The following is a 72,089-nucleotide window of genomic DNA, read 5'->3' on the forward strand; positions in this document are numbered from 1 at the left end:
AAATTCCAAGCATGGTCATTCTCTTTTTTTCCCTCTTTGTGACACGTGAAAGATTAATTTGATTCCCTTACACAAGTCTAGCATTCCAATCAGCTGCCAATGCCCCCTTTATGCTATATACCAAGGGGTCCATATCTCTTGTATAAGAGGATATGGATATATGAGAATATGGCCGATTCCCCATAAGTGGAATAGCAAACAGTTGCCTTATCTGATAGTTTGGTCAAACAGGGCATAACTAGGATAACAGCATGCTATCCCTCAATTTCTCTATTTATAAAGGTCAACCATGCTGTGAAGCAAAACATGCAGATTAGAGAAGTTAAATATACGTGTATATGTCATGAAATTAGTAGCTCCCTAACATTTTGTATGAGTGGAAAATTCAAAAGTTGAGGTGCTTCATGCTGTGTTCTTCTGTCTTAAGAGCTTTGCATGAAGAATAAAAGTGTGGAATTGAGCCAAGGATGACTTGCCGGCAGCTGCAGCAAGGCATTAAGGTTTAACTGGCTATAACTGGCAAGCATCCGAGGCTCTGTTTCACCCTCTTCTTCTCATGCTAAGCTATGTAGACTTCGTCATTCTACCAAAAAGCTACTGCCAGCAAAGTAACTCCGTACTGCTACCAAACAACTTACTTTGTGGTTTGCTTCATTTTCCTTTTACATGCTATAATATATCATGGTTAATTGATATTCTTATCATCGTTCATGTAGGCTGGCAGCAAAGGTACTGAGGAAGACGCACCATAGAATCACTCAATCATGGAATGAATTGACAGGAGCAAGTCACTCTAATCTTAACAATTGAATAGAAACTTGCTAAGAAATTTTCTTTTCCATTTCTCCAGGACCTTTGTTTGGTTCATTCCCGTTGGAATTTATAAAGTACTAGAATATGTATAAAGGACTCCCTGTGTCTAGTTTCCAGGATTTCCATATTTTTCTTTTCTTTTCTTTTCTTTTTTGTTTTTTTTTTTTTTTTGCTTTCTTTCTGTACTTTGTTTAAATTGACATCCTCAAATATCCAAATTGCTAAAAGGAATTGCTTACAGTACTAAATATCAGAATAAAGAAAAAACATTAGCATGTTATTTTCAGTAGAGAATGATTTAGAAAAGCATTGCCAGATTTCATCTGCAGGGAAAAAACGAGGCATTCCTTGGTGAAACCCTGCATGCTTCTTGGTTTGGAAGCTGATAAGAACTAGAGATCACTAGAATAGGAAGGGGAAGAAGTTCCAAATTTTCTCATTAATACTTCTTGAATTGTTCCAAAATCCAGTATCGTTAGCTCCCTGCATCTATACAGATTTCTAATGTCGATGTAATCAAAATGCTAGCCTTAGATTCCAACCTGGCCTAAGATATTGATGGTGATATCTATATAAACCTTGCAAAGGAAAAAAAGGGTATACTCCAATCAATCAATCATGAGTATAATTTTTGTGAAGAAACTGTGGAGGGAATGAGACCTAAAATAGAACTAAGTGTTTGAAAACTTTCAGTTCAGACACAATAAGGTCCAGCCTTGATCTACTAGCTTGTACACAAGGATCAAGTTTGTCTTCACCTTAAAATCAGCATGTGGTGAGGGGTTGACTTATCTAATAATTAAAGCACTACAATTGTACCTCTATGTACCCCTTTCATAGAATTCCAGTGTGAGCAAAGGACATGTACACACCTTAAATTTTTTTATACCTAACATTTCTTAAAATGGTTTTGAAAAATGATTATTATTTTAAAGCAAATCACACAAAGTTTTTGTATTTTATTTAGAAATTATTATTATTAAAATTATTTAAAAAAATGTATCCACACCACACCTAAACTTTCCACAACATATTACTAAAAGTTTAATTTGGATAATAGTTGCCCAGATGGGACAAACTAAAATTCAGTCAAATGTTTAACCCTTAACCACCAAAGTGACTTGGCAATCAACTTATCTACCTAACATTTATTTAAAAATTTAGTTTTTCAAAATTAAGATTTTCCAAACTTAGCAATATATGTCCATAAAAAAGGCAAACGATCCACTTGTCTTCGTTCTTTTAATTTCCCTACAAAATTTGTCAGACAAATAAATATACATGCAAGCGTCTAAGATTTTGAGAGTTTATTAGGTTATATGATTAAAAAACAATTTTATAAAATAGAAAATTGTTTTGAAAAATTCGTAAGATTGTTTAACCATTATTTTAAATTTTTAGGTTTTAAAAACACAGAAAAAACATAGAGATTTTTTTTTAAAAAAAAAAAAAAAGAAGAAAAAAAAGCATAAAACTTAAATAAAATTGAACATAACGTTATTTTCTTCTATCCATGATCCAATCCTGATATAAAAAATCTTCAAACATGAACATACTTCAAGTTACACTTGTTTTTTTTTTTTTTTTAATTTCTTTTAACTTCTTTAAAATTCCTCATTGAACAAATAAATTCCTAAACAAATTATACTTGATACATAAAACTCATTAATTTTAAAAAATATTTAAAACTCACTTTTCACTAATTTCACTGAATTTGATGGAGGAAATATGACATTTGGTGATGGTAATGTTACAAGTATAAAAGGAAAAGTGGTTGTTTGTGGCCCTGACATTCCTAATCTTGAAGAGTTATTATAGCTCGATTGGGATCGGTCAAATATGTGACAAGATGTCCAATGTTTCATTTTCACAAAATATGTGCATGGTGTTTGATTCAGATGAAAATTTTGTGATGATTAAATTGAGACCTTTAGATAATTGTTATACTACTAGCTAGTCAAGAATCTTCTCCATCCTCTTTGCTAGTGTGTGGTAGCTCAAAAATTAAATCAGTTGATTTGTAGCATCATAGATTAGGTCATTTGAACTACCATGATTTGATGAAAGTTGCTAACAATGAATTCATCAAAGGGATTCCTAAGCTTGGAAAACCCTTCAGTCCTTTGTGATGGTTGATGATTATTCTATGTATGCATAGGTTGCATTCTTAAGAGAAAAGAGTGAGGCATTAATGAATTTCAAGGACATTAGCTTGAAAATTCAAAATGAACAATGAAAGAATTAAGAGTGATATGGGGAAAGAATTTGATCATTTTGATTTTCTAGAATTTTATCACTCTCTATGAATCAAACATAAGTTTTTCGCCCCTAGAACTCCTTAATAGAATGGGATCATTAAGAGAAAGAATAGTGTCCTCTAAGAAATGGCCTGAACAATGCCAAGATGGCATGAACTTCCTATGTACTTTTGGGTTGAAGTTATTAACATTGCTTGCTATACTTCCAATAGTATTCCCTTACTCCTCACACTAGGATGACTTGTTATGAGTTGTGGAAAGGAAAGAAGCCTAGTGTGAAATACTTTAGGGTGCTTAGAAGAAGTTGCTATGTCTCGAAGTCTCATAAAAATCTTGGTAAAATTAAGTCCAAGAGTAAGGAAAGGATATTTCTAGAATATTCTTCCAAAAGTCAAGCATGTAAAGTATATTTTGAGTTCAAATGTATGATAGAATCATTCAATGTGATTGTGGATGATCAGGGATTAAGCTCCATAAAGTTTGATGATGATAGAATTGAAGTGTCAAAAGATGTCCAATTGATTAAAGAAAAATATGAAGATGAAAGGTTAAGTGAAGAGAAAGAAAAAGGATAAGAGAAACGAGAGAAAGTTGATAGGGGGAGAACTGAACCATCCAAGAGACATAGGTCAAGGGTGCCAAAGAACCACACATTAAGCAATGTGATTGGGAATTATGAGGGAAGCATGGTAACAAGGAGACAATCCAAGTTAAATGAGATAAGTTATGTTTATTATACCTCTCAAATTGAACCAAAAATATTGACAAAACATTTAATGATAAAACTTAGGTAGAGGCTCTTCATAAGAAATTAAGTCAATTTTCAAGAAAAAAAGTTTGGTTTTGAGTGCCTAGACACAAAGAGGTGAATGTATTAAAATTTTAAATCAACCTATACTCACAAACTTCGAAGCTTTTTGATCTAAAAGTTAATTAAACAAACCCTAATCTAGGTTGAGATCTTTAAAGCATCAAGAATGATTTCCCAAATCTAAAGAACAAAGTTAATCCCAATTTTAGTTTAGAAACTTGATGCATAACTATTAGAGTATAAGAGGATCAACATAGAAACATAAGCATTGATGTTCAAGGAAAAATAAATCATTGTCTAGTTCTATATTTCTGAGATTGAATTCTTAGAAGCAATCAAGCCATGTTTTTGGTCAAATTAAAATCACATCCATGTTTTTTTTTTATATATTTTTCTTTATTTTTTATTCATGGTTTCCTTTGTATCCACTTTGGGGGTGTTTCTGAATGTTGCAAGTGAGCAACATATATTTAAAGAATGAATCTTGGAAAGTATATAAGAGTTGATCTTAGCAAAGAACTCAATTTTGCATTAGTTCACTTCGGGAAACAATAATATTGATCTTAGTTTAGGCATGACTTTTGATCCTTCCAAACAAACCAAAAACTACTTTATTAGTTAAACTTAAGAAGTTTCCCTTTTGATCAATCACAAGATGTAACTTTATTTGGTTTTCCACTATATAAAGATGTTTATTTATCTTGAATCTTATACCTCAAAAGTGATTAACAAACATCTTAGGAAAATTGGCATCAAATCTTATAGATTTAATATATTTCTTTAGGCAAAAAATGTAAGATATTACAAATCATGCTAATAAGACAAGTAAACAAAAAATAACCAAATGCCTAAAGAAGATATGAAAAAGGCCAAAGGGATAGAAGAAAAGGGCAATAAAGAATAAAACCTTTGAGGCCTAACACATGGCAATATAATGGATTAGGCATATGCACAAAGATTTCCTAAGGAATTCAAACCTAAGAGAATCTAAGGGTTCGATGAATATGTCTGCTAATTGTTATTTAGTTGGGACAAACTCTAGAGAGATAACCTTACCTTCAACCAAATCCGTAATAAAGTGATGATGAATATCAATGTGTTCAGTACAGGAACGAAGAATAGGATTTTTAGAGAGATTTATAGCACTAGAGTTGTCACAATGAATGTTCATTGTCCTTTGCTCAATTCCATGATCACTTAGCAATCATTTCATCCAAAGGAGTTGAGTACAACAACTTCCTACAACAATATACTATGCTTCACTAGTGGATAAAGATATTGAATTTTGTTTCTTACTTTGCCAAGCTACCCAACAATCACTAATAAAGAAATAAGGACCTTAAGTGATTTTCCTATCCTTTACATTTTCAGCCCAATTACCATCGGAATATCCAACAATAAAAGAGAGAAATCATAGGGATACCATAACCCATAATCTCAAGTCCAACTAGTATAACATATAATCCTTTTAACAAAAGTTAAGTGTGACTCTTTGGGGTTTGCTTGGTATATAGCACAAGTTCCAACACTAAATGATATGTCTGGATGACTTGTAGTGAGGTATAACAAACTTCCTATCATGCTCCTATATAGTTTTTGCTCAACATCCTTTCCAGATACATCCTTACTAAGCTTGGTGGTAGTGCTCATAAGTGTCCTAGAATGCTTGGTGGATTCAAGACCAAATTTCTTAACTAACTCCCTAGCATATTTAGACTTACATAGAAAGATGTCGTCTTTAAGTTGCATAATCTAAAATCCTTGGAAAAAGTTGAGTTCACCTACCATACTCATCTCAAATACCGATTTCATTTCCTCGACAAAGCTAAGGGCAAGATCACTTGAGGTGGCTCCAAAACCAATATCATCAACATAAATTTGAGTCACTAAGAACTCAAACTTAGACCTATGAATACACAAGGTTTTATCAACTCCTTCTCTCTTAATATCTTTCTCTAAAAGGTACGAAGTGAGTCTCTCATACCAAGCTCTAGGAGCTAGCTCTAAACCATAGAGGGCTTTCTTTAACCTATATGCATAATTAGGGAATTTCGGATCCTCGAAACCCTTAAGTTGCTCAACATAGACTTCTTCATTTGGAATCCCATTTAGAAAAGCACTCTTGATATCCATTTGGAAGTTCATCCTCAAGGAACAAGCAATAGCTAGGAGGATTCTTATAGATTCTAACCTAGCAATGGGAGCAAAAGTTTGCTCAAAATCAATCCCCTCAATTTAGCTACTAACCTAGCTTTGTTTGTCACAATGACTCTATTTTCATCTTGCTTATTTATAAATATCCATTCAGTACCTATCACATGCTTATCTTTAGGCTAGGGACTAAGTACTACACATTATTTCTAATAAACTGATTTAATTTCTCCTATGGTGTTGTAGTCCATGATTCATATCCTAGGGTTTCCTCCACATTTTTTGGCTACAATTGGGAGGCATAACATACAAAGTCTATCTCGTTTAGCCTTGATTGACTCCTTGTAACCATGGAATCATCTATGTTACCTATTATATTTGAGATAGGGTGATTTTTGGGTACTCTGGACTTAGGTTTATTTTCCACTTCTCTTAATTTATCAATTTTAAGTGCATCTTTATCCTTGTTTAGGTCAATAACATTTTCAAGGATACTTTTAGTGTCATCTTCTAATCTATCCACTTTTTTGGGGTTATCCCCAATTGATTTTAGGGTAAAATTTTCATTTTCAATTATATCTTAATCATACCCAATGTCATTTATATCCTAGATGACTTTAGAACTTTGATTGTATACACTATAGGCTTTACTCTTATTAGAATACCTTAGGACAAACACCAAAATCAAACTTAGAATTGAATTTGCCTAGGTTTTCCCTATCCCCAAGTATGTAACATTCACTACCAAAAGTCCTAAAATACTTTAAATTAGGTTTTCTTCTAGTCCATAATTCATATGCTTTTTTTTTTCCAGGCCAAAGAAAAACCCAATTAGCAATGTAACAAGCAATATTAATGGCTTCAACCCAAAACTAAAAAAGGGTGTCATGCATGTGAAACATGACTCTAGCCATTTTTTAGGACTCTATTTTTCCTTTCAACCCTCCATTTTGTTGTGGAGTTCTAGGGGTTGAATATTCACGTTTAATTATTTTTGAATCACAAAAGAGGTCAATGTCAACATTGATTACTACTCAAAAAGTGCTATTTCATAGCTTGTAATTAACTCTTTTAAACACTTTTGAGTAGTAGTTATTGTCTTTTAACCCAATTAACATGTTAAGGACCCTTGCAATCATTTCTAATCAAATTGTGTAAGTTTTGGTGTTTTTGTTAGTAATTTGATCACCAAAACTATCCAAGATTGAGGAGAGTTATTTGGAATCCATGGCAAAGCAATGAAGAGCTCAAATTCATGAAGAACCAAGCTTTGGAGCTCCATAGCCCTTTGCCAAATTCGTTCAAAGTATGCAAGGAGAGAAGCAAGGAGAGAGGAAAAACAGAGTGAAGAAAACAGAGGACAGCAGCTGCAGTCTTCTTGCACACTTTTGGAGCACTTTCCGAATTCCATTTTCTACATTCTATATACCATTTCAAAGCTCAGGAAGTCAAGAATCCAATGCTTTAAACGGTGCACAATTCGGAGTTGAAACGAAGGAGTTAAAGCCATTGCAAGCAAATCACTCCAAAGTGTTGCGAAATCAGCCTTTTGTTGCGAGAATTTCGCAGCCTTTTTGTACAGTGCTATGGAATTCCTCCTAAAGCTACCCGATACATGCCGCAAGCTGGAACGCTGAGAACCTCAAGGTGGAAGCCAACTTCGCAGCCCTGCGAAGATAGCATGTTGTTGCGAAATGATTTTGCAGCCCTCTTGAGTGTCTGCGAAATCTCGCAGACACCATTTTCACCTGCGAAATGTTCCTGGAGCTTCCCGATATTTTTGCACCGACTCTTTTAGATATTTTTCTTCAGATTATTGTGTCTAAATTTCCATTTTCTCCTTGTATTCAGCCACTCATGTAAATTCCTTAGCTAGGAAGTATCCAAGGAAGGGTAAATTACCTTCCTATATAAACTCTCTTGCATCCACTGTAAGATGATCATATATGTAATCCATCGATCAATATATAGAATATACAGAGCCTTGCTCTATTTTTCCTTCTCTTTCATTTTTACTTTCTAGCCAACCAAACTCTGAGGATTTTTCCACAGAGGATGAGAGGCTAAGCTTTTTGTCTATTGGAGTAAGGAAAGCCGGGTAAGTTTCCACATACATAATTTGGAAGTTTTGTTGTTTTAGTTTTTAATGAAGAGAAAGTGTGACCCGTTAGTGATTTCTATGTTTTTAGTTAACTTAAAACACCTTAGAGTCACCTGGGCCAACACTTGGTAAGGCAAGTGATTTCCAACCATGGAAATGCACTAGTTTACCCCTTGCGAGCCTTTGGGAGGTGACTTGAAGGTAGGATTTTCTGGAATTGCCAACACTTGGTAAGCTTTTGGACTCCAAGGAGACATCCATTAGTTATCTCTTGCGAGCTTGAGAAGGGAAGTCTAAGGTTAAAGATCTCCTTGAATGGTAAGTGCTCGTGAGAGGTATGAGCCATTGCAAAGTGCATCAGTGAGAGGGATTTAGTGTTTGAATCCATTAATGGGAAGCATCTGTACAACACCGGTTGGAGAAGGAACTATATGTTAATTCTCTAATGCGAGGAAAATAAACAAGTGACCGAAACTCCCTATTTGTATGAGGAATCTGAGCCTAGTGATCTGAACTCCAAGAAACATTTTTCTTTGTAAGTAAAATCAGTTACTATTTTTGGTTAGTTTAAATCTAAACCTTTTTCATTCAAACATCTTTATGTTTTCTTTTAAAGCTAACCTTGAAATGAAAAGGCACCAATTCAGCTTTGAATTAATATCATTTGCAAAGTGAAAACCCATCCCAGTGAACGATCCTAGAGCCACTATGCTATAGTAGCTTTGTCTTTGCTACCCTAGTTCATGGTGTAATAGGTTATAAATTTTGTTGATTACTCCCTCAATCAAGGAGCACCAGCTGGACACGAATCAGCTGGCACACCAACTGGGCACGAATCAAACATTGTCAAACTCTCTTCCCCCTATCACTCCTAATCCTCACAATTAGATGACTTATTTCCACCTAAATTCTAGTGCATAAAGATTCAATGATTTAAGATTTTTCCCTAAGAAAACACACAAAGGAATACCTAGAAAAATCATTAACTACGACCAGGATATAACTTTTCCCACCTTTACTTTCCATGTAAATAGGCCTATAAGATCCATATGGAGAAGGTCTAAAGGCCTAGTGGTATTAATATTATTAACATTTTTGTTTGTACTTTTCTTTTGTTTACCTTTCATGCACTCACCACAAATAGGTTCGGGTTGACCACTCAACTTAGGGATTCCTCTAACTCTATCATTATTCACTATGTGAACAAGATCCCTATAATTTATGTGACCTAACCTTTGTGTCAAAGTTCAATGATATCTAGTTTTGCCCTACTGCATACACTAGAGACGTTTTAGGGTATATTGCATAATAATTATCCATTCTCTTATGTCTTGTGAAAATGACTTCTCCTTCTTTATTAATTACTTCACATAAGTTTTGAGAGAAGTTGACCGTATGATCATTGTCCCAAATTTGACTAATACTAAGAAGATTAGTCTGAAGACCATCTACATATAACACTCCATCTAATTTATGGCAATTGGGAATAGAGATACTACCCCTATCTCTCCTATGGGTTATACTCCCATCTCCAAAGGTGACATTACCTTAATTGAAATCCTCAAGAGAAGTGAATAAGGACTTATCACCTATCATAGCATCCACTATCAACATACCATTTACTAGGGGGTCTAGCTCTAATGGCAGTGAACACAACCTAACACTTAGGCCTATCTTTTCTCAACCAAACTTGTTTTACTTTAGGTGGAGACTTAGAGGAGCTTTACTAAGTTTTAGGCTTAGGATTAGATTTATTTCCTTTCCTAGTGTTCAGAATATTATTCTTTAGAGAATTAAAATCATTCAGTAGCCTATTCAGTTGAAACTCATACCTCTCAAGAAATCTAGTGTGGCACCTACGTTGAGTATGTCCAGACTTCTTATAGTGTGTGCAAAGTGAAGAAGTGTTAGGAGGTGTTGCTTGTTTAGGGGTTTCTTCCTTACTTTTTGCAAAAACAGTCTCTAGTAGTAGGATTTTCAGTCTAATTAATGTACCACAATTCTCTCTTATCATCATGGGACTTACATTTATCAAGAATTTTAACACTTTAGTCCCAAGGTGAAAATCTCATTAACAAGAGAAGATTTAATTTTCTCAATCTCTTGAGTGAGAACATTGTTTTTGTCAAGAAGAGAAAGATGTTTAGATTCAAGAAATTGAATTTCCTCAAGATAATTGGTCATTTCTTCGCTAAGCAATTCAAATTTAAAAATGAGCATCAAGAATATCACAATTTCTCAAATATTTTTTAATCAAATCTTGATACTCAATAGTAAGATTATCAAGGAAAGTAGCATTTTATTCATAAGTATATTCACACTCACCATCACTATCGTTATCACCATCACTATCGCTATCACTACCACTATCATGCACAAAATCAATAGATGCAACAATAGCTAAAAAATCATTTTGTTCATACCTAGCTTCTTCAAAGTCATAGAGTCAGTATCTTCAAAATCTGTGTCACTCTGAGTGGCATGCATGGATTTTTTAATGTCCTTGGGACTAGGACAATTAGTAGAAAAATGTCCTAAACCTCCACAATTAAAATATTCTATATTTTTACCTTTGGAGATTCCCTTATCCTTTTCTTTAGAGGATCTGTTGGTTCATTTTCCCTTTTTAGAATCTTGATTTTTATTGGATTTTTAAGACAATCTCATAGCATGTTTAATTCATTTAGCCATATGAGCAAGTCCATATCTACTTATGTTATTAGGAGTTTCAGTTTCCTTTTCTTTGTTCTCAAAAGCCTTGAAAGCAGACTCTTTAAGCCTTGAGAATTAGGAAGAGTCATCTCATAGGTCTTAATGGAACCAACAAGTTCATCAATTTCCATCGAATCAGTGACCTTACTTTCCTTTATAATAGTGACCTTAGGCCTAAATCTTTCTGAAAGGGATCCTAGGATTTTTCTTACCACTTTTAAATTAGGAATTGGTTTTCCAAGGTTAAAAAATGAATTTACAATATTGCTCAATTCATAATAAAAAGAAAAAAAAGTTTTGATTCTCTTGCATTCAAATATTTTCAAATCTAGAAGTGAGCATTTCTAACTTAGACATTTTCACTGCAAAAGTGCCTTTATGAGTGACTTGGAGAATAGCCTAGGCTTCCTTAGCACAAGCACAATTAGCTATTCTATGAAACTCATCAAGACTTACCCCATTAAATATGCTAAAGAGATCCTTAGCATTAGCTTTATTTCCATCATTATCTAATTTGTCCCATTATTGTTTGGGTTTTAACTCACTAGTGGGTTTCACATTCACTTCTATCTTCAATGGAGGTCCCCATCCAAATGCCACTTAATTCCAAACCCTCTCTCCTTGTATTTTTAGAAAATATTTCATTCGGGCTTTCCAATGGGGATAGTTACTTCCATCAAAGTATGGTGGACTACTTATGGGAGATCCAGATCTCTATTGTTCCATACTAGACTTGCAAGATCATTAAAATTTTGATTTTTATCCTACTCTAATAGCAATTGAAAAAATTGTTGTCCAGTAGGATAACACCTAGAGGAGGGTAAATGGGTGTTTTTAAAAAAATTAAATAGGGAGTTGAATTTTTAACCTAATTTTAACATGTGAGATATCAAGGATAATCCTTCTAATAAAAATAAACAAATAAGTATGCAATGGACACAAGAATTTTTACGTGAAAAACCCTCATAATAACTTAAAGATAAAAAAACCACGGGGTTTAAGACCTTAAATCTAAATCCACTATATAAGATGAAAGCATATAGATTTACCTAGTTATTTTACGCTAGAGACTTACTCTCAAAAGCCTACAACTTGATCCACATTTGTGACACAACAATCTCCAATTGTTTTAGTGAATACACCTCACTCTCTTTGAAGGGATGTAGGTCTTCCAACCCAAGATTCAATCTTTGAATCTTTCTTAGAGATTGGGAATGGTAGGACAAGTTAAGTTGAGTTTCTCTCAATGTATTCCACCAAAAAACACATTTAGGTAGGGTATATATAGGAAAAAAAAACTAGTGGAATTAGAATCAATTTAGAAATCATATTTTACCAAAAATAATTTCCAAACTAAAGAGTTTTACAAGGATTCAAAAATATTTCATATTTTAAATTGAAAAAGATTTGAAAAAAACTTTGGTTTTAAAATTCATTTTCAAATTAATTAAGACATTTTAACTTAATTAAAACTTCCAATTCAAACCTACCTTATTAGAAAAACTAACTTGCTATTACTCAACTCTTTTTAGACTTACTTGTGACTTTTCGGTTAAGCAAACAACAACCTTGAATCTAGAAAGTAGAGTAAGTTACTATTAAAAAGTTTCTTAAGCCAGAAAATAATTAGAACAAAATTACCAACATACAATATAGAATCATTGTCCTAATAGCCTTGGTGATGTCTGTGAAGCGGGTACTTGTTTGTGATGAATATGATGGGCAGAGGAGAAGGTGGGTTGGGATGTGTTACAGGATGTGGGTTGCAGAGGTATCATGGGTTTAGTTTCATGGGTGGTGAGATGGTGGAAGGTTCTGGATGAATTTAGTGGGCTCCATTTTGGTTTGAGACCTTGGTCATGGGCTGCAGCCAACGAGTTGAGTGGGTATGTGGGGAGGTCTTGGTAACGTAGGCGGTGTTTTGGGAGGAAGACGAGATGCTTTTATATGTATTGGTGGAGTTATTGCATGGATGGATGGTGATGGCCGTGAGGAGAAAGTTCAAGAAGATATGGTGTTGACGGTGTGTGTGTGAGGGACCCTTTTTTCTGGGCTGTGTGATGGGTTTGTGAGCCACATTCATGGTTAAAACTTCAAAAGTCAAAAATGGTGCCTGTTTCTTTCAGGGCGTTGGGAATATGCTCAAGAATTTTTGGAGTCATGCATATTCATCAGAACGTGATGCCTTATGCATGGAGTAGATATGTAGATGAAAAAAAAGAGAAGTTATAGCATGAAAAGAATCTATATATTTACTTTTCATTTTCGCAAAAGCACCTATAAATCACATGGATCGTGCTGTCACCTTTCAGAGAATTATCCCTCCTCAACCAACTGTTCTCTTCCAGAGTCTTAATTTACAAGCTCATAGTTGCTGTTTCAAGAAAGATTAAAGTGCGCAAACTTTAATCAACTAGACCAAATTGACATAGAGAATATACAGAGAGAATACCATGTAATAAAGATGCAGAAAAGAACACTAGGCTCACCTCTTCCCATCATTTTATGCTTCAACTTGCATGTGGCCAGTTCCTATTATGAGTCAATCTCTAAAATTTTAACAACTAACCCACATTGACATGCAGATCAAATTCCAAGCCTGGTCATTCTCTTTTTCTCCCTCTTTGTGATAGGTAAAAGATTAATTTGATTCCCTTGCACAAATCTAGCTCTCCAATCAGCTGCCAATGCCCCCTTTATGCTATATGCCAAGGGGTCCATATCTCTTGTATAAGAGGATATGGATGTATGAGAATATGGCCGATTCCCCATAAGTGGCATAGCAAACAGTTGCCTTATCTGATAGTTTGGTCAAACAGGGAATAACAGCATTACATGCCTCAATTTCTCTTATTTATAAATGTCAACCATACTGTGAAGCAAAACATGCAGATTAGAGAAGTTAGATACACGTGTATATGTCATGAAATTAGTAGCTCCCTAACATTTTGTATGAGTGGAAAATTTAAAAGTTGAGGTGCTTCATACTGTGTTCTTCTGTCTTAAGAGCTTTGCATGAAGAATAAAAGAGTGGAAGTGAGCCAAGGATGACTTGCCGGCAGCTGCAGCAAGGCATTAAGGTTTAACTGGCCATAACTGGCAAGCATCCGAGGCTCTGTTTCACCCTCTTCTTCTCATGCTAAGCTATGTAGACTTTGTCATTCTACCAAAAAGCTACTGCCAGCAAAGTAACTCCGTACTGCTACCAAACAACTTACTTTGTGGTTTGCTTCATTTTCCTTTTACATGCTATATATCATGGTTAATTGATATTCTTATCATCGTTCATGTAGGCTGGCAGCAAAGGTACTGAGGAAGACCCACCTTAGAATCACTCAATCATGGAATGAATTGACAGGAGCAAGTCACTCTAATCTTAACAATTGAATAGAAACTTGCTAAGAAATTTTCTTTTCCATTTCTCCTGGACCTTTGTTTGGTTCATTCCCATTGGAATTTATAACGTACTAGAATAAGTATCGATTATAAAGGACTCCCTGTGTCTAGTTTCCAGGATTTCCATATTTTTCTTTTTCATTTTTTTTTTCTTTTTTTGCTTTCTTTCTGTAGTTTGTTTAAATTGACATCCTCAAATATCCAAATTGCTAAGAGGAATTGCTTACAGTACTAAATATCAGAATAAAGAAAAAACATTAGCATGTTATTTTCAGTAGCGAATGATTTAGAAAAGCATTGCTAGATTTCATCTGTAGGGAAAAAACCAGGCATTCCTTGGTGAAACCCTGCATGCTCCTTGGTTTGGAAGCTGATAAGAACTAGAGATCACTAGAAGAGGAAGGGGAAGAACTTCCAAATTTCTCATTAATACTTCTTTGAATTGTTCCAAAATCTAGTGTCGTTAGCTCCCTGCATCTATACAGATTTGATCAAAACATAAGCTGTAGATTCCAACCCGGCCTAAGATATTGATGGTGATATCTATATAAACCTCGCAAAAGAGAAAAAGGGTATACTCCAATCAATCATGAGTGTAATTTCTGTGAAGAAACTGTAGAGGGAATGAGACCTAAAATAGAACCAAGTGTATGAAAACTTTCAGTTCAGACAAAATAAGGTCCAGCCTTGATCTACTAGCCTGTAGACAAGGATCAAGTTGACTTATTTAATAATTAAAGCACTGCAACTGCACCTCTATGTGCTCTTTCCACAGAATTCCACTGTGAGCGATAGTATATACCCAGCGTGAAGGGAAAGGAAGCAAAAGGGGTGAATTTGTCAATATAATGGACAAAAAATCGTTCGACCAGCAAGAACCATCCATCTCTCCTTGTATCTAATAATCAGCTGTTTGTTTAAAGAAGTCATCCTTGGAATTGAGATATTTTCGTATAATCTTCAAAAAAACAAAAGGCCAAAAAATAAAAAGGGACATACAACCCATATAGTGTAAACCTTGGCTTGCTTAGTGTTTCCTGTTTTTCAACATATAGAGCATAAATATCGACATAAATATAATGCAAATTCAAGTAATTAAGAACTTGTTTGAATATAATTTTGTTTTTAAAAAAATAGAAAATAATAGTACGTTGTATATAATTAATAATAATTCTTATATAAAAAATGTGTTTAATTACTTTTAAAATTGAAATAGCAAAGAATTTTAATACCTCAATTTTTTTAAATGGTTTTTAAAAATAATTATTAATTTAAAACAAATCTTAAAAAGTTTTTGTATTTTATTTTGAAATTTTATTATTACTTTTATATTTATATACCACACCTAAAATTTTCAAAACATTTTATTTAATCACACAATTTTTAAAATTTCTTTGAACTTTTTAAAAAATCTTTATTAAAGAAATAAATTCCTAATCAAACTATACTTGATACTTGAAATTTATTAATTTTAAAAAATAATTTAAAATTAAAAAAACAAATTAAATTAGTATTAGAAAGTCATGAAATTCAATAACAATAGAAAGTCATATATTAAAATTTATTTTAAATGATTTTGTTAGCTTTTTTCTTTAAATATATCATATTTTTGTAATTTTTTTCACTAGGCAAATAAACTCCAAATCAAACAAGACTAGATTCATTAATGAGTTTAATAATTTTTAAAAATAATTTAAAAATCAAATAGTGATCCAATTACTACTAGAAATTTATGAATAAAAATTGATTTAGAATGACTATATTGTTTCTCTTCTACAGACAATCATTTTTTTAAAAAAAAAATCACTAGGCAAATAAACTTCAAGCTAAATAAAACTTAATGTGTTGAATTTATTAATAAGTCTAGTAATTTTTAAAAATAATTTAAAACTCAAATAATGAATCTATTAATACAAAAATTTTATGAATAAAAGTTGGTTCACAATAACTTTGTTATTTTTTTTACATATAATTATATTTTTATAAATTCTCTAAATAAATAAGAAATGAACTTCAAATTAAGAAATAAAAAATTTTAAAAATAATTTATAACTAAAAAAAATAGATTTAATCACTACAAAAAATACCAGATCCAAATTGATATATTATGAGTAATGACTTTATTGTTTCTCTTATGCACGCAACTATATGTTTTTTTTATGAATTTTTCACTAGATAAATATATTCTAAATTAAGTGAAACATGATTAATATTTCAAATTTTTTAAAGAATCTTTTAATTTTTAAGTACAATTTAGAATTCAAAAAATTGGTTCAATTAATTACATATTAAAACAAAACATTCCATAACATTATGTTTGTAATTGAGTACTAAATAAATACATGTAATAAAAAATTTGCTCATTTACATATTGAAAAATTTAAACTTATTTGTTATTCATTTTAAAATAAAATATTATTAATCATTAGTCTTCTAAAATCATTATTATTCATTTTTAACCAAACAAAAAAATAATAATAATTATACTTTAACAAATATGTTAATATCTATATATTTCTAATTAACATGCACTAAAATAATTTTTTTATTAAAAATATGATTTATGATTTTATTATTTCATGTTTTACTAAAACCTATTTATTTTAAAATTTATTTATAATTATAAATCTATTTTCATTTTTAACAACACATGAATTAAATTTAATTAGTATTATATTTATTTTTTAAAACCTTTTTTTAAAAAAATAACTTGTTAAATATCCTTGTTTTTACAAAATACTAAAACACTGTGTTTTTTTTTCTTTTAACTTAAAAAATAGATTTAAAAACAAACATTAGAAAATATGGTGAAATACATCCTAAACTCAAAAATAAAAAAAATAAAAAATTATCTTTCTCCTAAAAATTCAACATTAGTTTGAATATATATATATATATATATATATATATATATATATATAACTAAATCCGCATGCATAACTGTAAATCCAAGATATATAGAAAAGTAAGAGACTATACCCTTCATATTGGAGTATTAGAGAGAATCAGTTTCAGTCAAAAGGTCCCTCAATGCATATTGTCTTTCCTTACAATTTCTCACAACTTTTATTATTTTCTTTCAACAATTTTTCAACAAAAAATAAAAATCACATGCAAGTATGAATGCAACAACACTCTTCCAACAATTTATAAATGCAATTCATATGAAAATGATTCAACATTCTCTAACCTGAATTCATAAAAGTAATTTTAACTCCAATTGACATATTTCCAATTACTACTTGATATCATTATCAAATTGAGCAAGAATTATTTAAGATTTCCTATGAATGATCAAACTTATATCAATTCATTTTTCACCCATCCAACATATATTCCTAAGTAACAAATGAGATCAATAATTAGAAATGAATAAATGTAGAATAAGAGAGAGACAATAAAACAAAAATTTTATGTGGAAAACCTTGTAAGGGATAAAAAGCCATGGGCCTACTACTAATCAAAACCTTTCACTATAAAGCACAACCAATGTGTACAAGGATTTACCTAGTTCAAGTCCACCAATCCTTCATAAGCTACTTGACCAGCACCCTCTCACTTCAACTACATGTCTTCATCTTCCGGAAAATACTTGAAGTCCACACCAAACTTAATCTCAGCTTTTTCTTTAAGTTCAATCAAGAAGAAATGAATTTTTTACCTAAACCCAACCAAATGAGAAAATTGAGAGATGAATGAATGATATGAATCAACCAATTTTCTTTTTCTTTTTTTTTTCTTTTTTTCTTTTTAAGAAAATCCAATTGAAAAACAATTTTGAAATCAATGTGAAAGAGGATTTTCTCAAAAACTAGACACTCTCCAACTATAAGGCTCCCTTTCCTAAACTAGAAGCATTTTGGTTAAATATGAAGGGGAACCCTTGATCCAATTGCTATAAAAAGGTCCAACAAAAGATGATCGATTTTACTTAAATCTAAATCGATAAGGCACATAAACACTTAGTTAAAAAAAACTATTGCCCTTGCCTCCTTAACTTAAAAAAAAAGTTCAAAAAACACTACAATTTTAAAAACTTGGTCCATTCAATTTCATCCGCCTACAACCTCAACTACATATCTTGGTTTCTTCAACATCTTGGTCTTTATTAGGTAAGTAGTCAAAGAAAGGATTCGAAAGACGGAGTTAGAAGGCACTTCAAAAAATTTTGTCCATAATTGCCAACCTAATTAAACTCTCAAATATTGTTTCAAAGAAGAAAATGGTAATGCATAGTACATTAAATTTGACATCCTATTCTTTTCGATGGGGTTTGTGTTGAAGTTGGTTGTGGGTGACCAAGTGGGTTGACTCAACCTGATCTAACAAAATAAGAAATGGGGGAGAATAGTTTCTAGGAGTAAAAACTACCGATAAATTGCCACTATATAATAATAATAATAAAAAATCTCTCTGTCTCACTCATTCTTTCTCTTTCTCTCTCTAAGAAAAGCATGAAAGAACACGCTTCTGTAAGAAAGTCCTTTTTCTTGAATTTCTTTCTTTTTTTTCTACGTGAAAGAAGATTAAGGCATTTCTGTTATGGAAATAGAGTGGTTCTCATTTTTTCCTTTGTAGTTCCATTAACAACTTGGGGTAGAGACTTCATCAATGAAACAACCAATCTAGATTTTGGGCATTTTAGAAGGTAATTTGAAGCCTTATTTCTATCATTAATATCAAAGCCCTGTTTAGGCTGTTTTTTTACCCTTTTTTTTTTGTTTGTTTTCTCTGTTTAAGAAGAAAAATAGAATATTTGGAAAAATAAAAAAATAAAAAATATTTTCTAACTGGTTAAAAAAAAAAACAAAGTTCATAGAAAAATAGATGAATAAATAAAACAAAAAATGATAAATATGTGGATAAATAAGTTTCTGAATGTATTTCCAAAAAAAAGGGATCCTTAAAATGAATAAATAAAGAAACAAAAAAAAGGATAAATATGGATGTGTTTCTAGGAAAAACAATAAACAAAAAAAAGAAATAAATATGGATGACAAAGTTCCTAAAAAAAATAGAGTTAAAAAAAATAAAAAGAGAAGGACAAAATCCACTTGAAATGAAAAAAAAATGGTGGAAAGTCCACCCTACCATGTAAGCTCTCCCTTAGGACATGGATTAAGACTCTTCCTTGTAATAAATAATATATATATAGATGAAAGGATAGTGCAAAATCAAAACTCAATCTCTCTCATAGATAGGGTCCCTTATTACTACTAGACTACTAGTACTTGATGTGATATAAATACTCTTTATTAGTATTATATCATTTAGAGCATACTTAAAAAGAAGGTAAAGCCATAATGTAAGAATGTTGGTTTAAACTTAGTGTCTAATATAAATTATTTAGGTTGTAGTCAAATTATGCATGTTGATTTATTCAAAACATAATTAGGCACCAATAGACAAATGTCTAATTTATTAAACAATGACAATAATTGGTTCCTTCCAATTAAATTTTTTTATTTGTTTAAATATTTAATTAAAGTATGAGTATATGTTATTAAAATTAAATTAATTAAAAAAAATTGTCAGGTTTGAAATAGTACGAACGAAGACAACTAGGAAAGTACTAAAGGGTAAAGGACCTTGGCCAAATTTGGATATGCTTATCAGCTACAAGAGGAACCCTAGCCATTCTATAGATGAACATGTGTATCATATCGTTAATATGATCAAGAGACTAGAAATGGTAAAAAAAATTTAGCCAAACTATAAGAAATGGTTTTTACAAATGTCATTAATAGAACTTGAGGTTAAAATTTTAGAACATATATGGGAATTCGTTCAATAAGGGCCTCAGGATTTGACAAATAAGTATTTTGATGACTTAGTAGACCTTTTTAAGGGATATTAGCAAATATGCTTTGTGAAGAATATCATTAAATGAATAATAATGCTTTCCGTTTCTCCTAACTTACGAAGTGTGAGTTTTTTTTAATCCAATCAAGTATAAAAATGTTAGAGGATTATAGTTATTAAAAACAATGTCTAGAGTTGCAGAAGACACTATGTATAATCCAAATATTGTTTCTTTTAGCTTTATGGGAGAAGATCAGTTTTTTTTTTTTTTTTTTTTATATATGTTACATTCTTCAAGCTTTGTATATAAAATGTAAATATTTGATATGTAAGACATGACATGTATATTTATCTTTTTTATGAATTAGTATGTCTTTTATTTACATGTCTTCAATTCTTTTATAAATATATATTGTTAACACATTCTAGTTGTACAATATTATTTCATGGAGTAGAAAGTTTTAGGTTAAAATGAAATATAAGTAATTTCTTAGCTAAAAATTAGAAATACTTGCATAGATTATTTCTAATTTGTAATAATTAAAATTGTATATAGAAGTTGATTGGGAACATAGTGAACTTTCATTTCTATTGCAATTTAAAGTTATTGCATATTAGAAGATAGTTAGAGCAAGTATGAGTACCTATATCCATAAAAGTATCAATCGATAAGATTGTACAATATCTCTATGTAGTTGAATATGTCAACTGCAACTAGGAACTGACTCATGCCCAATTGGTGTCTCAGCTGATTTGTGTTCAGCTGGTGCTCCTTGATTGAGGAAGTGATCAACAAAATTTATACCTATAACACCATACACTAGGGTAGCAAATACAAAGCTACTATAGTATAGTGGCTCTAGGATCGTTCACTGGGAATGATGAACAAGCAATCAAGGATACCAATTCCAAGTGAATTGGTCTTGTTTCATTTCACGGTTAGCTTAAGAAATAAAACACAAACTTTGATTGGTAAAGGTTGAGACTTAAACTAACTAACTTAACAGAAGTTTGGAATAATTTAGGAAGAAAAACATTCCTTGGAGATTTAGGTTCACTGGGGTGGTTCCTCATGCAAAATACATAGCTCCGGTCAGATGGTTCATTTCCTCGCATTAGAGATTCAACTTAGAGTCAATTCTCTAACCGGTGATGTACAGAGACTCCTTCAATTAGATTTCACTTTAATTCTCTCACTGATGCAACTTGCAATGGTTCATGCCTCTCACGAGCACTTACCATTCAAGGTGATCTTTAACCTTGGATTCCCCTTCACAAACTCGCAAGAGATAACTAATGGATGCCTCCTAAGAGTCCAAAAGCTTACCAAGTGTTGGTAATTCCAGAAAATCCTACCTTGAAGTCACATACCAGAGGCTCGCAAGGGGTAAACTAGTGCATTTCCACGGTTGGAAATCACTTGCCTTACCAAGTGTTGGCCTAGGTGACTCCAAGATGTTTTAAGTTAACTAAAAACATTGAAATCACTAAAGGATTTCACTTCCTCTTCATTACTAGCTAAAACCACAGAGTTTTGCATTCTTGCACTTGGAACCTTCCCCGGCAACCTTAGCTCCAAGGAATTGGAGGTTTAGTTACTCATTCTCTGGGGAAAACTCCTCAGAGAATTCATAACTTAGAAATAAAATGAAAATACAAAGTGAGAAGGTAAGGCAGTAGAAAGAAAAGACTTTACTTGCTTACCAAATGGTTACCGAAGGAACTCCTCCTCGAGAACATGCTCCCGAGAGGTATTTATATCAAAGCAATATAAAACTAATTATTACATAGATATTTGGTCTTTTTACTAACTTAAAAACTAAGGAATCATGTAATTGGTGGTTTACAAGGAGTATTTTGGGATTTAGACAACAAAAATCTAATGGAAAATATCTCCCAATGTCGGTAGCAAGCTTCGGGATGCTTCAGGAGCCATTTCGCAGGTGAAAAATGAGGCCTGCGAAATTTCGCAGACACCCAAGAGGGCTGCGAAATTATCTTGCAAGACCGAGCTATCTTCACTAGGCTGCAAAGTTGGCTTCCATCTTGAAGTTTCCAGCTCCCTTCTTGCGGCATGGTTCGTGCATCGTTAGAAGGAGAAACACCTTACTATACAAAAGTGCTGCGAAATTCTCGCAACACATGGCTGATTCCGCAACACTTTAGAGTGTCTGGCTTGTAATGGCTGCAACTTCTTCGTTTCAACTCCGAATTGCACACCGTTTGAAGCATTGGATTTTTGACTTCCTGAGCTTTGAAATGGTATATAGCTTGCATCATTTGGACTTCAGAAAGTGCTCCAAAAGTGGCTGCTACGACTGTTATCAAGAATATGCTCCATGACAGATTCTCTTTGCTTTTTCTCCTTGCAATCTGGATTCACTCTTGGCAATTGAATTCTAAGCTTTGCCCAAGATTCCTCATAGCTCTCCTCATTCTTGACTTGCTTTGGTGATCAAAATACTAACAAAAACACCAAAACTTACACAAAGTGATCAAAATTGCTTTAAAGGATCCTTAACATGTCAATTGAGTTAAAAGGCCTAAACTACTACTCAAAAGTGTTAAAAAGGATTAATTAAAGGCTATCAAATAGCACTTTTTGAGTAGTAATCAGGAACATCATAGTAGAATTAAACAAGGCTGAGAAATTGAATGGTGATAATTATGAGATTTGGTATCGCAAAGTTCAATATGTCCTTGAAGAGCAAGAGGTTCTTGACAAATTGAATCATGTTATGGAAGAACCTAAACAAGAGAACTCTACTCAACATATAAGGGATCAAGAGGTTTATGTGGCATGGACGAAAAAAATTCTTTAGCTTGCATTTTGTTATTGAGTTGTATGTAGGATGATCTCTTAATAGATTATGATGTAGACAAAACTATTCATGAGATGTGGAAAGCTCTATAGGAGAAGTATGGTGGAATTTCAGCTACAAAGTTTAGAGAACTTGTAATGAAATTTGGAAAAGATGCGACCAAACCATACAATGAAACAACATCTCAGGGAGATGAAAAGAATGATAAGAGAGCTTAAGACATCTAGGCATGTCCTCACTGATGAGCAACAAGTTGAAGTGGCCATAAGATCTTTTACCAAAGAGTTGAGAACATATGGTGGTAAACATGACACATAATGAGAGTGTCAAGAATTTTAATGATATAGTTAGCCATCTTGAATTGGAATTTGAGTGACTTGTGGTTTAAGCCTAGTGAACAAGCTTATGTAGCTAAATCTAGTTCTCGCAAAACTTTCGGATTTAAGCATAATAAAAAATTCTTTAAGAAGAATAAGAAATCTAATGATGCTTCAAATAAAGGGAAGTTTGGGGCATGCAAGAAGTTCAAGCATGCTAAAAGTGAAAAGTGCAAGTTGAAATACTATAACTATGGCAATAAGGCTCACTTCGTTCATGAGTGCACTATGCCGAAACAGGTATGGTCATGCTCAAATAACTCATGTGTTTATGTTTCTAGTTATGTAATGTTAACTAAATATTTCATTTATAGCCTGTAAACTTAGCGATCACCAACCATATAGCTAGAGATCAAAGAGCATATGTAGAGGTTCAACGAATTAGTTCTGGTACAATATGCATCTATGTAGGAAACAACTCCAAAGTTGAGGTCAATGGTATTGGAATGTGCAAATTGGAATTGTGTAAAGGACATAACCCATTCTTGCATGATGCTCTTTATGCTCTGGATATTCGACAAAACTTGGTTGTTGTGTCAATCCTTCTTGGTTTAGGTTTTAGTTTGAATTTCATCATTTGGTGATGGAGTTGTATTTGGGAACAACATACTTTGGTTTTGGATTTAGTTTGGATGATTTTATGGTCTTGACATTGATAACTATGTGTTGTCTAATACTAATGATAATTATTATTCGTTGATGACTTCTTTTAGAAATACATGTGATAATGTGATCATATGGCATGCTAGACTTGGGCATATTGGATAAGAAAGAATGAATAGACTAGTTAGAGAAAATATTCTAGGTTAATTCACTAAAATTGATATGCCAACTTGTGAATATTGTTTAACTAGTAAACAACAAGAAAACCATTCAAAAAGGGAACTATAACTAAAACACCATTACAATTGATCCATTCTGATAGTTGTGGTCCTATGAGTTTAAAGCAAGGCATAGTGCCTTGTATTTCATCACATTTATAAATGTCTTTACTCATTATGATTATGTTTATCTGATTTCTCATAAGTCTAAAGCATTAGATTATTTTAGACTCTATATTAATTTAGTTGAGAATTAGTTGGACAAAAGGATTAAAATATTAAGAAAAAACTAGGGTAAAGAATATCTATTACAACAATATAAAAATTTATATGATGAAAGGGGTATTAGTAGACAATTGACTATTTCAAGGACTCCACAACAAAACGATATTGTTGAGATGAGAAATAGAATGTTGTTAGAGATTATTAGGTCAATGATGGCTCAAGCAAATTTCCTCATTCCATATTGGGAAGATGCATTGCTAACTGCTACTTATGTACTTAATCGAGTACCCTAAAAGTCTATTAGATTTACTTTGTATGAGTTATGGAATAATCAAAAGTCTGATCATACCAATTTGCAACCATGGGGGTTAGCGACTTATGTTCATAATCTTTCTCATAAATATGGAAAATTGGGTCCTAAAGGAAGGACATGTATCTTTATAAGATATGGTGAACACTCTAAAGGGTATGTGTTCATAGGTGAGCATGAAGATAGAACAATAATTGAATTAGAATCATGAGATGTCACGTTCTTAGAGGATGATTTCCCATCAGTGGGTGCAATTGATAGGGATTTACATCTTTATGATGGTGTAATTGATAGGGATTTTCATCTTTATGAAATGATAGATCATGACATATGATCTACACTCAAACAACAATTGATGCTTGAACCTAGTAGGAGTGAACTAAAACATATAGCAAGTACAGTAACTCAATATTCCTTTATGATGATTTGAGATTAAAGGAAAAGTTCAAATTATAACTCAATATGATGATGTTGAACCTAAGTCGATTTAAGAGGCTCTTATTTTTCCAACCAAGGATAAATGGAAAATGGAAGAGGAATTGGAGTCAATGCATAAGAATCAAGTCTAGGACTTGGTTGATCTGCCTTTGGATGAAAAGGCTATTAGGAATAAATGGGTTCTTAAAATAAAATGAAATGCAAATGGATCCATTGAAAATTATAAAGCTCGACTATAGGCTAAAGGTTACAACCAACAATAAGGTATAGACTATGAGGAAATTTTCTCTCGAGTAGTTAGGTTTGCTTCAATTCACCTCATTCTAGCTATAGTAACTCATGTGGATTTACAACTACACCAAATTAATATTGATTACTACTCAAAAAGTGCTATTTCATAGCTTGTAATTAACTCTTTTAAACACTTTTGAGTAGTAGTTATTGCCTTTTAACCCAATTAACATGTTAAGGGCCCTTGCAATCGTTTCTAATCAAATTGTGTTAAGTTTTGGTGTTTTTGATAGTTTTTTGCTCACCAAAGCAATTTAAGAATGAGGGAGAGCTGTATATAGTTCATAGCAAAGCTTTTGGAAGCTCAAATTCATGAAGAAACCAAGCTTTGGAGCTCCATAGCCCTTTGCCAAAGTCGTTCAAAGTATGCAAGGAGAGAAGCAAGGAGAGAGGAAAAACAGAGTGAAGAAAATAGAGGATAGCAGCTGCAGTCTTCTTTTATACTTTTGGAGCACTTCCCGAAGTCCATTTTCTACATGCTATATACCATTTCAAAGCTCAGGAAGTCAAGAATCCAACGCTTCAAACCGTGTATGATTTGGAGCTGAAATGAGGAAGTTACAGCCTTTGGAAGATGACTGCTCCAAGCTGAAGGAAGGATTCAGCAAAGTGTTGCGAAATCAGCCTTTTGTTGCGAGAATTTCGCAGCCTTTTTGTACAGTGTTGAGGATTCCCTCCTGAAGTTACCCGATATATGCGACACGCTGGAAGCTGAGCACCTCAAGATGAAAGCCAACTTCGCAGCCCTGTGAGAATAGCTTGTTGTTGCGAAGTGATTTCGCAGCCCTCTTAGGTGTCTGCAAAATCTCGCAGACACCATTTTCACCTGCGAAATGGTCCTTAATGCTTCCCGATATTTGCCACCGACTCTTTTGGATATTTTTCTTCAGATATTTTGGTATAAATTTCCATTTTCTCCTTGTATTCAGCCACTCATGTAATTCCTTAGTTAGGAAGTATCCAAGGAAGGGTAAATTACCTTCCTATATAAACTCTCTTGTAAACACTCTTAGGAGACGCTCGGAGATATATGTAATATAGATTTATAAATATATAGAATATACAGAGTCTTGCTCTGTTGTTTTTCTTCTCTTTCATTTTCATTTTCTTGCTAGCCAACCAAACTCTGAGGATTTTTCCTCAGAGGATGAGAGGTTAAGCTTTTTGTCTCTTGGAGTAAGGAAAGCCGGGTAAGTTTCCACATGCATAATTTGGCAGTTTTGTTGTTTTAGTTTTTAATGAAGAGAAAGTGTGACCTATTAATGGTTTTTATCTTTTTAGTTAACTTAAAATGCCTTTAATTCACCTGGGCCAACACTTGGTAAGGCAAGTGATCTCCAACCATAGAGATGCACTAGTTTACCCCTTGCGAGCCTCTGGGAGGTGACTTGTAGGTAGGATTTTCTGGAATTGCCAACACTTAGTAAGCTTTTGGACTCCAAGGAGACATCCATTAGTTATCTCTTGCGAGCTTTTGAAGGGAAGTTCAAGGTTAAAGATCACCTTGAATGGCAAGTGCTAGGTGAGAGGCATGAACCATTGCAAGGTGCATCAGTGAGAGGGATTTAGTGTTTAAACCCATTAATGGGAAGCATCTGTACAGCACCGGTTAGAGAATTGACTATATGTTAATTCTCTAATGTGAGGAAAAGAAACAAGTGACCGAAACTCTCCTTTTTGTATGAGGAACCTGAGCCTAGTGATCTAAACTCCAAGAAAAATTTTTCTTTGTAAGTAAAATCAGTTACTATTTGTGGTTAGTTTAAAACCAAACCTTTTCCAACTAATCTTTATGTTTTCTTTTAAAGCTAACCATTGAAATGAAAAGGCACCAATTCAGCTTTGAATTAATATCATTTGTGAAGTGAAAACCCATCCCAGTGAACGATCCTAGAGCCACTATGCTATAATAGCTTTGTCTTTGCTACCCTAGTGTATGGTGTAATAGGTTATAAATTTTGTTGATTAATCCCTCAATCAAGGAGCACCAGCTGGACACGAATCAGCTAAGATACCAATTGGGCATGAATCAAATGGCGTCGTTGCCGGGGATCGAACTTCGAATCAAATGGTGCCATTGCCACTGCCACTACTAGGGACGAATCAAATATTAAGACAACTTTACTTAATGAAGAGTTGAATGAATAAATCTATATGGAACAACCAATAGGTTTCATTATCCAAGGCTAAGAACACAAAGTGTGCAAGTTAAATCAATCGATTTATGACCTTAAACAATCATCCATGCATTGGTACTTGAGATTTCATTGTACAATAACTTTGTATGATTTCACAATGATTGATGAAGACCATTGTGTTTATATTAAGTAACATAAAGATAAATATGTGTTATTATCTTTATATGTGGATGATATACTTATAATTGGAAATGATTTGAAGTTTGTTCAAACCATTAAAAGATGGTTGTTATCTACTTTAAGATGGAAAATATGGGAGAAGCATCTTATATTTTTGGACTAAAGATCCATAGAGATCATTCTAACAAAATAATGGCTCTTTCACTAGAACACTATATTAAGAAAATCCTTGAATGATTTAATATGCAGGATTGCAATCCCATTGACATTCCATTTGCAAGAGGTGAAAAACTAAGCAAATAAATGGGTTCAAAAACTCTAGAAGAAAAAAGGAAAATGAGTAATGTTCTTTACTCTAGTGTTGTTAGGAGTCAAATGTACGATACGATGTGAACAAGACCAGACACCTGCTATGCTATCAAGATGGTTAGCCGCTACCAAGTAAATCCTAGAATGATGTATTGGAAAAAGAGAATTCTTAAGTATCTAAAAAAAAAGCACTATGGACAATTTCCTTTGTTATCAAAGCAAAGAATTGTGCTTGGTAGGTTATTCTGATGTCGATTGGCATGTGATCTAGATGGATGTTGAAAAATGATAAAGCACTTGATACCACTTGAAAAACTATTGAAAGTCTAATAGGGAACACCTAAAGGGGGGTAAATGGGTGATTTAAAATTTTAAACAAAGATTTATATGTTATATTCAATTTTACTTATCCTAAGATATTACAAAGATATTTAGGATATCCAAAAAGGAGTTCACCCCAAATCTTTATTGATAAAAACTTCATTTTTATGTTTAATTGATACCCTGTGATTAGTTAGGGATAAGGTAATAATAATGGATAAGGTAATATTATTATTAATATATGAAATATATATTAAGATATGTTAGGGATAATAATAACCACTAGAATAACCAACCTAACAAACTTAATAACAATCCAAACAAATCAATCAAAAGATATTGTGAGAGTAGTTAGAGACAACAATAATTGGTTATAACTATAACCACCACAACCACCAAGATAACCAATCCAACAACCTCCATAACAAACTAACCAATTAATCATAAGGTTATAAATATCATCAATCAAAATATAAGAAGTAATAAAAAGATATGAAATTAGGTACAAGATTTTTACATGGAAAACCCTCACAAATCGTAGAGATAAAAATCATGAGGTCTAAGACCTAACAATCTAAATCCACTATTCAAAATCAAGTTACATGGATTTACATGACTGCTTTACTCTAAAGACTTACTCTCCAGCACCTACAACTTAATCCAAGTCCACGACGTAGTAACTCCTTATTACTCCCTAGTAGATCCTTCAACCACTCTAAATGGATTAAGGTTTTTAACCCACAATTCAAATATTCAAATCCTTGAATGAGAGATCAGGAATGATGTGGCAATTTAGGCTTTCTTTGAAAGAGTCCCTCTCTTTAAGAATGAGAGGTCTCTAACCTCTAAGATCTCTACAATCTTCAATCACTAACCCTCTAGGGGTTAGTAGGGAGGTATTTATAGGCAAAAACCCAAAGAGTTTTGGTATCTTAAGTTTCCAAAATAAAGTTTGAGTGAAACTCATCCAAAATGTGTTCTTAATCTCAACAGAACTATCATGACCACTTGAGCGGACTTAGACCGCTTGAGAGCTCCTTATTGCTTGAGCGGGCTAACTGGTTGAGCGGGATTAATCGTTTGAGCAGCCCCTACTTCTTTCGAAAAATCATTTAAAATCATTTAAAAACATTTTAAGTGCAAAAAGGATATCAAACCTTTTATACCTTAAAGAAGCCTTTCATGCCATAAGCCAAATCTTTTTAGACATACCTGTGACTTCCTGGTTGGACAAATATCAACTCTTGATGTTCAATGGAGAGCAACTTACTATCTAAAAATACTTTTATGACCAAACATAAAAAGGAACAAAATTGCCAACATATAAACAAGACTTAATATCTTAACAAGCACAAATCAACATCTGGATATACATTCTTGCTTAATAATGGTGTCATCTCATAGAGAAGTAAGAAACAAACTTGTACAACTTTGTTAACCATGGAAGCTGAATTTATTGCTTGCTTAGCTACAATATAGGAAGCTGTATGGTTAAAAAGATTTTTACGAAGTTTAGGAATACTTAAGGATGTTTTTGGGCTAACAATTTATAGTGATAGTCAGGCTGTCAAGCTGCAATAGATTTTGTAAAGGATTTGAAATATCATGGAAGAACTAAGCATATAGATATCAAGAATGACTTTATAAGAAATATTATTGCACGAAAGGAGGTGATCCTGAAATATTTACCTACACGTGTGATGGTTATTGATCCATTCACAAAACCCTTTCCAAGAGACATTTTTATGTATATGTATAGTCATTAGGATTGCATAGGTTATAATTTTATGTTGATTATGTGTCATGAATCATTATTGATTGGACATAAGATACTTTCTACATGATCAAATGAGATGAGTATTAGTTATTCATATAACTGAATATGTAATTGATACTTACACAAATATACTCTTAAATGTATGTCATTAGGTAGAGGTTGGACCTCTCACACGAACAATTGCCCCAATTAATGTGTTTATGAGTTAGGATGAGACACGGTATACTAATGATGATAAATGAATAAAATGTATATAAAGACAATATGTGTTGCTTTGATTAAGTATCAAGATAAGGTTTATAAAGTGATATCTTGATCGAATGAAATCGCCCACAATTACATTTACCTGTTTAAATTGAATTTAAGTTCTAGTATAAAAGGTTTGGAGCTATTAGTTAAGGTTTGTATGGTGGCAGTTTGACATACACTCTCCAATTGAAAAGAAACCACCATAGCATATATTTCATACTACATGTGTTTGAATATGACTAACAAGAAAAGTCAGTAATTAATCCCTACATCTTCACTATATGAGATCCTGAAGGCTTGTTATAATTATAATAGCTCATTATTGTACTCTTTGTATTTTGGCTATGTTTTGAAGTGACAAATTGATGTTGTTACTTTGATATGTTTTCGACGGAAATAAAATAATTTATCCTTATGAGAAATATTGGGCTAGCGATTAATTTGAATCTAAAAGGCATGAGCTTAAAAGAATTTCTTTTTCTTTTTTTAAGTTGCATTGACAAAGATGTGTTTACGATTGACCTATTATATTGCTTTTGTAGCTAATATAATTGTGAATACATGCACTTATAATATTGTATAGTACACAACTTTGAGGGATTAAGTGTATACATTAAAATGTGGCTAAATAAATCTAAGGTATAATGAAACATGATTATAATTGTTTACAAATAAATTTTGGGGTTGAGCTATTATGTATCCTTAATAGGTACATAACTTTTCCTCCCAAATTGTAGGTGTGCTTGCATGGTTGCACAATCCATTTGCTTATATGAATGACCTTCAAAAGTTGAATATAATGAACTTGGATGTTATTGATTGGAATATTTCAAACCACCTTATGCAAATGGGAGATGTTGGAGTTGGGTTTAGGTGCCAAATGGGCTAACCCAACCCAAGCAACAAAATAAGAAATGGGAGGAATGGTTTTTAGGAGTTAAAACTACCCAAAAATTGCCACTATATAATCATAATATATATATATATATATATATATCTCTGAAAGAACATGCTTTTACAAGAAAGTCCTTTCTCTTAAATTATTATTATTATTATTATTATTAATTGGTCATGGGCTGCAGCCGACAGAGTTGAGTGGGTATGTGGGGAGGTCTTGGTAATGTCGGTGGTTGTTTTGGGAGGATGACGAGATGCCTGTATACGTGTTGGTGGAGTTGTTGCATGGATGGATGGTGATAGCCGTTATGTGAAGGTTCAAGAAGATATGGTGTTGACAATGTGTGTATGAGGGACCATTTTTTCTGGGCTGTGTGATGGGTTTGTGAGCCACATTCATGGTTAAAACTTCAGAAGTCAAAAATGGTGCCTGTTTCTTTCAGGGAGTTGGGAATATGCTCAAGAATTTTTGCAGTCATGCATATTCATCAGAACGTGATGCCTTGGTCATGGGCTGCAGCCGACAGAGTTGAGTGGGTATGTGGGGAGGTCTTGGTAATGTCGGTGGTTGTTTTGGGAGGAAGACGAGATGCTTGTATACGTGTTGGTGGAGTTGTTGCATGGATGGATAGTGATAGCCGTTAGGTGAAGGTTCAAGAAGATATGGTGTTGACGATGTGTGTGTGAGGGACCCTTTTTTCTGGGCTGTGTGATGGGTTTGTGAGCCAAATTCATGGTTAAAACTTCAAAAGTCAAAAATGGTGCCTGTTTCTTTCAGGGAGTTGGTAATATGCTCAAGAATTTTTGCAGTCATCATATTCATCAGAACGTGATGCCTTATGCATGGAGTAGATATTTAGATGACAAAAAAGAGAAATTATAGCATGAAAAGAATCTATATATTTACTTTTCATTTTCGCAAAAGCACCTATAAATCACATGGATCATGCTGTCACCTTTCAGAGAATTATCTCTCCTCAACCAACTGTTCTCTTCCAGAGTCTTAATTTACAACCTCATAGTTGCTGTTTCAAGGAAGATTAAAGTGCGCAAACTTTAATCAACTAGACCAAATTGATAGAGTACAGAGAGAATACCATGTAATAAAGATGCAGAAAAGAACACTAGGCTCACCTCTTCCCATCATTTTATGCTTCAACTTGCATGTGGCCAGTTCCTATTATGTGTCAATCTCTAAAATTTTAACAACTAACCCACATTGACATGCAGATCAAATTCCAAGCATGGTCATTCTCTTTTTCTCCCTCTTTGTGATAGGTAAAAGATTAATTTGATTCCCTTGCACAAGTCTAGCACTCCAATCAGCTGCCAATGCCCCCTTTATGCTATATGCCAAGGGGTCCTTACCTCTTGTATTAGAGGATATGGATGTATGAGAATATGGCCGATTCCCCATAAGTGGCATAGCAAACAGTTGCCTTATCTGATAGTTTGGTCAAACAGGGAATAACTAGGATAACAGCATTACATGCCTCAATTTCTCTATTTATAAATGTCAACCATGCTGTGAAGCAAAACATGCAGATTAGAGAAGTTAGACATACGTGTATATGTCATGAAGTTAGTAGCTCCCTAACATTTGTATGAGGGGAAAATTCAAAAGTTGAGGTGCTTCATACTGTGTTCTGTCTGAGGAGTTTTGCATGAAGAAGTAAAGTGAGTGGAATAGAGCCAAGGATGACTTGCCGGCAACTGCAGCAAGGCATAGGGTTTAACTGGTCATAACTGGCAAGCATCTGAGGCTCTATTTCACCCTCTCTTCTTCTCATGCTAAGCTATGTAGACTGTCATTCTACCAAAAAGATCCCGCTAGCGAAGTAACTACTGCTACCAAACAAACAACTTTGTGGTTTGTTTTTTCTTTCCTTTTACATGCCACATGTCCTGGTTAATTGATCTTCTTATTATTGTTTATGTAGGCTGGCAGCAAGGTATCAAGGAAGACTCACCTTCGAATCACTCAATCAGGGGACATGCATGTTCAGACTCTCTTAATGTTGCTAATCATGGAATTAATTGACAGCAGCAAGTCACTCTAATCTAAGCAATTCAATAGAAACTTGCTAATAAATTTTCTTTTCCATTCCTCCGGAACCTTTGTTTGCTTCATTACCTCTGGAATTTATGAAGTACTGCAATAAGTATAGATTATAAAGGACTCCCTGTGTCTAGTCTCAAGGAATTCGGTATTCTTCTTTATGCTTTTTTTTTTCTTTCTTTCTTTCTCTGTAGTTGTTTATTTAAATTGACATCCCCAAATATCCAAATTGCTGAAAGGAACTGCAAAATAGCAGAATAAAGGAAAAACATTAGCATGTTATTTCCTCTGCAGGGAAAAAACCAGGCATTCCTTGGTAAAACCTTACATGCTCCTTGGTTTGGAAGCTAGTAAATAAGAACTAGAAATCACTTGAAGGGGAAGGGGAAGTTCCAAATATCGCATAATACTTCTTTGAATTGTTCTAAAATCTATAGGGTTTTCTCATGTTGTTTTCATCAAAACGCTAGCCTAAGATATTTTGTATAGAAGTAATTAATATTTTCTATTTATAAACACAAAAAAGAAGCAAGAGTATGCAAACCACATCTCAGCTTTTTCACCGCATATTATTAAAAAGTTTTAGTAGTTACCAGGAGCTGGATTTTGGACAAACCAAAATTCCACTCACCATCAAAAAGTCAATATGTTCAACCTTAATGGTGAAAGTGGTGCCGAAATTGACAATCCACTTATCAATTTAACATTTATTTAAAAATTTTGTTTTACAAATTTTTTGGTAGTGTGATTTAAAAACTATTTAAAACTTTTTTTAACACTATTTGACCGTTGTTTTCTTAAAATAATTTTTAAAAATAAAGTGAAATAGAGATTAGTTTTTAAAAAATAAGTAGTAGTTGTTTTCACCAATTTTAAAAAAGGAGGAGAACATGAGCCTGTTTGGTCATGTTTTCTAAAATTTGTTTTTAAAAACTGTTTTTTATTCTTTACCTTGAAAACGATTTTTAAAAACAAGTTTAAGAAAATATAACCAAATAAACCCCAAGATTTTTAAAAAATTAACAACATAAGTCCATAAAAAGGCAAATAATATGCTTGTCTTAATTCTTTTTACTTCCCCACAAAGTTGTCTAGAAAATAATTATATATACAAGCGTCTAAGGTTTTAAAATTTTAAAAAAATAAAAATAAATATTTCTTTCAAAAATTCAACATAGATGACAGTATTTTATTTAATTAAATCCATATAAATAACCGATTAAAAGGTGCGCCAATTAAATAATTCCTAATACAACATCAGTACTACATGACTATGATCCGACTATAGCAGAACCTACGTGTCCTCATATCGAGTAAATATGAAAAATACCTGATTATAAGTATTAGATAGTGTGAATTCTATTCAACTCCTAGTCGCTTGAGCAATTTGGGTATTACTTTTGATTATTGGGATTATTTTTAGACTACTTTTTGAGAAAATTCTCTAATGTGAGAGTGTTCATTGTGAATGATAGAGGATGGGTGAATTCAAGGAATGGATAAATCCTATACAAAAGTAAGATTCTTTTTTCTTTCTTTTTTTTTTTTTCTTTTTTCTATAATAAAGCATTATGGTCTAATCAAGTCTTATTTTGATTAATTTCAGGGTTTTCAAATGTGTGGTAAAATATTTTCATAGACTCTCTCTCTCTATATATATATATAAGAGAGAGAGAGAGATTTTAAAAGCCTTTCTACTCCATTGCCCATTTTTCTCATCAAATAATTCAAAACCCCTTTAAACTTGGGTTCAAAGTCCAATTTCCTTCTCTTTATTCATTAAAAAGCCATTTTCTCAATGGTAAAGCTCAAGCCCAAAATGCTTTATAATATGCAACATCTCAATATCTCAATATCTTTTGAAGAAGTTCATCACAACCCATTCAATCGTTGTAAAGCTAAAAAGACTCCCTTAAAGTATTCAATTACAACTTACGAAAATTAAATCCAACTTATTATGATTATAAGATTATTCAATCAAATTTCATATCTTATGATGGATTAAATCTTCAATTTCTCAAGCATGTCGACTTCTGAAGTGAAATTAAATAAAGCCCATTGAATCTGTATTTAGTTTCTAAATGTTTTCACCTTCAATTAAATTTCTTCATTCTTTTTCTAGTTTCTGTAAAATACTATTAGCTTCTATAGTTAATTATTGAGAATCTTCATAATTTAAGGCTATGTTTGGTTCCTAGAAAATTTGAAGGAAAATGCAAGGGAAAGAAAATATAAAGGAAAAGTAGAAAGAAAGAAAAAGTGAAGGAAAATAAAAAAATAAATTAAAAGTTGATAAAGAATTTTTTTTTGTTACTTCAAACTCATTTTGTTTATTTTAACTCATCAATATAAAGATTAAATAATTTAAAAATACATAATATTCTATATAATATTCTTTACAAAAAAGGAATCTATACTAATTAGGAATTTGGGACACTTCTTAACAATCTCCACCTTGGACCAAATTCCATGAAGTTAATCTTCAAGCTCTCCATGACACAAACCTTTTTGTATCATATCACCACGAAAGAGCAATCGACTCCATTTTCAGTTAAAATTCCTTTTGTTTTCATCTTGTGTGTTTTGTGATCTTTTACTTTTCCAGAAATCTTCAACCCAAACTCTGATACCAGTTGTAGTGCTAGCGAAAGCTTTGATGTCAACAATGTTAGTTCAAGAACACAAAGATAAAACAATCACACATATGGTGCACAAGGTTTTAACGTGGTTCGACCAACCATGCCTACGTCCACGGATGAGAGAGAACGATTCCACTATACAATAGAGAATATTACAGAAGACAGAACCAGATACAACTATTGGGTTCCCAAAACATCCCATGTTTCCCCACTCCTTGTATCCATACCCTACTACGAGCCCTCTCGCTCCATAGAGTACCTCTCGTTCTTCCTCACATCTCTATCCACCTCGTATAGTCTCTACAGGTCCATCTCCATCTCATAACTTTTTTCCCTCATGACCTAGAATATTTATAAAGATATTTTCAACAACCTTCCTTATTCTATAAGGAAGTCTAATATTACAATAATATATCAACCTAGAAATATTTTATATAATATTCTTTACAAAAAAGGAATCTATATTAATTAGGAATTTGGGACACTTCTTAACAAAATCAACCAGAGAGAGGTAGAGGTGTTCTTGAGACAAAGCCTAAGCTCTACGTACAAAACAGAAAACAAACATCACAAGACTTGTCTAGTCTATTAATGGACTGACTTTTTCCTCCACTTCCCAACATGCCCACACCTTGTGACTTTGAAAAATTCGAACACAATTTGTCAACATGCTTATATGCTAGAAATTTATGTGATCAGCAGGTGGTTGAAAAGGTATCAAATTAAAAGCACACTACATATAAAAAAATGCATTCACAGATTTATTCCTAGATGATTATTGTTTCTTTTCTCCAAAGACATGCATCTGCCAAAACTCAAAAACACAATAGCATATATATCCCATTCATGGCCATCTCTTTCACAGACATACAAAAGATTCTATTCCCATGCATGTTCCTGAAGTCTTGCATCTCTATCAACCAATTAGCCTCTTTACGCCATTACCAAGGGGTCCATAGTTCATATGTGAGCTAAAGTTAAGACCTACTATAGGATATGGTTGATAACGTGGAAGATTCCATCTAGGTGGCATACATCATCATGTATCACTTGCCCTTATCGGATATATAGGTAGTCAACCAGAATAGAGAATAATGAGAGCATCAACATTTCCATGTGCCTTCCTTCTCTGTGTATATAAAGGCATACAATGGTGTGAATTCAGTAAAATACGGATGAAAGAAGTTATTTAAATGTCTACGGGTTTTGCATGGAGAGGTAGAGAGGGTGGAATAGAGCCAAGGATGACTTGCCGGCATTTGCAGTAAGTCTATATTAACTGGAACAGCCGGCATGTAATCCTGGCTCTATTTGGTCCTCTTCTTCTCATGTGAAGTTGTGTAGACCTTGTCGTCATACCAGACAGCTACCATCAACAAAACAACACTTGCATCAAATGATCACTGCCACAAGAGAGATGGTAACTTAATTATTCACCTTTCCCCTACTGTCCTAGTTCATTAATTCTTCATGTTTCTTTGACTATGCTGGTTGGAGATCTAAATCACATATGAGGATGAAGATAACTATTTTCTTTTTTATTTATTTATTAAGTTGTAGTCTGTGAAATACATGCCAAATTTAGACAGTTATGCATGTCTAATATTGCATACCAATTCTTACCCAGGAGAATCATCCTTGGCTGCAAGTGCCCTAAAACAATTGGTTACAGCAGTATCAGAATCACTAGAGTTATTTTCATTGATTGAATTGGAAAAAAAATTACTAGCTAGATTTTCTCAGCAGGGAAATGTGATGCACTTATAGTGGGACAGACCCTAGGCGCACGTTTTGAATTTGAAGCTGATCAACACAGAGCACACAGGAAGATGAGCGGAAGTAAAGTTAAAACCCTTAGGATGTAAATTAAACTTATTAGCATCTGGCTACTGATACACGAGCAGGGACTGAGTATTTTTTTTAAATTTTGAATATAAATTAATCAAACGATGCCAATTATGAAAACTTTTAATGATTCAGTAAGCTAGTCCAAGAATATTTGTTAAATAACTAACCAGAAAAATATAAAGATCTATTCTCTTCTTTATTCCTTGTTAATTTGGATTAGTTCTGCTCCTTAATGAGGTGTCTGGATGTTCTGTAATTTATGTACAGCAGTAATTTAACAGCACAAAATAGACAATACAACAACACAAGAAATAAATAAACAAAGAATAAACAAGTTAACATGACAAAACTGTTTGAGACCCTAAGTACTCCATACTCTGGTATATTGAAAAGTACCTATGTTAGGGTAAGCAAATCTTTAGCAAGAATATATACCAATTGAAAGTTATGATACTGTAGCATGGAACTACCTAGAGAGGAATAGGTAATGCCTTTTAATTTAACTCAAAGATTACAAATTTTTGTTTTTAAAATTCTTCAATTAGATTGATAATTATTAATTAATCCAAGGATTCCAATCACACACGCATACTCATTTACACCTCATAACCCTGCACCTAATAGACACTACATCACTATACTCCTTAGTAGATTCCTCAATTCCTTAAGGGGATGTAAATCTCTCTTACAAACCTAAGAATGAAACAAGAGCCAGTTTTGAGAATTTTGTATAAACGCAAAGAATAATGACTTTTAGGTTATTTATGCGTCAACACAAGCCTAATTTTTCAAGTACATATATATATATATATATATATATATATATATATATATATATATATATATATATATGGGTGAAACCCTAGTCGACTTAGACTACTTTCAAAATCTCAATTTTCCAAAATATGAAAAAATAAATAAATAAATAAAATAAAAATAGAAACTTTGCAAATTGAGAATTTTGATATATTAACCTTTGAAAACTCGAGTGTTGGATAAGTGTGTTTCAACACTTGAGCACTAGATCTAAGTGCTTGAGCACTTCATCTCAAAAATATTTTTCAATTAATTAAGTTTAAAATTGTTCAAACTTTTATTCCCTAAGTTCACTTTTTGCCACTTTTCAAACGTCATTACCATTTTCTTATATCTCTAATATATTTACATATGTTATCCTTGTTCAACTTTGCAACAACTTTGAACCATCAATGGAGTTAAGTCTTATGAAAATGAAAAAGTCATAAACCAAGATGAATGGAACAAAATTGCCTACTTAATCTTATCAACCTAGTGCACTAATGATCTCCTGGTTTGGTTATTTTGTGACAAAATAATGATTGCATAAACCCTCATTATACTCTCAAATGGAATTTACAAATCACTCAATATCACTCATGTCTCAACTAAACATTCTAAAAATAAATATTCATTGTTGAGAAAATGTTATAATAGTAATAATTTATTTTTATTTTATTTTTTGTGGAGGTTTCGAGCATGAATAGAGGTATTTTTTAATTAGCTCAATCTAAAAAGACCCAAATTAGTTAATTATAAATCCTGTACAACCTCATGCTTTTACCAAAATCCTTTATACACATAAATGATTAATTCTCCATAAAATCTCAAGACTTTGTATCAACAAAGGATATGAGCTCGAATGGAAACTATTAATTAGGACCCACAGGAAAATATTGGTTGTCTCAAAATCTAATTATGAAGTTAATTTAACACTCCACAATGAGAGTTAATTGGACACCAATATCCTATGAAATTACATTGAGATGAAAATTGACTAAATCTAATTTAATTAATTTCTCAAGTTTGTGATCTAGTATCCATGTAACGACCTGCACCCAACCATGTAGATATTGTCCACTTTAGGCCTAAGGGGGCCCTTATAGCTTTAAAACGCATCTACTTAGTTAAGAGGAATTTCTACATATATAGCGCTAAAAACATTTTCTCCTATCAGATGTAGGACATCACATCGTAAATTGGGCATACTTAGGGTGAACACACTTTTGTGCCCTCACGAAATGCACATACCCTAGGGTGGGCACATTTTTGTGCCCTTAGAGTGCACATACCCAGTGTGGGCACAAGTTATATATACTGCAAGGAATCAAGTTGTGCCTCCTCAATACACAAACAAGCTATGTACATATATTTATAACCATGCCCACACATTCCACACTCAACCATATGCATCCTAGCCTGAGTATCCCTTGTCATATCTCAATCATTAAATCATTTCAATTGCTTTCAAATCCTACCACATTGCCATCTTTTTTAAGGCTCCATTGTGGAGGGTATGAAAGCCCTTATTTTTGGTAACAAAGGGATCTTTCTTTCTCATTCACCTCTTCCTTAAGAATTTAAATCTTTAAATAGTTTTAAGCTAGGTTTCTTCTTTATTTTTTCTTGGTGATTTTTAGGATTGTAAGAAGATCCTAGAGGATTTTCAAGAAGTCATTCTTGGCTAGATTCTCTAATTAAGGGAATCTTTTGATGAAAACTATATGGGTACAATGTTTAAGCTTTCTTTGCTCTTTAATGCTTATGTGTTTAATGCATGCTTGATTTGTACTACTAACCTTTATTTTTTTTTACTTAATTAATTCTTGTTGTAGATCCATTAAATGCTTAAGAATTATTCTCTTGAATTTGTTGCTTTCTTAAAACATAAAATGCCTAGGAATGAAATATATTTTTTCAAAGAGAATGAGAAAGCGTGGGTTGAACACAATAAATTTAATAAAATGTCTCAAAGGGTTTTCAAATCCAAATATTTCAATTGGCTCACCATAGTGGGGTTCATTTGTGTTTTTCAACAAGTTATGCATTGTATCCCCTGGAATGACCATCAAGGGTACATCTCTCTTAGTGATTTAATTCTTCATTTTTAAAATGCCAAACATTTATTTCAATTTTCTTTTATTTATTAAAAAATCTTTATGCCACCAATTCACTGAAATAGAAAATAAAATTTGGAAATGCTATAGTGATGGAGAAAGATTTTTGGATAAATAAGAACAATGAAAGAAAGGTTGGGAATTGGAAAAATGAGAAGATGAATCACTGGTGGAGAGGTACCCCTGATGGTCATTTCATAGTTTAATTAAAAACACAAATGTATTCCATCATGGTGAGCCAATTGGAACATTTGTCTTTAAAAACCCTTTGAGATATTTTATCAAACACTCTTGCTTTCTTATCTTCAACATCATTCCATATATATATATATATATATATATATATATATATATATTCCTCAAATTCCTTCTTAAGAAATATTATTTTAACATCCATCCCATAAATATGCAAATTATATATATAAGTGTGGACCCTTATTTTGTCCTTGGCACATATATTCTTGTGTTTTTGTTTGGTTTCTTTTTTTGTTTATTTTTTTTTCTCTCATCTTATGTCCATTTTTAGTGCATGTCTAGGGTCATTTTTCTTGATCATTCATTGTCCTTTGTTGGTTCATGTTTGGTCGACTCATTATTGATTTTTGAGTTATATTTTGGAGGCCATTGAGGGGGTTATTTTAGGTCCTAACTTGATTTTTAGAGGCCTCCTAGGTTTAGTCTAGGGGAGAGGGCTTGTTTGGGTGACTTAGCCTAGACCTTGGTTTGGTTTTTGAGTTGGGACCGGGTCTTAGAGAAGTTTTTAGGGTTTTGGAACTCCCTTTGATAGCTAGTGTGGAGATGAAGACATGCGTCCTCATCTTAGCGTTCCCTCTCTTTTTTACTGTTTTTTTTTTTTTTTTTTTTTTGTCTTTTGGCCTTTTGTGAATTGTGAGAGACCACTTTTTGACCACCTAGGGGAAGCTCCGGGACACTTTTTTGCCAACTTTGGGAGACATTTTCTACAGGAGATAGAGCACGTCTCTAAAGTGACCTGTTAAAGACAAGGAAAGTTGGTTAGATCTGGAAAAAGAAAAACCAGAGGGAGAAAGGAGTAACATAGGGCAGGAAAACCAGGAGAGGAAGAAGAAGGATAGCTCGTTGAGCTCTTGCAGATCTTGGGGAGAGGACACAACTTACCTGAAGCCAAGCCAACACTACTTGGGAGGAGTTATTCCAGGTATGGCTGTCGCGGGTTTCCGGTTCATTTCAACTATCATGCTCTGCTTCTGTCTTTTCTACTGGTTTTTGGACGTTGTTTGTTGTTTGCTGTGGACATCCAGGGCCACAGGGTTGTTTTTGCTGAATCTGATTGTTTGCATACTTGCTCTGTTTTGGTTTTTATTCTGATATCTTTGATTCCATCTGAAAATAATTTGTGTAATTTGTGTATGGGTCCATCTTTGAACTTGATGCTTGAGAATCATGCTCTTGCTTTATGTTGGTTTCACCTGTTCCTAGCTCATTGATAACCCATGAAATGGAGCTAAGTTCACTAATCTTTGGTTCGTTTTATGCTCTTTTCTGTTTACTGTTCTGCTTCTTATGTATGATGGAATGATGTCATCAATGGTCAAGTCCAAGACTGGAGATTTAGTGAAATGTGAAATTGTTGGTGGAAGAGAGGATTTTGTGATGTTTTGAGGCATTGTTGAGTTTGAGATTGGATGGTTGGGTTTGTCTCCTCTTAGATCAGTTTCTGGGTTCTTTGGGTTGTGGGTATTGCTGAAAGAAAATCATAGCTCGTGGGTGTTGAGGGTGAATGAAGTTCCTTCAGGTGGTGAAAGTTGCTTTGATTCTAAAAGAATGAGGCTCTCTTCATCGGGTTTTGCTCACCAAACAGAAGAAGGGTAATGAGGTTCGGTTCATGGTTGATGCCATTGACGAGTGTGCAGTGGGTCAATTGAAGGAGTTTGAGGGGAAGAAGCATGTCTCTGCAATCAAGGAGAGTCTGAAACTTGATGAGAGAGAAGATGGAATGCTCTCAAAGCACCAGACAGGGTCCCGGCCCCTTGATTTGAAGGCAAAAACAGTGAAAGTAGAGGAGGAAAGGCAAACGAAGAGGCATTGGTCTTCTTCCTCCTCATTTCTGTAGTGCTGACTGATCTTCTTTTTCACCAACCGAACTACATGAAAATTGGGTATTTATAAATAGCAATGCATTAGTAAATGTAAATTAATCCAAGCCTTTTTCTAAAAATCAATTTTCTATATAATTTAAAAGCAAGTAGAAACGTGCAATAGTAATAAGGAGTCTAGTTGATGTAATTCTAGTGACATGCAAAGGAATGAACGTCAAAGAAATCCAAACCCTCTTTTTCTTTATATCCTTTAGCTACCAACCTAGCTAGCTTTATATTTATCTATAGTATCATCAAGTTTTAAGTTTATTTTTTAAATCCATTTCCAGCCAAAAGGTTTATTCGTAGGAGATAAATTTACCAATTCATTTATGATTATGGGTAATAGATTTTATTGCATTATTTAGTACTTCCAAAATCATGCATCTAGTGAACCTAGAGCTTCTCTATATGTTTGGGGATGGTTTTCAGTTAATAAGAGATGAAGGCAAGCCCATAAGATGACATGGTTTGTTGGATGATACCATTTTTGTGCATAAAAATTATCTCAATCAAATTGGTTTTCTACTTCATTTTTGTAAGGTTTAAATGTTTCATCCATAGAAGCAAGAAAATAAATCATGCAATATCTTGTATAATCATTAACTAAAGTAACAAAATATTTTTTACCTCCTCCTCTAGTTGGAAAATATTTAAGATGGCATACATTTGAGTACATTAATTTTAGTGGTAAGGTATATATTTCAATATTTTTAAAAGGTTTTTAATGAATTTATTTCAATGCAGGTGTCACACTTATATGGTCCTTTAGGAATTAAATTTAAATTCATTAATTTAGCATGCCATAAAGAGTAACATTAGAAGAGCATAAGCAAAAGAAACATTATTTATTGGTATTCTCATAAGATATATCATATTTAAATAACACATCAAATATATATATCCTTTTCCTACAAGGACCCCATTTTTGGTGATGGCACATTTACATGATTCAAACACCGTCTTAAAGTCCTTCTTGAACAACATATTAGATTGGAAGACCATATTTTAGTGCTTTAAATTAGGTTGGTATTTTTGTTTCATTCATGTACTAATTCTAGCTCAACTTACTCTCTTTGATCTATATTGTTGCGATCAACTTCAAGATGCTTAAAAGACTATGTTGGTTATGGTAAGTGTGTGTTTGGAGCATTATGACAATGTGAATAGTTATTTAAAACCAAAAGAATAAAAGAAAGAAAATTTGTGGCAAAATGTACTTTCAAATAACAAGAAGGGAAAAAAGAAAGGGGAAGGGATGTCCGAATGTCCCTTAGGGAACATTCAATGTCCTGTGGACATTCAAACATTGCATATGATGTTCAAATGTTCCACTACCATTCAAATGTCTACAACAATTTGAACATTGATTACTTGTCTGAGTTTTTTTTTTCCCATATTTTTCAACTTTTAATATTTTAAAATGCACTTTTAGGTAAATTTACCTTACTTGAAGTGACTCTAAATAATTAAACCCTAAGTTTTTTTCCATAAAAACCTAGTTTTTAGACCTTATTGGTGTTGACCCATATATTGCAAAGATAGTCTATTTCTCTACATACCCTAAAACTCCTAACTCTTAAAAGTTTTCAAGATTGTAACTTGAAAGTTCTTTAGGTAGAAAGGCATGATGGTGCATAAATATGGAAGCTACTCAATATAGTTTTGAGGTGTTATATTAAGGAGCACAAGGTATTGTCTCGTAGATGTAATAAAGAGTATAGGTGCTTGCTAATATAAGAACCTTAAGAATAGTGGATCCAAATCAAATAAGATTATGTACCTTCTCTTTAGATTTGATAGAGTTAATATTTTGTGATTGTTTGATCCATGACTTTTTTTTCATACATCGATTAGAGTTTTTATATAGATGGTTTTTTCTTGCATATCCATTATCCATTGCATAGATAGATTAGTCTTATATTCCAAATTGAATTGAATACTTTTTTATTGGGATACATAAAGCTTGGACTAACTATTGACTCTCCTCTAAGTAGATCCATTGATCCCACATATTTTTCCTAGCAGCACAATGCTTCTATTGCTCTCCCTTGTATCAAGAACGTGAAGAACATGGCATAAGGGATGCTTGACATGTTTTAAGTATTTGAAGTCTCCTCACTTTAGAGTAGTACTTCTTGTGGCCACAAACGTTTGCACAATGTCTAGTTTTCGCATAGGCATAATAGTTGCCTTTGAATTTATGATGTTTCCCTTTAGGACCATAGAGAGAATTTTTCACCTTTTCATTTTCCTTCTAGGATGTGTAATTATATTAGAATTGGACTTATCAGAGATGTCTTCTTCTAATACTTTTTTTTTTTTCACTTTCATTATTTTCATGTTGTATTCTCAATCTTATCACAAGGTCATTAAGCCTCATATTATCGTGTTATTTCAAGAATAGAAGGAAAACAAAAAAGCTTGAAGTACTTAAAAGATGGTGGAAATTAATTTTCAATAATTGCTAACTTGGAAATCTTCACTAAGAGACATGACTAAGGAATTCTTGACAGTATCGAGCTGGAACAATCTATTCTTCTTGAATACTCTAATTCAGTGTCAAAGAATTTCATGTCGTTATCATATAGTATTAATCTCTACTTGATGATAAATAAAGCATTCGTACCTTTTTTTCTCTCAAAAATTTCATAAAATGGGCTTTTTAGAGATCCCTAGTTATCAATCCTCACTTGAACTACTAAGAATCCAAGAAGTCTAACATTGATTCCTTCATACATGTTTATGAATATCATGGAAAAGTATGTACAACTCCTTCATTGTGATGGGATAAACACAAACAATGCACAACCAGATTTTATCCCCTCTTGTGAGAACCTAATAGGAATCAATTTAATAGAGTAACAACAATTCACCAAATGCAACAAGAATATGAACACCAACAATTTTTAGCGTGGAAAACCTTCCCAAATGTGAGAAGTAAAAACCACGGGACCCTTAGGCCACTTAAACCCTCCACTAATATAATCAATGGGTTACACAATTCTCTCTAGATGAAACTAGAGGTTTACATCAGTCATATCTCAAGACAATTAGTCTTGGCAAATACAAAACAACTTGCATAAAACAATGGAGAGATCACACTAAAACAGAGTCACTGTTCTCGGACACAAATCACCACTGTTCCAAACTCCAAATCCAATCTCCACCGTTCAAAATGAAGATCAATGAGTTAAGAACGTGCTAACCAGAAATCATCTCGATCAGACCACGGATTAATTTCGATCAAAGCTGAAGATCAAAACTGTCCGGGTGAGAAGAAATTCAACAACAAAGACGCACTGTTCACGGACTGAAACAACAACCTTTCGGAACTCCAAATCCGATCTCCACCATTCAGATTAGAGATCAATGAGTTGAAAATCTCTCCTTCAAATTTCAGGTCGATCGGACCACACACGAAGCGGGATCGGCCGTTTGATGAAATCTGGACAGTAAAGAGAAGAAAAGAAATCAACGTTTTTTTCTCTCTAACTTCAAAAATTCAATGGCTCTTTTTCTTTTTCTCTCTAACTTTCTCTTCCTTTTTCTTCTTACTCTCCTCCTAGGACTGCAAAGATGAAGAAGAAGAAGAGAAAACGGTTTCTTCTTCCCTTTTATACATTAAGGCCTAAGAAGCCTTAAATGTTTGGGCTTTGGGCTTTCCTCCACAAGAAGGAAATAACCCAGCCCAACAAATCTCCCCCTTTCCGACTATGTGGAGGGACTCACCATCCCAGCGATGGAACAACAAACTCCAAGCTTCTCCTTTGGTAGTGTCTTTGTCAACATATCCGAGCCATTGTTATCTGTATGTATCTTCTCAATTTCAAACAAGTTGTCATTGAGAGCATCTCTCATCCAATGATACCTCACATCAATGTGTTTTGATCTTGCATGATAGGTAGAATTCTTACTGAGGTGAATAGCACTTTGGTTATCACAGTATAACACATAGCGCTGTTGTTTAAACCCGAGCTCTTGCATGAAACACTTCATCCACAACAACTCTTTACATGCTTCTGCTGCTGCAATGTACTCTGCCTCTGTTGTAGAAAGTGCAACACATTTTTGTAGTCTCGATTGCCAAGACACAGCACCTCCTGAGAATGTCATCAAATAGCCTGAAGTAGACCTTCTATTATCCACATCCCCTGCCATGTCTGAATCAGTGTATCCAACAAGTATTGGTTTCCCACCTCCAAAAGTGAGTTTCAACTTGGAAGTGCCTCGTAAATATCTCATAATCCACTTGACTGCTTCTCAATGATGTCTTCTTGGATTCGATAAAAAATGGCTAACAACACCAATTGCATAAGCTATGTCTGGTCTAGTACATACCATGACATACATCAAACTTCCTACTACTGAGGCATACAGAACTCTTCTCATGTCTTCCTTCTCCTTATCTGTAGAAGGGCTATGTCTGCTGCTTAGCTTAAAGTGACTAGTTAGAGGAGAACTAACCACTTTGGCTTTGCTCATGTTAAACCTTGCAAGCACCTTTTCAATATATTGCTCTTGTAGCATACATAACTTCTTGGATGCTCTATCCCGCTCAATTCTGATGTCAAGAATTCTCTTTGCTGGCCCTAAATCCTTCATGGCAAAGGATTTGCTTAACTGCTTCTTCAAGTTATCAATTCTTGAAACATTCCTGCCAACAATCAAGATATCATCAAAGCCCAAACATTTAAGGCTTTTTAGGCCTTAATGTATAAAAGGGAAGAAGAAACCGTTTTCTCTTCTTTTTCTTCATTTTTGTAGCCCTAGGAGGAGAGTAAGAAGAAAAAGGAAGAAAAAGTTAGAGAGAAAAAGAAAAAGAGCCACTGAATTTTTGAAGTTAGAGAGAAGAAAAACGCTGATTTCTTTTCTTCTCTTTACTATCCAGATTTCATCAAACGGCCGATCCCACTTCGTGTGTGGTCCGATCGACCTAAAATTTGAAGGAGAGATTTTCAACTCATTGATCTCTAATCTGAATGGTGGAGATCGGATTTGGAGTTTCGGAAGGTTGTTGTTTCAGTCCGTGAACAGTGTGTCTTTGTTGTTGAATTTCTTCTCACCCGGGCAGTTTTGATCTTCAGCTTTGATCGAGATTAATCCGTGGTCTGATCGAGATGATTTTTGGTTAGCACGTTCTTAACTCATTGATCTTCATTTTGAACGGTGGAGATTGGATTTGGAGTTTGGAACAATGGTGATTTATGTCCAGGAACAGTGACTCTGTTTTGGTGAGATCTCTCTATTGTTTTATGCAAGTTGTTTTGTATTTGCCAAGACTAATTGTCTTGAGATATGGCTGATGTAAACCTCTAGTTTCATTTAGAGAGAATTGTGTAACCCATTGATTATATTAGTGGAGCGTTTAAGTGGCTTAAGGGTCCCGTGGTTTTTACTTCTCACATTTGGGAAGGTTTTCCATGCTAAAAATTGTTGGTGTTTATATTCTTGTTGCATTGGGTGAATTGTTATTACTCTATTAAATTGATTCCTATTAGGTTCTCACAAGAGGGGATAAAATCTGGTTGTGCATTGTTTGCGTTTATCCCATGACATTGGTGGTAACACTTGGAATCCTCCACATCTTAAGATCAAGAAGATGGCTAACAACAAATTTCTTTGTATGGGCAGAGTTTGTCAAAAGTGTCAAAAGAAAAATAAACTAATTAAAGCACATTGTCTAGTCCATTTAAAATGTAATTTCCATACATAAAATCAAAATTCTCATCCTTTACAACATGAGTTAGGTGTAATGGTGCCAAATTAAACATTTTTTTTGTTGCTAAAATTTAAAATTTTGACCATTAAATTCCTTAGGTTTTTCAGTTTGGACATATAAATATGAAAATTGACATTGACATAATACATTTCAAAGAAAGCAATACCAAATAGGAAGTTTCAAGTTAAAAAATGAGTTTTGTAAAAATAAATAAATACTTCAAGAATTAAAAAGGTTTTTTTTCACAAAATTTGTAAATAAAAATAACCTCAAGAAGGAGTTTGAGTGCAATAGAAAGACTTAAGAAGTGGATTATTATCTCTTAAATATTAGGAAAGCTAAGGCATTCATTAAACACAATGTCTTAAAGCAAAATTTTTTCCTTTGCTGAATCCAAAAAAGATTCAAAAAGAAAAAAGAGAGAAGAAAAGAAAATCTAGGATTTTTCATTATGAATTTTCTCTTTTGAAAAAAAAGATACAACATTATAAGGATTTAAATAGACTGAATAAAACTTAAAAAACAAAAAAGAATAATTCTAATATAGTAACTAAATAAGAAAGATAAATAGTAACTAAATAAAACTATTAAATAAATAACTCTTTAACATTCCCACAAACTCATGATGCGACTGTAAGAAGTATCGAGAATTTAGCACTAAAAATAAAAAGTGTGAAAGCGAGTGTGACTTGGTAAACAACTTTGCAATCGTATTGTTAAGAAAATCCCTTAGCAACCAATTAAGTTTTGTACTGCATAATTGAAGTACCAAATACCAAGTATCAACCCTATAAAAAGCAAAAAGTTCCTCAATCATAGCCTGTTGCCAAAGAGGATAGAGAAATAAAAGAAGAGGAAAAAGACAAAATCTGGATTCACATATAATAGTTAGAGTTAGATAGAATTTGGGTCCATATCCAGCAAAAAGAAACAGACATAATTTGAATTTATATCCAATAAACAAAGTTAGACATAATTTAAATTCATATCTAACAAATAGAGCCAAACATAATTTGGATTTATATCCAACAAACTATAGAAGTCAATACAATTTGGATTCATATCCAACAAACAGAAACAAACAAAATTTGGCTTTATATCCAACAACCAAAGCTAGACTGAATTTAGATTCATATCCAACAAATAGAGAGAAACAAAACTTAGATTAACAAAATTTAGATTCATATCTAACAAATGAATATGAAATCAAATATTAGAATCATTGAAAAATAACGATTTAGGTTCAATATACATAGCATGCTCTTTAACACAATGATCTTGGTAACAACATATGCTTGCAGAATATGGATAGTGATATTGGTATGAAAGAGATCTGAAAAAATTCAAAAGATACAAACAAGGAGGATAAAAATTTTATATACTATGTACCTTTTCTCTAAGATAAAAATTTACCTTACAAATCAGTGATCTTCCAATGTTTACAATGGCTGGATATGAATAAGAACAATTACCTCCATTTTAAACACTTAGAAAAGTCATAACTCTTTAAAAATATCTTATCTTTAAACCTCTGTTCAGAAGAGTCTGAGCTTTTTCTAAATAAATTTCAAAATCTGGGTCCCTAAAAATTTTTAGAAAACAAATCTCTGAAGAAAAATAAATTACAACTTAATTATACATATGTTATAAGCCTTCCCCAAAGATACCTATTAGACTTAAACTATTTTATTAAAAAATAAATATTTAAACCAAGGTATTTTTCATTCACTCAATAATACTAAAAGATTAACGGTTCATTGTGCAATGATTAAGCATGATTATCAGAAGATTACGCATTAAGACTTTTTCATCTAATGGTAGTGTACTTTTCATCTTTTATTTTTCAACAAAATCATCAACTCCAATGAATTAATCACTTACAATGGCACACATCCATTTTAAGCTCTTACTTTGTAGAGTCACAACTCTTTAATAATTTTCAAACTCAAGTTGTCTCAAAATTTTAAGAAAATAAATTTCAAATCATTGAAATAAATAAATAAATATATAAATAAATAATATTCAACTTAATTATACATGTGTTATAAGTCTTAATGAAAAACTTTTAGGCTTGATTTGGTTCAACTTTTCAAAAGCTATTTTTTTTTTAAATATTTTTTATTGAGAGCCTTTATGATTATTTGTCTAATTTTGTTTAAAATGTTGATACCTCATAAAAGAAAGTCCTAATATGAAAGCTAAAAAATTGTTACTTCTTATGAAAACTCTATTTTCACTCATTTGAAAAGTCCTTTCATATTTAATAAAACATTTACAATATTAAAATTATCCTTTAAAAATTGTGACTTTGGCTTCGATTTCAAGTTTCAATTAAAGCCAAAAACAAGAAGCTATCCCAAACAAGGCTCATTAGGCTTAAACTACTTGTATTAAAAGCTAAATATTTAAACTAAGGGGTGTTTGATAAAAACTCAATACTTATTACTTAATGACTTAAATTGGTTTTAACTTAAATCATACTTAAGTTGTTAACTTAAAACTTATTATTTAATTCTTGCTTTAAGTATTAAGGTTGTTTAATAATTTAATTTAAAATTTATTCTAAATCATCAAATTGACATATTTATCCTCATAAATTATAATGAGGGTAAATGAAGTCCAGTAATAGTTGAGGTCATAAAGTAGCAAAGGAGATCGTAGAAGTAATTAGGGTAAGTAAAGGTAAAAAGATAAAATGAAGATGTAAACTTAAGAATAAGTTAATTTTTTTTTTACTTATTATTTAAAATTATTGTTTTTACTATAAGTCATACTATTAAGTTATTTTACCATACTTAATTTACTTAATAATTTAAATTAAGTTATTAAGTCACTTTAAATTATTAAGCTGATTTACCAAACACCCACTAAAAAGTAGTTCAGTGATTTTCATGAACTCAGTAATACTACACTGTTAATTATTCATTATGTAAAGATGCATGATTTTCTGAATATTGAGTATTAAGTCTTTAACTGAAGGTAGCTTATACTTGCTTTTGAATTTTTCAACAAAATCATCTATTCAAATGGACTAGTCACTTCGCGTGCACAACTTCTTACTTTGAACAGTTCAAATGACCATTTGTCGACATGGTTAGACTGCTGGCAGTTTCTGTGGTCTATCAACAAGTGGGCGCCAAAAAAAATCAAAAACCACTTGAATTATCCAGAGGCATTTACAAATTTCCTTGATGATTATTCTTTTCCTCATAAGATAGCTACAAAAATATTGACACATATATCACATATTAAATTCCAGTCGTGAATGATCCTCCTCTTTCAAGCAGACACAAATCCAAGAGATTCTATTCCCATATTCATAATCTAGCATTTCAGCCAATCAAAAATTCTCTCTCCACCATACAGGGGTCCATATTTCTCATGTTGAGCAAGAAATTGGCACAAGTATAAGAAAAAACGTATGGATAAAATGAGAATATGAACGATTCCCTTTATGTCACACTGTGAGCACTTGCCTTAGCCAGTCAACCTGTATAGAGAATAATTTGGATGTCAGTACTCCTTCTCTGCCTATATAAATGTCAACAATGTTGCATTACAAGATAAGGATTTGAGAAGCTAGGGATACAACATCAAATTAGTCCTAGCTCCTCCACATTTTGCAGATGTGGAAATTAATTTCAAAAAGTTGCCAGGTTCTTGATTGCTTGGTTTTGTGTCCTAAGAGTTTTGCATGAAGAGGCAGAGAGGGTGGAATCGAGTCAAGGATGACTTGCCGATATATATTTGCGGAAGGACTTGCATGGGCCTTTAGCTATGTGTAACCGGCAAGTTGACTTGACTCAGTTTGGCCCTCTTCTTCTCATGTGAAGCTCTGTGGACTATCAGTGCTGCCAGAAAGCTACAGCCAAGAAAGTTTAACACTAGTAGGATGCAAACCATCCCTAAAAAAGAGCTAAACCAAATCTTTTTTCATTTCTTCTTTTCTCCTTTTCGTTTGTTTATTTACATTATTATTGCTAATAATTTTCCCTTTTTTTTTTTTTTCTAAGATGTTAGGAGAATAGTGATTAAACTCTTCATCACGCAAAGGTGAGCAGGAAATTATTTCCTTCTCTTTCAGACACCTTTTTCTCAACCATGTATGTTTTACAGAAACCAAAATAAGATGTCATGCATGCACATGCAGGTTCTTTATTAACTGGGAGATTGGATCCTGATTCTTCAGACATGATCCAACTGCCACCGAAAAGAGTTGTTTACTAGAAATTCAAAATCATTAAATTTTCATTCAAGAACATTGTTCAGAAAGCATTTCTAGATTGGACCAGCAGAAAAAATTTGAGGCACCTCTTGACTTTGAGCTCATCAGCGCACAGAAATCATTTGGAGAGCTATGAACTAAATCCCAGAAAATCAATCAATTGGCATATGGCTGTTAGTGCATGAGCATTTATCAACCATTCTGACAGAATTTTGAAAACATATGGAAAGGGATGAAATGTAAAAATGATTCACTATGTAAGTCAAAAAACTGCATATATGTTGGATTAATTAACAGTAAATTATAAAGATGTATCTTTGTTGTGTTCAATTCCTCCTCCTTAGTAGAATAGCTGTATGCCAAATGTAAATTTAATAAGAAATGGTAATGAACACGATTCTTGACTTAAAGTATGTCTTATGTCTTGGGTGATGAACACCTCGTTAGAGGTTTTCAAGTGATTTTCGAAGTATTTTCGCACAATTCACACCCCATGATCGCCCAATTTGGAGCTACCCTAGAAAGCCGAGCATTTTATGTTTACTATGTGTTTTTGGAGATGTTTTTGAATCTGCTTTCATTTAAATTTGGTGAATTTAAGAGTCCAATTAGTGTGCAGAACTGGGGCATATCAGAAAGCAAAGGTTGGAAACCCTAAATTCCCACCCTCAGCCATGAGGATTTGCTTTCCAAATGCCTTCCACACCCTTGGCCTGAAATTTGAGGTGTGTGAATTTTGGATTGTCTGGATTATTAGATCTCTACCTATGCTTTAAGATGCAGGTGTTCTAGAGGTTATTGATACTGGGCATGGGGTTAAATACCAAATTTCCAGATGAAGAACTGACTCAGTTTTTTCTCCATTTTGGAGGCCTTAAATTTTCTCATTCTTCTTCATGGATTAACCTAGATTAGTTTATGGTTTAGCTATTTTTTGGATTATTCTTGCTTTGTGCATCATCCATCTAACTATGGGACTCCATTTATGTTGTATTACTCCACATTTTCATATGTATTTTGGTAGTTTGGTTTCATTCATGGAGATATTTATGCTTTCTTTATTTAACTAGCTTCCTTGTGCTAGGGTGATGGCCACATAAGGCGTGAACTCCAATGGTTGTTTTGTATCAAACATTATGAGTTTAGTGTTGAAATCTACATTTTGGTTTATCCCTTGTTTTCAATCTTGTTTTAGATTATGAAGTGCTTAAGAAATACTATAGGTATTGAGTTTCACATCTCTTGACTTATGGCTGCTCTATCTTGATTTTAAAATTTTAGGGTTTGAGTTGGGATTTAGAGTGTGATTATTCTTCTTCCTTGAAGCCTTATTTTAAATTATGGAATACTTGTGGACACTTTGGGTGCTTAATTGTGTTGTTAATCACTTGGCTTTGTCATGACTTCTTTTCATAATTTTAGATCTTGAGTGGGCGATTTTGGAGTTTGGGTGTGTTTATTATTAGGGTTAAAACCATCTTGTAGAGAACATGTTTCTGAAAATAGACAAGTGATTTTGAAGTTATATCTTCCAATTCTGTTCATTCCCTAGTGTGTTATATATATATATATATTTTACTTCAATATGCTTCAATTTCTCCTATGCTGAATTTGGAAAAACCTCTACACCAAACATTGTAGTAATTTCTAATCCATTTGACTTTCATTTACCTCTAACTTCCCCTTGATAATCTATCTTCTTTTTCCCCATGAATTGACACTTGGTTCATTGGTTTTTTTTTTTTCTCTTTTGCAACCAAATCCTTGCACTTGAGGTAGAAGTGATCACCATTTGTATATAAGATTATTAGACCAAGGTTTTATTAATCTCAATTTTAATCATAATAAAGCAAAGGTTAAACACACTAATGACTTTATTGTGTAAGTGCATAGGATAAAAAAGATCATATCATTTGATATGTCAAAACTCAAGGTCTCTCCCATTGTAAGAAGCAAGAAAAATAGCAATATTTAAGGAGATACAATGAAGTCTAGAGTGGAAATAAAAAAGAAGATATTATCAAGATTAAAAAAGATCAAGTGCACTTCAAGAAGGTTTATCATTTTTAATTATAAGTTAATCTTATTTAAGATTGTAGGTGCATTAGTTTAGAATCGCATGCATATCTTATTTGAAGTGCTAACACTCCAAAGTTCATCTAATTGAAATCAAATTATTTTAAATCTTTTCAAAATTTGGATGGAGTATTTTCCATTTGAAAACCACCTTTTTTATTAACGTTTTCCATGCTTAAAAGGGTCTTCATAAAATAAAATAAAAATTGAATAAAGGAGCTTTGAGTATAATTAGCATTCTCAGCCTTGAGTGAATTATATATATACACCTCTAAAGATATATTATTGTTCACTTTTCAACTCTATGCTCTTATTTTCAAACTCTTGTAACAAAATTGTAGCTAAAATATCAAATTCATATTCAACTTTTTTGTTTTTTTATCACTTTCAATGGATCAAAATCAGAATTGATAGAAGCTATAAAAGCAAGACAATTTTCAATTTAGTCGTACCTATTATCTCTAGAGTTTGAGGATTCACAATGATCCACTTGAGTCTGTATTTCCCTAGGCCCATACAACCTTCTTAATATTCTTAGGACTTGGACAATCAGTGCAGGTGATGTGTCCTACCTCGCTACAATTAAAAGATTCAACATTCTTACCCTTAGATGAGGCTTTTTCTCTTCCTTGAGTTTGGTTTTTTGAAAATTATTTTTTGTGGCCTCAATATTTTTGAACTTTTTAGTTACTAAGGTTATATGATCGAGGATTACAATATTATTGCTAGATAACTTAGAATTTTTCCCTATATTCTTGGAATCTTTGAAGGTGACCCGTATTTTATCCTAAGTTTATCATATCATCTATGTACAAACAATTGATTAAAAAAGAATTATCAACTTGCTTACATTAAATGTGTTTATCATATTCATTGATCTTGAATCCTTTAGAGATCATTACTTGATCATATTTCTCATTGGTTTGCACTCAAATTTGCATCTCTATGTTCTCTTTTCGCAATCTCAAAAAATTTAGCTGCACATCTCTTTCCCTAAATAACTCAATTTGGTGTTAATTGAGAATACATGCTTGATGAATTTGATTTTTTTTTTTTTTAATTTATGTTTCACTATTCCTAGTTATCATCTGAGTATTGGAGTGTACAATAATCTAATACAAGCAATAAAACTTTGCCCTCGGATAGTATGCATACTGTAAGATGGGAACATTTAGGTGGACACATTTTTGTGCCCTAGCAAAGTGCACCATACCCGGCACATTTTTGGGTCCTTAGAGTGCACACACCCAATATAGGCACATGTTATATTGCAAAGAATCAAAGTTGTGCCTCTTCAATATACACAAGCAAGGGCAGAGCTACATAGCCCCTAGAAGGGGCATGTACCTTCCACCCCTGAAATTAAAAATAAAAAATAAAAAATAATAGTTGAAAGGTGCCACTGTACACAAGCTATGCTCATAGTCATAGATTTACAACTACACCCACATATTCCACACTCAACCGTACATATTCTAGCTTGAGTGTCCCTTGTTATATGGAGGAAAATGTCTCGCCGATATATCGTGTATCGAGAGGGGTCGATACGATATTTCGTGGAAAAAAATCGGAAGGGAGAAATTTCTACAAAAATCGCCAAAAAATCACCGATATATCGGCGATATATCGGTTCCAGGCGATAAATCGCTGATATAATGGGAAAAAGGGCCAAAAAAAAAAAATCGCCGATATTTTGGTCGGTCAATGCACTACAGTGTACCCTTAAAATTCTCCTTCTCTTGTGCTGTTGAAGGGATTCGAACCCGACCACCAGGGCAAGCATGCCCTTTGTTAAATATATTGCACTTAAAATATATATTCAAAGTCATCATGTAAAGAAAATTTTAAAAGAAAACTTTAGAGAGCAAATTAAATATAATTATTTTATAATTAAAAAAAAATCTTTTAATTGATTACCAAAAATATAAAAATTATCATAATAATTTTCTTCATAGTGTTTTCAATATCAATAACGAATTAATTAAATATTAAAAAATTGTACATATATCATAATTTATTTTATATTATTTAATACAATTGAATTAAATGGATCATAATTTTAATATTAATATATATTTTTAAGTTAGACATATTATAATCAAATATCATAATATTATTATGAAATAATATTTGATATAATTTAATAATAAATGTATACTTATAAAATTCATATTTTTATCTATGCATACGAAATTATTATCAAATATGATAAATCATATTATACATATATCAATTTCTTTAATAAAACAACTTTAAATATCTATTATTCTAATTACATTTTTATGAAGTTTTTCTTGTATTTTTATAAATTTTGATCAATTTTAGGCTTATCGATATTTTTTTCCAAAATATCAGTCGATATATCTTCGATATATCCGTAAAATCGAAGTACCGATATATCCGTCATTACCGATATTTTCATCCTTGGTTATATCTCAATCATTAAATTATTTCAACTACTTCCAAACCATACCACATCGCCACCTTTTCTAATGCTCCATTTTGGAGGGTATAAAAGCCCTTATTTTTGGCAACAAAGGGATCTCTCTCACTCTCTCTTACCTCTTCCTACAGAATTAAGAACTTTAGATGGTTTTAGGCTTGGTTTTCTTCTTTATTTTTTCTTGGTGATATTTAAGGATTGTAAAGCTTGAAGATCCATCAATGGAGGATTCCCGAGAAGTCATTCTTAGCTAGATTCTCTAACTAAGGGAACCTTTTGATGTAAACTCTATGGGTACAATCTTTAAGTTTTCTTTGCTCTTTAATGCTTATGTGCTTAATCTATATTTGATTTGTATATTTACTAATCTTTATTTTTTACTTAATTAATTGTTGTCGAATGCTTGTAGATCCATTATTCTCTTGACTTTGTTTCTTTTTCAAAACATCAAATGCCTAGGGTTCATGATCTCTTATGTACATTTGGTGTTTTCTTGAAACATCAAATGCTTAGGGTTAAGATATCCTTTGAGAAATGAAATAGATTTTTTCAGAGAGAATGAGAATCACAACAATTCTTTCATTTTTCATTTTTTAAAAAAAATACTGATTCAAGTCTTCACTAATCATTTGACATGGGTTGAATGCAACATATTTGATAAAATGTCTCAAAGGATTTTCAAATCCAAATATTCTAATTGGCTCATCATAATGGGGTTCATTTTTGTTTTTCAATAAGTTATGCATTAGATCCCATGGAATGACCATCAAAGCTACATCTCTCTTAGTGATTTCTCTCTTCATTTTTAAAAACCCTAACCTCTATTTCACTTTATTTCATTTATTAAAAAATCTTTATACCACTAATTTGCTTCTAATATCTATACTAGTGTTATCTTTTAGAATTTTATTACTTGATTCATCATCAAGTAATCTTTTTGGTGATTTTAGTACCTTTTCTTTGCAAATAAATTTCCTTAGGTAGTCTAGAACTAACTTCACATTAATCATATTTTTAAAAGTTTAGCTTCTCCTCTCTACTACACCATTGTGTTGCAGTGTATAAGGTGCTATCGTTTGTTGGATGATACCATTTTGTTCACAAAATTTTGTTAAAGAGGTTAGTTATCAAAAGTCTTAATCTAATTGGTTTTCTACTTCATTTTTGTAAGGTTCAAATTTATTTAAAGTTTCATCCATAGAAGCAAGAAGATAACTCATGCAATATCTTGTATAATCATTAACTAAAGCAACAAAATATTTTTTACCTCCTCTAGTTGGAATATATTTAAGATCACATACATTTGAGTACATTAATTTTAGTGGAAATTAGGTATATATTTCAATATTTTAAAAAAGGTTTTCAACAAATTGATTTCAATGCAAGTTTCACACTAATATAATCCATCAATTTTTGCTTTAGGAATTAAATTTAAATTCATTAATTCAGCATGCCATAAAGACTAACATTAAAAAAAATACAAGCAAAAGAAACATTATGTATTAATATAATTATGAGATATATCATGTTTAAATAACAAAAAACATGTGTAAATCATTTTCCTACAAAGGCCGCATTTTTTATGATGGAACATTTACCTGATTCAATCTCTATCCTAAAACCCTTCTTGGACAACAAAGGTCCCAAGACCATATTTTAGTGCTTTAAATTAGGTTAGTATTTTTATTTCATTCATGTACTAGTTCCACTCAACCCTAAGGTTTTTCTTGAAAACTTAGTCCTTTTTGGTAGAAAGGCATGATGATGCATAAATCTACAAGCTACTCAATACAACTTTGAGGTATTTTGTTGAGGAGCGCAGGGTATTATATCGTAAATGTAATAAAGAGTATAGGAACTGACTAGTATAAGACCATTAGGTTATGTTTGGTTCCCAAAAAATACTAAGGAAAAAAAATAAGAAAAATGATTTTCTCATATTTAGTTGTCTTATGGAAAATATAAAAAAAATCCAAATATAATTAAGATTAATTAGAAATTTATACATTTTCAAATTATTTAATTTTTATATCAAAGAGTTAAAATAAGTAAAATGACTTTGAAGTAGTATATAAAAATAATTTATTGATTTTAAACTTATTTTTTATTTTCCTTCCCTTTTTCTTCTATTCCACTTTTCCTTTCTATTTTATTTCCCTCATATTTTTCCTCAAGTTTTCTAGGAATCAAATATAGCCTTAGGAACAGTGCATCCAAATCAAATAAAATTATGTACTTTTTGTTTAGATTTAATAGAGTTAATATTTTGTGATCGTTTGACCTATGACTTTTTTCTTTTTGTTTTTTTTTTCAATCTGTAGAGTTTTTTTACGGGTGGTTCTCTCTTGTATATCTCTTATCCATTGCATAGATAGAATATTCCAATTTGAATTAATTTACATCTAATAAAATTTGAATTAAAAATATTGGGATACAAAAAGCTTGGACTAACTATTGACTCTCCCCTAGGTAGATCAATTTGTCAATTATGAACAGACTTTCACATATTTTTCCTAGCAGCTCAATGCTTGTATTGAACATGCAGAACATGGCATAATTGTCCTTGCAGTGAATCTCAGTCGAACCTTGCCTTTCCTAATTCCTTGAAATGTGGATGAATTCATGATAAATATTGAACTTTTTATCTCTAGTGTAAGAGGACAGTATACCTCTTTCTGAGCATGTGTATTTGATGGCGTCAATATCAATCCACGAATCCTTAGAGTTGCTTACCATTTGCTTGACATTTTTGTGAGAAAACAGCAGAAAGATTTTCTATTTTAGTCATATTTGCTTGACCTTTTTCTAACTATCTGAACTCTCCTCACTTTAGAGTACTTCTTGTGGCCACAAACTTTTGCACAATGTCTAGTTTTCCCACAGACATAAGAGTTGCCTTTGAATTTATGGTGTTTCCCTTTAGGACCATAGAGAGAATTTTTCACTTTTTCATTTTCCTTCTAGGATGTGTAATCGTCTTAGAATTAGAGTCATCAGAGGTTAACAATTCATTGTGCAATGACTAAGCATGATTATCAGAAGATTAAGCATTTTGCCTTTTTCATCTTTTATTTCTCAATCAAATCATCTACTCCAATGGACTAATCACTTTCAAATGCACACATCCATTTTAAGCTCTTACTTGGTAGAGTCACAACTCTTTAACCTTTTTAAATAATTTTCAAACTCAAGATGTCTCAAAAATTTAAGAAAATAAAATTCAAAATTGAAATAAATAAATTTTAACTTAATTATACACATGTTTTAAGTTTTAATGAAAGACTTTTAGGGTTCATTTGGTTCAACTTTTCAAAAGCTGAAAATTCTTTTTTAAACAAAATAAAAGTCTTTATGTTTATTTGAGTAATTTTGTTTAAAATGTTGATAGCTCATAAAAAAATCTTAATATGAAAGTAAAAAAAATTTGGTATTGGATCCACTCTTCTATTAGCATGAACATGAAATAGATTCTATTTGTCTTGTTTATTCTTAAGAGAACCCCCCACCCAAACCATTCTTAAGACCGCCAAGCCCTCTCGAATGAGTTCTACTATAGAAGCTTTCAACGTACACCCGGGGACAAATCTTTCACTCACTGAGAAGTGAAAACCTGAGACTAGATCGTCCTAAAGACAGATGCGATGGGAAGAAGTGGCATTTGGAAGTGTTGCTGACTTAACATTTAGATTTCGGCATAACAAAGCTTGCACTGTCTTTTTTTAGGCCCACAGTGTGCCATTGGTAATAATTCTTGTTACTTATCATAAAAGCTCTATTTTCACTCATTCAAAAGTTCTTTCATATCTAATCAAACATTTATAATGCTAATATTTTCCTTTAAAAATTGTAACTTTGGCTTCAGTTTCAACTTCCAATTAAAGCCAAGAACAAGAAGCTATCCCAAACAGGGCTCATTAAGCTTAAACTACTTATAGTAAAAGTTAAATATTTAAACTAAATAGTTTAGTGTTCAGGCACTCAATAATACTCCACGATTAATCATTCATTACGTCACGATGTATGATTATCAGAATATTGAGAATTAAGGCTTTCTCAGCCATTTTGACTGAAGGTAGCTTACACTTGATTTTGATTAATTTTTCAACAATATCATCTACTCAAATGGACTAGTCACTTTGCATGCACAACTTCTTACTTTGAACAGCTCAAACACCATTTGTCTACTTGGTTACGTTGCTGGCAGTTTATGCGGTCTATCAACAAGCGGACGTGAAAATAAAATTCAAAAACCACTTTAATTATCTGAAGGCATTTACAAATTTCCTTGATGATTATTCTTTTTCTCATAAGATAGCTACAAAAATATCGACACGTATACCACAAATTAAATTCCAACCATGAACGATCCTCCTCTTTCAAGCAGACGCAAATCCAAGATATTCTATTCCCATATTCATAATCTAGCATTTCAGCCAACCCTCTCTCCACCATACAGGGGTCCATATTTCTCATGTTGAGCAAGAAATTGGCACAAGTATAAGAAAAAGCTTATGGATAAAACGAGAATATGAATGATTCCCTTTAGGTCGCACTACGAGCACTTGCCTTAGGCAGTCAACCCGTATAGAGAATAATTTGGATGTCAACATTCCTTCTCTGCCTATATAAATGCCAGCAATGTTGCATTACAAGGCAAGGATTTGAGAAGCTAGGGATACAACATCAAATTAGTCCTAGCTCCTCCACTTTTTTCAGATGTGGAAATTAATTTCAAAAAGTTCCCAGGTGCTTGATTACTTGGTTTTGTGTCCTAAGAGTTTTGCATGAAGAAGTAGAGAGGGTGGAATTGAGTCAAGGATGACTTGCCGTTATATATTTGCAGAAGGGCACGCAGGGGCCTTTAGCTATGTGTTACCGGCAAGTTGACTTGACTCTGTTTGGCCCTCTCCTTCTCATGTGAAGCTCTGTGGACTATCGATCGGTTCTGCCAGAAAGCTATCACCAAGAAAGTGTAACACTAGTAGGGTCCAAACCATGGCTAAACCAAGAGCTAAAACAAATCTTTTTTTCGTTTCTTCTTTTCTCCTTTTCCTTTGTTTATTTACATTATTATTGTTATTAATTTTCCTCTTTTTTTTTTTTTGGGTAACGTGTTAGGAGAATATAGTGATTAAACTCTTGATCATGCAAAGGTGAGCATGAAAATATTTTCTTCTCTTTCATACCTCTTTTTTCTCAACTATATATGTTTTACATATACCAAAATAAGCCGTCATGCATGCTCATGCAGGTTCTTTATTAACCGGGAGATTGGATCCCGATTCTTCAGTCATGATCCAAGTGCCACCAAAGAGAGTTGTTTACTATAAATTCAAAATCATTAAATTTTCATTCAAGAACATTGTTCAGAAAGCATTTCTAGATTGGACCAGCAGAAAAAAATGAGGCACCTCTTGACTTTGGAGCTCATCAGCGCACAGATATCATTTGGAGAGCTATGAACTAAATCCCAGAAAGCCAATCAATTGACATATGGCTGCTAGTGCATGAGCATCTATCAACCATGCTGACAGAATTTTGAAGGCATATAGAAAGGGATGGAATGTAAAAATGATTTACTATGTAAGTCAAAAAACTACATAAATGTTGGATTAATTAACAGTAAATTATAAAGATGTATCTTTGTTGTGTTCAATTCCCCCTCCTTAGTAGAATAGCTGTATGTCAAATATAAATTTAATAAGAAATGGTAATGAACACGATTCTTGACTTACAGTATGTCTTGGGTGATGAACACCTCGCTAGTGGTTTTCAAGTGATTTTGGAAGTATTTTCGTGCTATTCACACCCCATGATCGCCCAATTTGGAGCTACCCTAGAAAGCCGAGCTCTTTTATGTTTACTATGTGTTTTTGGAGATGTTTTTTAATCTGCTTTCATTTAAATTTGGTGAGTTTAAAAGTCCAACTAGTGTCCAGAACTGGGGCATATCAGAAAGCAAAGGTTGGAAACCCTAGATTCCCACCTTCAGCCATGAGGATTTGCTTTCCAAATGCCTTCCTGAAGTATTATCTTTTGATGCCCTCATCTTAATTTCACAACTCGAATCCATACCCTTGCCCTGAAATTTGAGGTGTGTGAATTTTGGGTTGTTTGGATCATTAGATCTCCACTTATGCTTTAAGATGGAGGTGTTTTAGAGGTTATTGATACTGGGCATGGGGTTAAATACCAAATTTCCAGATGAAGAACCAACTCAGTTTTTTCTCCATTTTGGAGGCCTCTTGTCCTTTGTCACTTCTAGGGTTTAAATTTTCTCATTCTCCTTCATGGATTAACCCAGATAAATTTATGGTTTAGCTCTAGTTTGGATTATTCTTGCTTTGTGCATCATCCATCTAACTATGGGACTCCATTTATGTAGTATTACTCCACATTTTCATATGTATTTTGGTAGTTTGGTTTCAATAATGGAGATATTTATGCTTTCTTTATTTAACTAGCTTCCTTGTGCTAGGGTGATGGCCACATAAGGCGTGAACTCCAATGGTTGCATGTTTTGTATCAAACATTATGAGTTTAAGGTTGAAATCTACATTTTGTTTTTGTATTTATGCTTTATCCCTTGTTTTCAACCCTTGTTTTAGATTATGAAGTGCTTAAGAAATACTTTAGGTGTTTGAGTTTTGAGTTATTCTTCTTCCTTGAAGCCTTACTTTAAATTATGGAATACTTGTGGACACTTTGGGTGCTTAATTGTGTTGTTAATCACTTGGTTTTGTCATGACTTCTTTTCATAATTTTAGATCTTGAGTTGGTGATTTTGAAGTTTGTGTGTTTATTATCAGAGGCAAAACATCTTGTAGAGAACATGTTTCTGAAAATGAAAAAGTGATTTTAAAGTTATATCTTAAAATTTTAGTCAGTCGCTTCCCTTATTATATTTGGTGTTTGGTGCATAAGAACTTGGGAGGGAACTCTAAAAGGATGTTCATTCCCTAGTGTGTTTTATATTTTTTTTTAATTACTTCAATATGCTTCAATTTCTCCTATCTTTTGAAAAACGTCAACACCAACCATTCTACTAATTTCTATCCATTTCACTTTCATTTATCTCTAACATCCTCTCGATACTCTCTCTTCTTCTTTTTCCCCGTGGATCGACACTTGGCTCATTGTTTTTTTTTTTTTCCTTTTGCAACCAAATCCTTGCACTTAAGGTAGAAGTGATCACCATTTGTATATAAGATTATTAGAACTAAATTCATAATAATCATATTTTTTAAAGTTTTGCTTCTCCTTTCTACTACACCATTGTGTGGTGGTGTATAAGGTGCTATCGTTTGTTGGATGATACCATTTTGTTCACGAAAATTAGTTAAACTTGTTATTAATTTATCGAAGGTTTCAATATAATTGGTTTTTTACTTCATTTTTTTAAGATTTAAATTTATCAAAAGTTTCATCCATAGAAGCAAGAAGATAAATCATGCAATATCTTGTATAATCATTAACTAAAGTAACAAAATATTTTTTACCTCCTCTAATTGGAATATATTTAAGTTCACACACATTTGGTATATATTTCAATATTTTTAAAAGGTTATTAACGAATTTATTTCAATGCAAGTTTCACACTTACATAATCCATCAATTTTAGACTTAGGAATTAAATTTAAATTCATTAATTTAGTCTCGTGCCATAAAGAGTAGCATTAAAAAAATATAAGCAAAAAAAACATTATTTATTAATATATATATATATATATATATATATATCATGTTTAAATAACAAAACACATTCCTACAAAGGCCCCATTTTTGGTGATGACACATTTACCTGATTCAATCCCTGTCTTAATGCCCATCCCAAGACCATATTTTAGTGCTTTAAATTAGGTTAGTATTTTTGTTTCATTCATGTACTAGTTCCACTCAACTCACTGTCTTCAATCTATATTGTTGTAATCAACTTCAAGATGCTTAAAAGGCTATGTTGGTTATGGTAACTAGGTGTTTGGAGTACTATAACAATGCAATGGTTATTTACAACTAAATAAAATGAAAATTTATGGCAAAATGTACTTGCAAACAACAAAAAGAAAAAAAATGTGGGCGGAAGGGATGTTCAAATGCCTCTTAGGAAACATACGTTCAATGTCCCATAGACATTTAGACATTCTATATGGGGATGTTCAAATATTTCATCACTATTCAAATATCTACAACAATTTGAACTTTACTTGGCTAGGTGATTTTTTCCCTATTTTACAACAATTAATATTTTCAAATGCACATTTTGGTAAATTTACCTTACCTAAAATGACTCTAAATAAGACTAAGGTTTTTCCTAAAAAACATAGGGCCTGTTTGAGAACTGTTTTCAAGAACAATTTTCTATTTTTTAGAACAAAAAAATTGGAAAACACATTTGGCAACCAAAAAATAGGATATTTTCAGATAATATCTTTTAGTTGTTTTAACTTGTTTCTTAAAAGTTGTTTTAAAAAATAATTATACAAACATATATAATGATTAAAAATAAAGTTGTGGACATAAAAACTATTTTTAAAACTTATTTAAAAATATTAAAAACATGTAAAAAACATTTGAAGTTCCTAAACAAACTTTGTTTTACAAAACATCAAAGAACAATTTCAAAAACTATTTTTGAAATCTATTTTGAAAAACAGTTACCAAACAAGGTCATAGTCCTTAGACTTTATTGGTGTTAATACATATATTGCAAATATAGTCAATTACTTTGCCCTCAAATGTGTAACTCTCAAAAGCTTCCAAGATTGTAACTTGAAAGCCTTTTGGGTAGAAAGCCAAGATGATGCATAAATCTATAAGCTACTTGATACAAGCTTTGAGGTGTTTTGCTAAGGAGCACAAGGTACTATATCGTAGATGTGATAAAGAGCATAGGTACTAACTAGTATAAGACCATTATGCTATTTTTTATTCCCAAAAAATACTAAGAAAAAAAAATTATAAGAAAAATGATTTTCTTATATTTGGTTGTCCTATGAAAAATATCAAAGAAAATCAAATATAATAAATTTATACATCTTCAAATTATTTAATTTTTACTTGGAACCGTTAAAATAAGTGAAATGAGTATGAAGTAGTATATAAAAATAATTTATTAATTTTAAATCTATTTTTTATTTTCCTTCCTTTTTTCTTTCCTTCCACTTTTCCTTTCTATTTTCTTTTTTCTCACATTTTCCCTCGAATTTTCTAGGAATCAAACATAGCCATAAGAATGGTGCATCCAAATAAAATAAAATTATGTCCTTCTGTTTAGATTTAATGGAGTTAATATTTTGTGATTGTTTGACCTAGGACTTTTCAATCTATAGAGTTTTTGTATAGGTAGTTCTTTCTTGTATATATATCTCTTATCCATTGCATAGATAGATTAGTCTTATATTCCAATTTGAATTAATTTACATCTAACAAAATTTGAATTAAAAATATTGGGATACATAAAGCTTAGACTAACTATTGACTCTCCCCTAGGTAGATCAATCTGTCAATTAAGAACAGACTTTCACATATTTTTCCTATCAGCACAATGCTTGTATTTCTCTCCCTTATATCAGGAACATGTAGAACATGACATAAGGTAAGTGTCCTCCTTGCAGTGAATCTCATTCCAACCTTGCTTTGGCTTCACTTTCAACTTTCAATTAAAGCCAAAAACAAGAAACAATCCCACACAAGGCTTATTAAGCTTAAACTACTCATATTAAAAGTTAAATATTTAAACTAAATAGTTTAGTGCTTCTCAGGGACTTGATAATACTCCAAGATTAATCATTCATTATGTAAAGATGCATGATTATCAGAATACGGAGTATTAAGGCTTTCTTACTCAAATGGATTAGTCACTTCACACGCACAGCTTCTTACTATGAACAGTTCAAACACCATTTGTCGACATGCTTACATTGCTGGCAGTTTATGTGGTCTATCAACAAGTGGACGTGAAAAAAAATCAAAAACCACTTTAATTATCCAAAGGCATATACAAATTTCCTTGATGATTATTCTTTTTCTCATAAGATAGCTACAAAAATATCGACACGTATACCACAAAGTAAATTCCAACCATGAACGATCCTCCTCTTTCAAGCAGACGCAAATCCAAGAGATTCTATTCCCATATTCATAATCTAGCATTTCAGCCGATCAAACACTCTCTCTCCACCATACAGGGGGTTCATATTTCTCATGTTGAGCAAGAAATTGGCACAAGTATAAGAAAAGGCTTATGGATAAAATGAGAATATGAATGATTCCCTTTAGGTCGCACTATAGCACTTGCCTTAGCCAGTCAACCAGTATAGAGAATAATTAGGATGTCGGCACTCCTCTGCCTATATAAACGTTAACAATGTTGCATTACAAGACAAGGATTTGAGAAGCTAGGATACAACATCAAATTAGTGCTAGCTAGCTACTCCACATTTTGCAGGTGTGAAAATTAATTTCAAATAGTTGTCTGGTTCTTGATGCTTTGTTTTGTGTCCTAAGAGTTTTGCATGAAGAGGTAGAGAGGGTGGAATTGAGTCAAGGATGACTTGCCGATATATATTTGCAGAAGGCATGCAGGGGCTTTTAGCTATGTGTAACCGGCAAGTTGACTTGACTCAGTTTGGCCCTCTTCTTCTCATGTGAAGCTCTGTGGACTATCAGTGCTGCCAGAAAGCTACAGCCAAGAAAGTTTAACACTAGTAGGATGCAAACCATCCCTAAAAAAGAGCTAAACCAAATCTTTTTTCATTTCTTCTTTTCTCCTTTTCGTTTGTTTATTTACATTATTATTGCTAATAATGTTAGGAGAATAGTGATTAAACTCTTCATCACGCAAAGGCGAGCAGGAAATTATTTCCTTCTCTTTCAGACACCTTTTTCTCAACCATGTATGTTTTACAGAAACCAAAATAAGATGTCATGCATGCACATGCAGGTTCTTTATTAACCAGGAGATTGGATCCTGATTCTTCAGTCATGAACCAAGTGCCACCAAAAAGAGTTGTTTTCTATAAATTCAAAATCATTAAATTTTCCTTCAAGAACATTATTCAGAAAGCATTTCTAGATTGGACCAGCAGAAAAAAAAATGAGGCACCTCTTGACTTTGGAGCTTATCAGCGCACGGATATCATTTGCAGAGCTCTGTTCTAAATCCCAGAATGTCAATCAATTGATGTACGGCTGTTAGTGCATGAGCATCTATCAACAATGCTGACAGAATTTTGGAAACATAAAGAAAGGGATGAAATGTTGTAATGATTTACTATGTAAGTCAAAAGGCTACACATATGTTGGATTAAATAACAGTAAATTATAAAATGATGTATCTTTGTTGTGTTCAATTCCCCTCCTTAGTAGAATGGTTGTATGTCCAATGTAAATTTAATGAGAAATGGTAATGAACACCTCGTTATTGGCTTGATTTTTGAAGTATTTTTATGCAATTCACACCCCATGATCACCCAAGTTGGAGCTACCCTGGAATTCCAAGCTTGTTTATGTTTCCTATGTGTTTTTGAAGATGTTTTGAATCACTTAAATTTGGCGAATTTAAAAGTCTGAACGGTGTGCAGAACTTGGGCATATCAGAAAGCAAAGGTTGAAAATCAGAAAAATTGCACCCTAAATTCCCACCCTCAGCCATGAGCATTTGCTTGCCAAAAGCCTTCCTGAAGTACCATCTTTTGAGGCCCTCAGCTTAATTTTGCAACTCAAATCCACACACTTTGCCCTGAAATTTGAGGTGTGTGAATTTTGGACTGTTTTGGATCATTAGATCTCCACTTATGCTTTAAGATGGAGGAACGTTGTAGAGGTTATTGATACCAGGCATGGGGTTAAATACCCAATTTCCAGATGAAGAACTTGATTGTTTCTCCATTTTGGAGGCCTCTTGTCCTTTGTCACTTCAATTAAATTTTCCCATTCTTCTTCATGCCCTAGATTAGTTTAGGGTTTAGCTCTATTTTGGATTATTCTTGCTTTGTGCATCATCCATCTAACTTTGGGACTCCATTTATGTAGTATTACTCCACATTTTCATATGTATTTTGGCTGTTTGCTTTCATTCATGGAGCTATTTGCTTTATGCTTTCTTTGTTTTAACTAGCTTCCTTGTGCTAGGGTGATGTCCACATATAAGGAGTGAACTTCAATGGTTGTTTTGTATAAAACATAATGAGTTTAATGTTGAAATCTACATTTTGGTTTTGCATTTATGGTTTATCCCTTGTTTTCAACCTTGTTTTAGATTATGAAGTGTTTAAGAAATACTTTAGGTGCTTGAGTTTCACATCTCTTGACTTACAGTTGCTATATCTTCATTTTATAATTTTAGGGTTTTAGTTGCAATTTAGAGTGTGATTAATCTTCTTCCTTGAAACTTTATTTTAAATTATGGAATACTTGTGGACACTTTGGGTGTTTGTATTGTTAATCATTTGGCTTTGTCATGACTTCTTATCATAATTTTAGATCTTGAGCTGATGAGGAGTTTGTGTGTGTTTATTGTCAGAGGCAAAACCATCATGCAGAGAACATGTTTGTGAAAATGAACAAGTGATTTTAAAGTTATATCTTCCAATTTTATTCACTCCCTTCCCATATTGTATTTGGTTTTTGGTGCATAAGAACTTGGAAGGGAACTCTAAAAGGATGTTATTTATTCCCTAGAGTGTTTTATATTGTTTTTTGCTTTCATATGGTTCAATTTCTCCAATGTTTTGGAAAACCTCTAACCAAACATTCTACTAATTTCTATCCATTTCATTTTCATTTACCTCTAAACTTCTCCTTGGTAGTCTCTTTTCTTCTTTTTCCCTGTGGATCAACACTTGGCTCATTGGGTTTTTTTTTTCTTTTTTTTTCTTTTTTTTTCTTTTTTCTTTCTTGGCACTTGGGGTGGAAGTGATCACCATTTGTATATAAGATTATTAGACCAAGGTTTGGTTAATCTCATTTTTGAATATAATAAAGCAAAGGTTAAACACACTAATGATTTTATTAAGTGCGTCAGTTCAAAAAGATCATCTCATTCTATATGTCAAAACTCAAGTTCTCTCCCATTCTGAGAAGCAAGAAAAAGAGCAATATTTAAGAAGGAGATATAATGAAGTCTAAAGCAACAAAAGTGCGCTCAAAGGCAATGAGTTGTAGAGAGTAAAATGGTTCAACTAGACGATTGACTGTCTATGTAGTAACTCTCCTAATGGTCACCTACAAGGCATTAAATATCCAATAGTTAGCTAAGTGATCAATTGGACAGTTGATTAGATATTCTAGAAAATGTCTCTAATGACTAGATAGAATCTAGTTCGTATATAAAAAAATTTAATTATTCTTACTGTAAAACAAGAAAGACTGGGTTTTAAGCTCTATTGATTTCTATTTATGGGCAATCATTTAAAATGGATATTATGCTTCTACTAAAATTGAAAATGGGGTGAGTGATCATTTCTAAACCAAGCCATGATTGGGATGAGCTAGAAAAGAGAAGTGCTCAATTAAATATTAAAATATATGTTGTCCCCATTATACCTTATATAGAAATGAATGTAATAGGGTCTCCCAATGTGAATTAATCAAAGATAGATATATAGACTCCTAAAAATTACCCGTGAAGACACCAAACAGAACAAAAAAATCTAAGATAAACATCTTTATGCATAATTGTAAATTACTTCCAATGAAAAAATTGAATTAATTGATGAGATGTTTACTAGGTTCGTGGAGATAATAAACAAAATCAAGCTTTGGGTAAGACCTACACCAAGGTTGAGAAGGTCATGATGATATTGAGGTATATACCAAACAAGTGGGAAGTAAATGTGACAACAATTCAAGAAGCAAAGGATCTCACTAAGCTTCCTTTTCAAGAACTCATTGGGTCCCTTATAAATCATGAGATACGTACACATGAACAAGCATTAAGAAGTTGATGAAAAGATGAAAAATGGTATTACATTCAAAGCTTCAATAATTCATCATAAAGAGGAGGAAAGTGAAGATGAAGACTTTGATCTCATCTCATAGAAGTTCGTGTGAAAAGAAGACTTCATCCAAATAAGGAATCCTCAAGTGCCAAAAAGAAGAAAGCAATGGTGGCAACATGGAGTGAGAGTGATAAAGATTCTAGGAAGAAGAGTGCACAAATGAAGTTGTCAACATATGCTTCATAGATTTGGAGGAACATGAAAATGAGGTATATTCTTCAAATAATGATGAATTGTAAGATGCTTTTGAAGAATTATAACTTGATTTTGAAAAGTTGCTTTAAAGAATGTCTTACTCATGAAAATAGTTTCTTTTCTTGAGAAAGAGCTCAATGAGCTCAAAGAATATTTTTAAAGTATTGAGAAGGCTAAAATGATTCTGAAAAAGAAAATGAAGTTTTGAAAAAGAAAAACAAATGGTTGACATCCTCTCTTGAAAAATTTTTAAATGGGAGAAAAAAATTTATTATGATTTTTGCAAGTTAAAAATGCATTTTTGATTTAAAAAAAAAAAAGGCATTAGGTTACAAGCTTCATAAAAATGAAAAGTATTTAAAAAAAAAAAAGGAAAAACAATTTTGTGAAAAAGGCTTCAATCAATAATCAAATTAGCAATTCAATTTTTTATAGGAGATGAGGTCTCATTAGTAATAATTATCTTTTGAGAAAATCCTCTCATATTGCGTCCAATTTTAAATTTAAGAGAAGTGCTAACGCTTTAGGACCTAAGAAAATATAGTTACTAAAGGTTACTTAATTTGTTTTGCAAGGATTCAACAAGAAGAAATGAGAATATGTTTACCTTAGAGACAATGCAAAAAAAGAGATCATTGGCATTGGTAATTTCAA

General features: G+C 32.5%; 1 long non-coding RNA gene and 7 other non-coding genes across 8 annotated transcripts; all 8 read left to right on the forward strand.

Annotated features, from left to right (window-relative positions):
* Positions 1-447: 447 nt before the first annotated feature.
* On the forward strand, positions 448-549 carry MIR169P (microRNA MIR169p). Its single transcript, NR_127777.1, has one exon. It is a non-coding gene; the product is annotated as a microRNA MIR169p (primary transcript).
* A 13,324-nt stretch (positions 550-13,873) lies between these two features.
* On the forward strand, positions 13,874-13,975 carry MIR169M (microRNA MIR169m). Its single transcript, NR_127776.1, has one exon. It is a non-coding gene; the product is annotated as a microRNA MIR169m (primary transcript).
* Positions 13,976-32,755: 18,780 nt separating this feature from the next.
* LOC132254644 (uncharacterized) lies at positions 32,756-33,378 on the forward strand. The gene is made up of 2 exons (XR_009466941.1): positions 32,756-33,037; positions 33,140-33,378. It is a non-coding gene; the product is annotated as an uncharacterized LOC132254644 (long non-coding RNA).
* On the forward strand, positions 32,878-32,978 carry MIR169N (microRNA MIR169n). Its single transcript, NR_127834.1, has one exon. It is a non-coding gene; the product is annotated as a microRNA MIR169n (primary transcript).
* A 3,743-nt stretch (positions 33,379-37,121) lies between the features above and the next one.
* Positions 37,122-37,218, forward strand: MIR169Q (microRNA MIR169q). The gene has a single exon (NR_127836.1). It is a non-coding gene; the product is annotated as a microRNA MIR169q (primary transcript).
* A 14,986-nt stretch (positions 37,219-52,204) lies between these two features.
* On the forward strand, positions 52,205-52,314 carry MIR169T (microRNA MIR169t). Its single transcript, NR_127780.1, has one exon. It is a non-coding gene; the product is annotated as a microRNA MIR169t (primary transcript).
* A 9,724-nt stretch (positions 52,315-62,038) lies between these two features.
* MIR169U (microRNA MIR169u) lies at positions 62,039-62,148 on the forward strand. Its single transcript, NR_127781.1, has one exon. It is a non-coding gene; the product is annotated as a microRNA MIR169u (primary transcript).
* Positions 62,149-67,768: 5,620 nt separating this feature from the next.
* On the forward strand, positions 67,769-67,877 carry MIR169R (microRNA MIR169r). Its single transcript, NR_127778.1, has one exon. It is a non-coding gene; the product is annotated as a microRNA MIR169r (primary transcript).
* The last annotated feature ends 4,212 nt before the right edge of the window (positions 67,878-72,089 follow it).

Source organism: Vitis vinifera, chromosome 11 (assembly GCF_030704535.1).
Source record: "Vitis vinifera cultivar Pinot Noir 40024 chromosome 11, ASM3070453v1".
Classification (NCBI taxonomy): Eukaryota; Viridiplantae; Streptophyta; class Magnoliopsida; order Vitales; family Vitaceae; genus Vitis; species Vitis vinifera.